The sequence below is a fragment of the Dermacentor silvarum genome, chromosome 9 (assembly GCF_013339745.2).
Source record: "Dermacentor silvarum isolate Dsil-2018 chromosome 9, BIME_Dsil_1.4, whole genome shotgun sequence".
Lineage (NCBI taxonomy): Eukaryota > Metazoa > Arthropoda > Arachnida > Ixodida > Ixodidae > Dermacentor > Dermacentor silvarum.
Window position 1 is genome coordinate 85,596,768 of NC_051162.1, and position 72,089 is coordinate 85,668,856.

Below are 72,089 nucleotides of genomic sequence, written 5' to 3' on the forward strand. Positions count from 1 at the left end.
GATCCCTGTTCTAAAACGTTTATAAGTGCAAAAAAAGACAGATTGCGTAGTTATATTCTCGGCATTGTTATCGGTCAGTCAACAAAGTTTAATGTCTATCGTGGTCACCATAGTTATGTCATTATCATCGTTTTCGTGCCACTACCACCCTCGTGAGGATATCGCCCTGGTACGATTGTCGTCATGCCTACAATTTCATCATTATACACATACGGTAGTCGTCGGTGTCGTGCCGATGGTTCTTCAGTACATGACTTGAGGACCTCAGAAATGTGTGATCTGCATGTTTCTTATGCAACACGAGCCAGCACCTCGGAAATGTACCTGTCGTTTTCGTCCGTTCATTATTCTTGTTACTGCGTCGTCGTCGTCATGGTTTCTGATGCTGCTATAGTTTTGCGTTTTAAGTATAATAATATAATAAACCACGAGGAATGATTGGCTAAGGTTCATTGGAAGGATGATGAATAACTGTATTTTTAAAAGTGAGCCGACGGTAGAATTGTCCCAGGTGGGCGTCGCTGGAAAAAAACACAATTTGGCTACAAATTGGACACTAAAAAAGTCAAATAGTGAACAGGATAATTTTACATGGAATCACCAGAAAGAAACAAAAGGGGGAAACGAAACGCGTATAAATAATGTGGAAAGAGATGTTCAAGAAGCATTTGTGTAGCAATGCACATACTGACAAAGTTACAAAGGTACAAGCCAGAGTGTCCGCACCAAAACATATATCAAGTGACCAATACGCTAAACGGCATGCTCTGAGAATACGGGAGCCGACCCAAACATTTCCTGAATGCTTTCAAGAACTATACAATCAAAGTTTCAGCGACTTAGCCACCTTTGAAGTACCACTGTTCTCCCACGTCCATGCTCTTGTCTCCGCGGGATTTTAATGCTTAAAAGCACTCATCGACGTCATTGCGACGTCATTGCAACGTCGTGCAACGTCATTCACTGTGTCACACGCAGCCTTCTCAATTTCAGCTACACTTTGAAACATCTTTGCGTCTGACCTTTGTCTTGAGTTCTGGAAAGACAATGTAGTCGCAGGGAGGGGCAAAGTCCCGGGAGTAGCGAGCGTGCATGACAAGTGTCTTCGCAATCGTCAGAACCTCACGCGCAATTAGTGAGGAAGATGGGCCCATGCGATGTCATCATACAAAATCGAAAAAAAAGGCGGTTCCGCACTTCGAGGCGTTTTTTGCGAGCGTCGGTGCTAAGATCCCTCAAGACGTAGTGGTACGGCTCGTCATTCACGCTTTGCCTTTTGGCACAAATTCCAGGGCTTCCGAAAGCTTGTGGACGCTCAGGTGGCGATTATCATTTTTTAAGCGAAAGTTTACCTACCATACCATGGTTTCACCTGGGTCAGTCGGTAAGTCGGTCGCTGGTCGGTTTCTCGCCGAGTTGATTCGAAGTAAGGTTCCTTGCCGAGGTGATTGCCGTACTGTGATGAGCATTTCCGTACTGTGGCACATATAACGGGGGTGTAAGCCGTCCTCTTCAGCGAGGCACCCGAAGACGAGGAGGAGGCCGTCCAGCGGTCCAGGGCCATTGTCGGGGATCTGGGAAGATTTTCCTCCAGCGATGTACCCTTGGCAGCCTAGCCCTGGGCACCAACAGCAATAACCGTTCAGCAAATAAAGTTTATTCCTATCCTAAGCCTGCTGCTAAAAAACGCGAGTTGTTTCTTTAATTATAGTTCGGAAAGCTTGGGACCGGCGTTTTTCTTCATCCTGGTCTTGCCGAACGGAATGGCTGCAAGGAAGGGCAAAGAAACCGCTAGCGGCATGTGGCCGATGACACTTGTTTGACGAGCGAAGCACAGTGGGATAATTGATGGTCAGCAGCGGGTGACTATCGCGGTGACGGCCCAGAACGCGTAAACACCGTAGTCATCAGGCACTGCGCGCACCTTTCCCATTGTGACCGTTGTTGGGAAACCGTTTCTAAGACCGCAGCCAATTGACCATTGAGGAATCCCTTTCAGAACGAGTGTTTACTTGACAAGTGTACGCGAACATAAAGTGTCGCATTGACAGCTTTCGTTGACTAATAGCCCGCAATTATTAAGCTACTGCGCTATCGGGGTTTTCCAAAGAGCTTACGCGGTTACAAGCGGGAGACGGGGTGACAAGCATTGGTCAATCACCCTGCCACTTTAGATTAGTACTTTATTGTGCCCATGGTGTTGAGCTCTGTGGCTTTGCGCAGGATACGATTTCTATGCATTTGTCACCCTTTTTGTATGATATTTTGAGGGCAAAAAGAAAAACACCGCGAAAGGTGGTAAACGAAAGGGCGCTTGGACGAAGCGCAATGCTAGAAATGCCGGCGGACGACTCACACGACGATCCTAGTACAAGATTAGTGTTTCGTGCGCCGGCGGGCCACTCTCAAAGCCACTCGGTGTTGATTGGGCTGTAAATGTTTGGGGCGGGGCACCACAGGGTAGAAAACGTGGCCCCGTTGCCCCGACCAAGCGTTCTGGACACAACTTTCGGTGCTATGCACCATCGGCTCTGCCGATATAGGGTCGCCCTATGGGTGCCATTTCCACCTTGCATCTCAATGTGCATTTCTTGCATTTGGTGTAAATAGTTCTTGTAAATACGAAGTGTTTTCAAGCGTCATCTATGTCTACTTCAAACCGATCGGAAGTATCCAGCGAACCTATCGCCGCTATTCTTAACGGCAGTACTCCTCATTTGCGTAGCCTGTCTTTGGCGGTGCGTCTCGGACGCCCAAGTGGAAGAGCGATACAAGAACCTTTCAAACATTACTGGGGGATTGGCGAAGTAGGTGATTCATATCATGATCGCTGTGTGTTGGTGATAATTATGGTTTTCATACTATGGCACATACCCACCAAAGGTGAGCCGCCAAAAAGCGTGTCCGTGTGTTGATTATGATGATGATTTCCATTGGCACATACCCGCAATGGTAAATTGACCAAGAAGCAGATGGTGCATATCGTGCCCCAAGTATCTTTTTGAGATGATGGCCGCGTATTGATGGACACTATTTCCCACTATGGGCACATACCCACAACGGAGGATTTCCCAAGAAGCGCGTCTGCTTTTTAACAATGATGATAATGATTTCCGTGCACTAACACATACCCATGAAGAGGGTGGTACAATGGCCCATGCCCACAACGGGGGATTGGCCAAGAAGCAGGCGGTACATATCGAGGCAACGCCAACTATCTCTGATGTAAATGCCGCGTGTTGATCAGCATTATGATTCCCATACTAAGGCGCAGACCCACTATGGGGGAATCGGCCACGAAACGCGTCCGTGTGTTGTTAATAGTGATGATGATTTCTATACAATGAACCGTGCCAACGCCAATCAGCTTTTATTGCGATAGCAATTATATGGACTCTCAAAAGCAGATTTCTGCCGTCGCCGTCGCCATCGCCGTCGCCGTGAGGTTCCGTATGACGTCAATGGAGATTAAATCGTCGCCGCGCGCCGAACGCTGTATGTGCGAGTGAGAGGGCGCGAGGGGCGCGCGCTTTCACGGGGAGTGAACGCACGGCGGAGAACAAACGCGCGTTCTGCGCCGTGCTTCCTTAAGGGCTGCAGAAGTAGGCGTCTCTTTCCTCCTTTACAATCACCATATATGTAGAGCAAACGCGCCTTCTTCCGATGCGCGAGAGGCCGTGGGGAAGGGGGAGGGAAGGGAGGCGACGTTTAGCTGCGGCACTAAGTGCCTATTTATATCAGAGGCTCCGGCAACAGTCACCAACGCCGCACGCATTTTGAGCGAACGCGGGCAAAACGCCGACGGCGTCGACAACAGTTCTGCGTGTTGCCGGTGCTGCTGCATGTCCAAGTTTATACAGTTGATAAAACGACTATCCTTACTCCGTATAGCTCTCTACTAATTTGCTATCGCAATTGATGCTTCGCCTTTCAGGTGAAACTGCGCCAACTTTTTTGAGATACTCGCCACGTGTTGATAATGATTTTGATATGGCTACTATGACACATACCTACAACGGGCAATCACCCGGTAAGCGGCTCTTACAATGAAAATAAATTTTTAAAATGAGAAATTCAATAGTCCAGAGGGCCCACGATGCGGCGGTCAGGCATAGCCTGACTGTCCCAACGTGGGAGCAGCCCGCTGCGCGCTGAGTCGCGTACCTCAGGACTTTCATTAAAGTTTTACATCCATCCATCCATCCATCCAATAGAAGATTTGCCACTTTGCATATAGCACGGGTGCCTGGGAGCACAGGCGCACGCCTGTTTCCTTTTCGCGCAAATAAGCAAATTTATAGCATTTCATTAAAACCTTCACGAAAGCTTCGCTTGACATAGATTAAAACATATGCGTTAGATCTGCATAATTTTCTTATTTATTTGGGCTTTTTCTGCATAGGTCAGATATATAGGTCCGAGGGCGTCCGGAGGGGTCATCATCCTCACGGGACGTTCTGGCAATCCTCAACTGCGTGAACCATTTGAATTTTTAGTTGTGGCTTAAGACTTCATCTACGAAGGTTTTATTCGGTGTGCGTCCATTGCCTTCTTCTCCAGGCGGAAACAGAAGGTGACACAATTTCTTTAATATTTTAATTTGCTCCTAACGGCCAATGACAAAGACTACGGAAATGGCAATCGCATAATCATGTGGCGTAAATGGCTGCATTTATTCTCAAAAAGTAAAAAAAAATCAAAATAGGCCCAATAACGATGCTAGAGACTATATGAAGCGGCACAGCAGCGAAGCTAGCATGAAAGCAGTGTAGCAACATTCCCCTAACTTTTAGATCGGCCCTCCCATCTTTCCTTCGGAATAACACATACGACAGAAGATGAGAAAATAGTCCAGTGATTCTACATCTCTGCATGGGGCACAGTTGATGATAATATAGATGACCTCAAGCTCATTTGCACCTGCCCACTGAGGGGGATAGGCCAAAATTGACCATATATTGGACATGTGTTAGCAAATAAATTTAGAAGTCAATTATTTTTGATGAGTAATTTAAAGCGTGTAAAATAAAAGACAATTTCGCAAACACTCTTTCTGATAGAACACAAGAAAATATGTATGTGTTTTTATAAGAGACACTGAGCGAAGAATAAAATAATTCATGCGAATAAGAGTGAAATTGTTTAGATCCACAAATAAATGTTTCTATGCCGATGCACACGTCCCTGTGTGAGCGTCCAAGCACGGCAGCCCCGAAATACAGCAGCACCAGGACATTCAATGCCAGGCCTATCTGCCACATTGTAATTTGAATGTCACCATTGTGAGGTCACGTCATGATCTTCAGTTTCACCGCGTAGTCCTATGGCAAAATGTTTGCTCACTACAGCGACTGGAGAATTACCTCATGGCCTCGCGGAAAATGCCGAATTTTAAGCCGAATTTGCACGAACTTCACTCTTTCCGATTTTTTTTTTGCAGTTTTGTGAGGCATACAGTCTCTGGGAGTGGAAGCGTCTGTGGACGTATAAGGAGGCCACCGCAAGGTTAGATTCAAGAGGACGAAGATGACGCTGTGGGCATCACAAAGTTGTTCTTCAGAAAAAGGCAACAAGAACAACAGCAAAAGCAACAAAGGACAGCGTTCTCTTTGCGAGCCTGCTTCTCTGACAGTAAGTTGGCTCGGCCCTGCTGAATTTCTTGCATAAATACTCGGCCGAAACTATTTTGCGGAAACCTTTATGCACTCTTAAATTACCTGTACAAACTATTTTATCAATAGTGGTGTGCTAGTCGCATCAGCATTACAGGAGACCTTTTGCGAACCTGGCGTCCGATAACGCTATGTTTGGCTTCGGCTCGATCTCAAGACTTCATCGCAGTGATGAACCTCCGTGTGTAATCTGAATCGAAGAGAAGAAAGAAGAAGGACAAAGATGGACACTGAATATGAGGCAACAACCTATGCATCGCTGCCAGACGCCGAGCAAGACTTCTACAAATACTGGGACCCACGGTACGAAGCGTACTTCTACCGAGGCGTTATGCCGTCACCAACTGGAGAAGAAGCACTGCAGGCGCTGTATGCGGTCCCTACGGTGGAAATGTTCCCAACGGACGATCCAGGCGTGCCTCCTATCCTTGTGAACCTAGACGAGGAAGGACTGAGGACTTCGCCGAGCACGGGTAACCGAATCACGTGGCGGCTAAGTCTGCTCAGCGAGGAGACCGAAGACTGGGATATCCCTTGCACCGTGCCGGTCCTATCCATTTTGGCTGGTTCGCTTAGCATTCTTACGATTCTTGTACTCATCGCGCTCTGGGCTGGCCTCAACGAGCAAAGCAAATTACAGGAGCCTACCTTGATAGAGGACATCGAAGAACTCGGCCCGGAGCTTGCGCGCCTGGCCGAGGTAAGATATGCGCCCCCTTACCCGGATACGAACATTTGGAGGGCCTGCCTTGTAAGTGACTCAGTGAACTCGAGCGTCGGTCAGTATGACGACAAGCGCGACACACATTCAATGCGTGCTCCCTGTTGTGAAGCAGTCGTAATTTGTTGTTGCGCCGTCAAGCAAGATCTCACTGTGGATGCCTTCCCATACACGATGGATTCGCGAGTCATGGACGAATCACTGCTGTCAGCACAATGCCCTGGAAAGGACCAATCAAAGATGATTCTGGGAGTGCGTGCCAGCAGTGCAGTGTTTTCAAGACTGGTAAACGGCAATGACAGTGCTGTACAATGGTTCTTGCGAAGTGCGATGCGTTACTTGATTAGGTTTGGCTTTAATGGCTTCGCATTGCTTTTACTGGACATTCCTAAGCACAGTAAGAAAAGTGTCGAGAAATTTGTTCGAACCATATCCGAAGGATTACGACAGTACCACTACACACTGACGTTACTGCTGCCTTACAAAGCTGGTCATTACAGTGCACACGGTGACATGCTTAATGCACTCAGGAAATTACTGCCTGTCCCTTACAGCTTCCTCTTTTACCCCGAAGTCAGGATGTTTGGCAACGTCACTCTTTGGCCTTCGCCAACTGTCGTCGGCCATCCTTCACTCGAAGAACACGGAGCAAATGCGAATTCAGTTTGTTACCTCTTTTCGAAACGACCTTTCTTGGTTGCACTCACTCACGCGTGTGAACCAAGAAAGAGTCAGCCAATTGCGGATCTAAAGAGACAACACTCGGACGACGTCTCGTACATTTGCCACTTGTGGAATCCGTCTTGGGAATCATCGGCGTACAAATATAACATGTACAGCTGCGAAGGCATGACGGGCATTCTCTATCAGACAAGAGATCAAGTACTAACGTTTTACGAAGACCTACGATCCCTTGTGCAGCCACTTTGCTACGGCATAATGGACGGGGGGTCGAAATATTTTCCTTCTCTGTGTCTCGGGAAATAAGCTCGAACTTTAGGATGGACGATTGTACTTCGCCAGAATATATATATATATATATATATATATATATCTCTACTGCCGAAATAGACTAAGAATTGCGAGTATCTGTGCTGTTAGCTTGATGTCTGTTTGGCATCCGCTTCTCGCCGAAGTTGGTATTTATTACACCGCTTATCACGACTTGATCAGCTTCTTGTTTTATTTATTCTACTGTCGCACAAGTCGTGTTATCGTAACTATGAATACTCTCTTGGGAGTGCCGAGAGTGACTACGGAGGTAATATAATGAGGTTCACCAATACGGACGTTTAAACTACGTATATACTAAAGTCTACAAAAAATCTTTAGACCTGTCTCAGCAGCCTGCAACGCCAGTGGCTTATATCTAACATAGCTGCGCATTATCCACCGGTAGCTCCTCGTTCATCACAGCGTCAACGGGCTCGGCCGAGAATAAAGTCTTTTGTCTTAGTCAATCTATAGACGGCAAGTAAACTTTAATCAATACGAATTTTACAGTGTCGGTTATTTTTAGTCCATTTCACACCTTACCGTAATCGGTTTACGTGCTATTAGCTCAAGTTAACATGACCTTTGGTAACTGTTCACGCAAGGCTTCATCAGGGGTGATATAGGAAACCGTAAAGAATACTTCCAATTGCAGAGAGGTATACATTCCGCATTGATACGGTTCACAAGTAAAAATCAGGGTCGGGAACGCATCCACGCCTAGGTTTCACCTGAGGTTATACGTCGAAAACTAGTACAATCATCGATGAAACTATGCGAGCAGACCCTTAAACACCTCATTATCTGGTAAAATAATTATTAAGGGCAGTGTGATTAAATGACAAAGGTGAAATGTTCACCTTGACAGGTTTTGTGTGTAGACGTTCTATAAACTGGGAATTGGCTAATGAAATAGACAACTGACAGACATTTTTATATAGATCGCCTATAGACCAAAAATAGAATAAAGGAAAGCTACAATTTACGACGCTTGTGTAAGGACTGTGTATAGACTGAGAATAGACAAATAGAACTATACACCCTATCAACTTCCCTGTATAGACAATCTATAGACTAAGAATGAACAAAAAGAAATAGATACTGATCGACTTTCGTGTATAGGAGTAAAGAAAAGAAACGAGCACCTAGGCATAACTGAGGGCCGTAGACAAAAAGAGACACCTTATCGCCTTTGATCTACAGACAATCTGCAGATTTTGTACAGACAACAGAATAAATCTATAGACACGCAAAGTGTTTCTGCAAGTCTGCAGACACTCTATCGACAGTCCAAGGCTATTTTTGTAAGGACAAGAAACAAAACAAAAACTTTTTGAGATGGCCATAGAGACCTGACAACCTTCAAGGGAAGAATTCGCAATTACAGAAATGCATAGCGCAATTACTACAGCACTATCATAGAAACACATAGAAAATATTTTTCCAGAGCCACAGGGGGTCGTGTACAGATGGTCAAGAAACCTTGGCTATATCCTTTCATGTTCAAAGGTCACGGTGCGTAAACACAATAGCTGCCTTCCTTGCGGGAAATCGCGGTGCAAGGTGTGTGCCTACATAATAACTACGCAAACTGTCACCAGCTCATCCATCGGCTTTCAGGTAAAAATCAGGGACAATTTAAACTGTGACAGTCCCAGCGTAGTATACATTCTTGAATGCAATACCTGTAACATGTAGTATATTCGCCAAAGAGGAAAGTCGCTTAGAATGCGATTTATTAACCGTAAGTCTCTCGCCAAAGCACTTAAAAATTGCGCATATTGCTCAAAAAACGCTTCACCTTGCACTCGGCCGCGCAACGCTTGAAACAGCGAAGCTGGGCGATCATAGCCCAGCATTTTCCGGAAGTGCGCGCGAACTTTTAATCTTATTACTCATGATGATGATAACTTCTTTTCGCACTTCTCGCACTTACGGCCGTCATTGCGCGTTGCATACCGCAGCTTGCAACACCAACACCGCGTTCCGATGACGACACCGCCTTCCAGGAGACCCGCTCCGTGAATGCGTCTCTCTCTCTCTAGCGCTCTAATAGCGCACAAAACCTCGTCACCTCGCAGGGCACGAGCGTACGAACGCGCCAGCTGTGGACGAAGACGGCGACGCTCGAATGCAATCATATTAACGCGATACGTTTAGGGCCCCATGTCGCAGAAAATCCGGCGTTCGCAACCGGCGTGTGATCAAGGGTGGCGGAGAAAATAATCCAACCACATCGACCGCGCAGGCCCTCCACGTGGTGCAAGGTTTTGGTGAACAAAAATTGAATTTCTCAGTGACATTCGTCAGAAAAATGGTAAAGTACCACTTCACCATTCGGCGTCGGATTCGCCGTCGGATTGTAATTTGAATGCACGAGAAAACCTAATTCTGCTACGAGGAAATTCAAACATTTCTACCAGACCTGCGCACGTCGGTTCAATAGCAAACAATTAATAAATTAATAAAATAAGGTGCTAGTGCCATCACATTTTAATATAAGGCCACTTATATTGCCCTGGAAAAACGTCTTTCCAGCTATGCATTTCAGTTTAAAAGTTAAGCCGACTTTAAGAGGATCAGCGTAAGCTTGGTCTTTGTAAGCTGACATTCCCACGTTCTGTGTTGCAGTGAATGAAGCCTACTTGCCGTATGCGAACAATGCGATGTGAACGGGTCCCGATAACGCTATCGCGTTCTTGTCATAAAGGCGAAGCTGAAGCGTCCTCCAAGTTTTGTTCGCATAAACGGATGTTCGGCAAGTGTGGCTGTATAGCCGAGTGGTTGCGACGCTCGCTTTGGAACCGGGGCTACGCGGGTTCGAATCCCGCAAGGGCAAGAAAGTTTATTTTCTTTTCTTTCTTGGTAGTTTCTTGATACGCACCAAAAATCACGGCTGGCTTAAACAGCTTCGTTGTTAATATGATTTGGTCAAAATTGCTCAAACCATCTCATGATGCCCGTTCACTCCTTTCATAAAATTAAGGAAACGGTATTGGAATCCTGTTTTCGCTTTCACCACGAGCGGGGAATCCGTGAATATTTCCTCATCTATAATTTTCACACTGTAAGGGTGGGCATAAACGATCACACAGGCGCACTCACTAGTCAACCCTCCAGTATTTTATGTGATCTTATTGCGTCTCATTCAGTGCTTTTCTGATTTTTTGCACAGCGCATTGTACCTATTTTTTGTATTGTTCCCCGTCCTACGGCTTTGTTCACTTGTATGTTTTGCGATGCGCGCGTAATGTTGTTGCAATGCGTAATTCATATCATGCGTAACTTGTACCGCAATTCTCTTCACACGCTGTGATGCTCTTACGGTGATTAAAAGTGGACGTCGCGCTTATCGTTACCTCGCACATTGTGCATGTTTGCAGTTTGCGTATCTTCAATGTATCCCCATATCAATTTACTGACGAATGCTTTTGTGCATGTGAATGCGCAGCAACATTTTACAAATGTTTAAAAAGGCTGCGAATGGCTTGTTGCATGCGTCTCTGACGTAGGCTGGCCACTAGCCAGAGCGTTTTAAAGACCGTGTTTCCACGTACACCGGTGAGCAAAAGTATACAGACCACACAGTCACCGAAAAAACTGAATTTATTCGTAATTACCAAGCATAAACTGGAATAATTGGGCACACTGAAAAGTTCGCAATGCTAAGTTTAGAACCTCCAGTATTTTATTGATCTTATTGCGTCTCATTCAGTGCTTTTCTGATTTTTTTGCACAGCGCATGGTACCTATTTTTTGTATTGTTCCCCGTCCTACGGCTTTGTTCACTTGTATGTTTTGCGATGCTGCGCGTAATGTTGTTGCAATGCGTAATTATATCATGCGTAACTTGTACCGCAATTCTTCACACGCTGTGATGCTCTTACGGTGATCTAAAAGTGGACGTCGCGCTTCGGTGAGGCCGTTCGTTTGAGGGTGGTATGCGGTAGCGAGCTGGTGTTCTGTAGAACAGGAGCGGAGCAGATCATCGACGACCTTCGAGAGAAAGTAGCGGCCGCGATCCGTGAGTAACTGGCAAGGGGCGCCGTGGTGCAGGATGACGTCGTATAGTAGGAAGTCTGCGACATCTGTAGCGCAGCTGGGTGGCATCGCTCGTGTAATGGCATATCTCGCGGCATAATCTGTTGCTACAGCAATCCATTTGTTTCCTTTCATAGAAATAGGAAAGGGGCCAAGGAAGTCGAGGCCCACACGGAAGAAGGGCTCTGTAGGGATAGCAATTGGTTGAAGCAAACCAGGAGGAGGCATAGCAGGCGTCTTGCGGCGCTGACACAGGTCGCAAGAAGTGACATAACGGCGCACAGAGCGATAAATGCCGGGCCAGAAGAAGCGGCGCCGCAGGCGGTCGTAAGTACGAGTGAAGCCCAGATGTCCAGCAGTAGGAGCGTCGTGAAGTTGCTGGAGCACGGCCAGTCGAAGGTGCTTTGGAACGACTAGGAGCAGCTCCGGGCCATCAGGACGAACACTACGACGGTATAAAGTTCCATCGCGCGAGGTGAACATCCGCAGAGACGGGTCATTAGGCGAGGAGCTGAGGCGTTCCATAAGTGTTCGAAGAACAGGATCTTGGCGTTGCTCGTCGCCAATATGGAGAAAGCCGGAGAGAGACAGAATACTGATGTCCGAGTCTGCATCGGTATCGTCCGGTTGATCCACAGGATTGCGGGACAGGCAGTCAGCGTCTTTATGCAGGCGCCCTGACTTATACGTAATAGAAAATGTATATTCTTGTAGACGCAATGCCCAACGTGCAAGTCGTCCAGTTGGGTCCTTCAAAGAGGAGAGCCAGCAGAGGGCGTGATGATCGGTTACGACGCAGAAGCTCCGACCGAAAAGGTACGGCCGAAATTTCGCGACCGCCCATACGAGCGCGAGGCATTCCCTCTCAGTGATGGAGTAATTTCGCTCGGGCGTGGAAAGAAGGCGGCTGGCGTAAGCGATGACACGGTCGTGGCCCTGTTGACGTTGAGCGAGGACAGCGCCGATGCCATAACCACTCGCGTCAGTTCGAAGCATAAACTGGAATAATTGGGCACACTGAAAAGTTCGCAATGCTAAGTTTAGACTGTAGTCCTCAATTTCAAGTTGCGTTCACAGGTAGAGGAAAAAATCGGCTTTATCGCGCAACCCCCGGACCATATACTTTTTCTCACGGGTGTACGTCATGTTAATTCTTTTATGATATATATATATATATATATATATATATATATATATATATATATATACCAACTAAATATCCACCCTGCACGCAGACCAAACTGCCGAAGGCATGAATAGGCCGCAAACAAAATTGATTAGCGATGACCACACCCGCCATCACCGATAATTCAGCATCCGTCGCCAGAGCCTCCTCTCCCATGTTATTTCGCTGCCTGTCAACAGCGAAATAACATTGACAGAACTTCACGAATTGTGATGTATTGTTTATCGCATAACCTATAGTTTTAACCGGCAAAAGTGAAAGCCAACACCATTGTCAAAAACCGTTGTACTTGATCAATCTCAGTTGCTCAAGTACTGTTCGTGATTTTGGTGTACGTGTAGCAACGATCGTTCTTTCGTGGAATATTTGAAGGCCCTAATGTCGATGCGCGTAAGCACATACTCACGTGATACTTTTTTCAAAACTCGAGCGCTTTCTTTATAGCTCGAAAGCAATGAAAACCACAGTAGCTATCATCCCGGAAATAAATTACTTGGAGAGTTCTCAATCAGCTCTGTAACCTCTACATGGAAGATATCGCGTTTAATTTGAAATTTGGTAATTTTTTTTCTTTTTTGTCGCGGGATCAAGTTCCAGCTACGGCGGCCTCATTTCGACGGGGGACGAAATGCGAAAACGCCCGTGTACTTATATTTAGGTGCACGTTAAAGTCCCAGGTGGTACAAATTATTTCGGAGTTCACCACTACGGCGTCCCTCATAAGATCGTGGTCTTGGCACGTCAAACCCCACAAATTATTCACATATTTTTGTCACTTAGTTACCTAAGTTCGTAGTAAAAAAGTACTTTGAGTTGCTCAAGATAACAGCTGACAATAATTAGTTGCATTGTCGCAACTTACACGTGTACTTTTAAAGATTCGCAACAACCTAATTGGAACACCCTGTATGTACCCACCTTTTCAAGTAATCTCAGTAATACCACATATCGTTCTTTAAGGATGCGCTCGAAAAAATGGCGAAGGAATGGGTAGGCATCGATCCCATGCCTGTGGTGCGCGCAAAATGCGGACACCTTCATAAAATAACTAGGCTTCTCTGACAACAAAAATGTTGATTTGCTCTTTTTTTTCGTCATGATAGGTTTCAATACTACGTTAAAATTGCGAAAATAGGCAGATGCGCTTTATAACGCGTTTTCTTTTTTCTTTCTTTTTGGTTTGGTCGTCACCCCTCTGCTTATAAAAAAAGAACACAAACCGAAGCCTTAAATGCGCCATAAAGAGTGACGTGCTGGTTAAGGTGGGCCACTCATGCATGTGATCAAGCAATCTGTTATCTTTATAAGGGGCAGCACCAGTTCGCTAGAACAGCCCATGGGAACGAAACTATTGCTCGTCAGCCGTATACGTGCAGCCATTCGCTATACTCGTCAGCGTCTTTTTCATTGGCTCGACACGGCTGGGTTTTAGGTCGTGTACTGCATAACTCGAGTGGCCGCGGCGCAAAAGGCTTCCTGCTAAAGCGGAAGCAAGGGTCATTTTTCGAATACCGCAACGCACCGGAACCACCGTCTCAACAACGTCGGCAACCGGAGTCCGCATCTGAGCTGTAGCGGATTGAACGAGAACCTGCTGCGATGTCCAGCGAAGGCAGGCCTTCAAGAAAGCGACACGACTCCAAAGCCGGCTCGAAAAGGAGCACGAAGGACGAGGACGACAGCGGCCTCGGCACGAGCAAGTCCAGAACGCGCTCATCTGGTACGGCACCCGAGGCAGTGCCCAAAACTCCTGCAGCAGTGCCTAGTCGCCCGACGACCAGGCAAAGTCGCACCAAGTCACCGGCGGAGCGCAAGTCTCCCGGAACGCCCGTCAAATCCGCGCTGAAGAGAGCGGTGGGGTCGTGTATCAGAGGTTCCTCTCCAGAGCCACCTTCCCTGGGGGCGTCTCCCCAGAAAGTGGCTGCTAGAACAGCGGAGTGGGCCAAAGAGCAGAGCGATGCGACCCCGTTGATTGAGGTCGAGGGGCCGTCCGGCCCAACGCTTCGAGTGTACCACGAGCCAAAGTTCCACATCTTCGAGAACAGAGGTGAGGTTCTCGAGGTGTTTCCACCCGAAGTGCTTGAGAAGGAGGGAATACCTAAGCAGGCCCCGTTAGCCACGACGGAAGATCTCTGCTCTCCGGGTGAGACTCCGGGCAGTCCGATTCCTTCGACGTCGTTCACCGTCAAGGCTACAATCCACGAACCGCCACCTTCGGATCGTTCACCGACGCCACCAGAAAGACGGTACCCTCGCCGTCAGCCAGCCAAAAAGAAAGGTGAAAACTCGCATAGCAATGGCGAGCCGAAACCGCCAGAAAAATGAACAACCGTTTTAGTTCAATTTCCTGCTTGAAGGGTGTGTCGCGATGTTCTTCAGGCAATGATTTGAGCCAGCATGTGCCGTCAGGCGTTCTTGACATTGCATTGGCTACCTTATTTTTTGCATGTTTGTATCGTATAGCAATATGTGGCATTGTCGCAATTTTCTTTTGTTTTAATTCCCATTCTTTATGCTCCCTCCCCTAAACATTTACCGAATCTGTGAGCTATTTGTTCGAAGTACCTTTCAAGTACCTCAAGTTGTCCTGATGACACCGCGAAGACGCCCACAAAACTCTCGTCTTCCTTCAGTGCTGGCTACACGTAGCCCTGCTACATACTGCCGCTGGTTACGCATTGTGGTCTGCATTTTTACTACACTGTAGTGTCACATTCCGCTCGCATATCGCCACTCGCGACCATGAAGATTTTATTGATGCTCTTTATCTTTTGTACTTCTGTGAATAAAACTTGGCTTGCATCTTCGCAAACCTATGATTTTAACTCCTTGAACAATGCGTAGTCCCAAACCCTGTTTCGATAGTTTTACTGTAAGTGTTCTTTACCATAATGCTGAATATGACACACGTATTTGAGGTATAACGAGCGTTATCTTCATTACCGTCACAGACGGCACAGCAGTGCAGATTCAAAACGAGCAAGCTCACCAAGCCAATGTTCGTCATATATGCGGATGCGGCGCACATTCTTGTAACGGTGAACTTTTATTTCAAGACAGTGACCAACTAATGAGTCTGCCTCAGTCGCCTGAGTTCCTGCCGACGCCCGGAACACCAGCCATTCCTTCGACTCAGTCGCACTGCTTTGTCAAGAATTATGCCTCAGTTCGATGAAAAACGTGCAACCACTTCGTTCAGCGCTTTACCTCTAGTGTGATTACGGGTTACACTTTCTCGGTTAAAATCGAACACACACAGATAAAAACAAGAGCACGCCATATGTATTGTCAGGAATTCGGCTTTAGCCAAAAAGCGGCAGCACTACAACGGCCATCATTTTACCGAAATTTGAAGTCCGATATGCCACATGGGCTAAACTAACCTAAATGCAGATTCGTGCTCTCACCACGAGTACCCTGAAAAACATCAGTTAGGTCGCATTCATCCACTGGCGTCGCAAACCATTATCTTCTTGTGAAGGGGGCCAACGTATCAGAAATGGCTATCCGTTTGGCCTGAAGCGTGTAAGCTTGGTGCCCTGATCATGACTTAGTGTCTGGTAAAGTCTGATACCGGAAGTTTGTGGGAGACCAAGCCGTAAACGCCTCTGCGATGAAAAATCAGGTAAGCTCTATCTCGGACGCAGCCGCAGAGAGACATGTGAAAAGACTTGTGCATGCTGAGCAGGGTGTAGTGCACTACGGTACAGAAATGAATGGTGAACCGTGGCTGTAGCAAACTTAACTTCCATCGCCTGTGGTACTCGGGCGCATGCGCAATCTGCTCTTGCTCAAGTCCCACACTCGTGCTGTCGGATTAATCTCGAATCTGGTGAGTGCTGCTGGGCAGGTCTCATCATTAATCTTCATTGCGTTAGCAGATTCACCTACGGGGTCTGGTTAGTTTTTGCGCAAATTAAAAAAAAGACGTTTGAAACAATTAAAAAAAATAAAAATAAAAACAGGAGCGGTAACATTGATGTCATTTTTTCTGTGCCAATAAGGTTAACAGCCTTTGCCAAAAGACAAAGGCAGCAAAGATGCGAATTTATCCTGTCAGGCGAACCACTGAAACGGGTTCGCTGATTGCAGAACTTCAATTATCTATCAAATTCCTTTAGCTTTCGGCAAACGTTACATTGATCAAGCAGGCCATTGTATAAAAAGTAGGTTACGTGAACGCAGCAAGCAAGTAAACACAGACACACCAGATGGTTTTCATGCGAATCTGTAGAAGGAACTAAAAACAAAAATGCCCCTATCTCCCCCTCCCCCACTTTAGTGCCACGAAACGGGGGTTGCGGTGGGCAAAAATATGTGCGAGCTAACCGTCTGATAACAGGCTAAACAAATTGAGTGCTTTGGAGCCGCATTTATTCGGAAACCTTCATTATCTCTATCAGAAAAAGAGTAGCATTTAGTGCGCAAGCGTTGATATTGTTACGGGAAGGAAGAAGCGTACTAGTATTTACAGATGGGTTTTAATGGCTGCGTAGAGAAGCGAAACCCAGAATTTTGGTCGTGATGTGTGGTGTTTTATGGCGCAAGGGCCAGTTATGGCCAAAGAGCGCCAAATCTTCGTCGTCTCCCAGGGCACCAACCATGTCCTCTTCTTTCCACATTACGTACTGTGACAATAAATGACTGTGATTTGTGTGTTTGTTGGCATAACTGTGGCTAATTTTCAAAAATTAGTCATTGTTGGAAGTTAGCGCTTTGTGTGTTTGTATTTGTGTCATCTTTTGTCCATATTATTTCTTGCGCTACTAAAACACATTACGTTGCAAGGCAACAAGCCTGGGAATATGGAACTTTGTCCTTAAGGCAATCTGTGAAAATTCACCGCAGTGCACCAGCGGTATTAATGCGCAGCATTTTTCAAATTATATGTCAAAAGGCCGACCGAATTTCAGCAACTTTGAGCTTGCAACGTCGAGAGGGCACGCCCTTATAATAGCGTGCGTATTTATGACAATTGTTTGTAGTTTTCCTGCTGTGTTACATCCGTTTTTAAAGCGAAAGCTTTACTAACCGAGTCGAGCGGAGTTTAGCAGTCGCCAGCAATTTGACCTTGATTTGCCTGCAGCTGTGCCGTAGCCTTGGCAACGCATCACGTGACTCGCCGAGCTCCGCCACCGCCACCGGCTTGGCGCATGCACTTTCTGCAGCGCGGTCACCGCCTGACCACCTGACTCGCCGCGCGCCTGGATAAGAGGAGCGCTGCGCTCGCCTAGTCAGTGCGAGCTTGGCCATAGAGAAAGAAATTTAACAAGAGGGGACACATGGCGAAAACTGGCAGCAGGAAATACGTCACGCTAGTATTCACATCAGCCGATAGCTGCCGCGAGCATTGGAAAAAAAGAATGTGAAGTTAACAGACATTGTTTATTTGTCTTTTTGATCTTTCCCGCTAAAACTAAAAATCTTTGCGTATAAATGAAGTTACACTTTGCGACTTATTTTTCTTGCGTTACCTAGCGACAGGCCAATGACACGCCAGATGCATGTGTCATGCGCCAGACACGCTACAGAAGTGTCGGTGGCCGGCTGCGCATGTGAGCGTTCGCGTGTTCGGCCACCCGTCTGTCTTTTTCTTTTAAATGCGAAGCCTTTCTTGGCGAACATTTGCCACTTTGACAGTATCTATCTATCTATCTATCTATCTATCTATCTATCTATCTGTCTATCTATCTATCTATCTAGTCGGCTACGTCTTGGTGCTCTCATGGTCGTACGATATGAATTTCATGACATGTGTGTCGTGTAAGTCATGAAACAGCTGCCTACGTCTTTCTGCTCTAATGGTCGTTTCGTTAACTTGGTAGGTACCAAAACTGGCATAGTAGGACAACAGTGTATGACGAACATAAATGATAGGTCATGACATAAATTTCATGACATGCGTATCATGTAGGTCTGGAAACAGCCGCCTAAAATGACAATGACACCGCGAAAAAATATTAACACTCAAAAACCACTGATATGGGTTCGGACGTGGGTACTAAGGGAAGGAAACAATTATTCATGATGGTAATGACAATGACTCAGCGAAAAAAGATTCACAATCAAAAACCACCGAAATGGGTTTGGACGTGCGTACTAAGTGAAGGAAACACTAAAGGGTGATGGTAGAAGTCATTGTCATGAGCATGGCTCAGCAAAAATGACAATGACTCAGCAAAAAAATTAAAGCTCAAGAACCACTGAAATGGGTTTGCACGTGGGTACTAAGTGAAAGAAACACTAAGGAATGATGGTAGAAGTCATAGTCATGAGCATGACTCACCAAAAATGTCAATGACTTAGCAAAAAAAAGATTAATACACAAGAACCACTGAAATTGGTTCATACGTGGGCACTAAGTGAAGGAAACACTAAAGGATTGTGGTAGAAGTTATAGTCATGACTATGACTCAGCAAAAATGAGAATAACTCAGCGAAAAAGATTAACACTCAGAAACCAATGGAATGGGTTTGGTTGTGGTACTAAGTGAAGGAAAAGGCTAAAGGCTGATAGTCGAAGGCATAGTCATGAGCTAGACTATAACTTTCGCCTTAAGGTCTTTTAGGTGTAGCTAAAGGCACTCCCGAGGACTCACGACATGAATGTCATGAAATGCGTGCCATGTAGGTCATCAAAGAGCCGCCTACGTCTTGGTGCTCTCATGGTTGTTTCGTTAACTTGGTAGGCTCTCCGCACACAGCTTCGCATAACATCAATTCCCACAGGGGGTGGGATCTGCCGGCCTTTTTTACTTGACACTGTCTTTCCAATTCCATTAGAATTTAGGCCATTTCCCTGTAGTGGGTAATGCATTTAAGGAAAACCAACCAAGCAACCGCTTCTGGTACTTCCCCCTTGCTGGCACGTGCCACTGTTTTCGATCCTCATCATCATCAACAACAATGAACCAACTGAGAGGCAGAAGAAGAAAAGGCGCCGGACTGCGAGGGACGGTACTCCGGAGGAGCTCGGAAAGCTAACCATTGTAAGGGGTGAGTAATTGCGCTGCACCCGAATTCTCATTGCCAGAGCAAACCGCAAGGCTCGCGTCAACTGCAGGAAGCTTTAACGGCCAAGGGGGGTCGCACATTAACTGAAGATTTCAACGCGCAGTAGAAAACTTTGCTACTTTGGGCATTTGTTTGAGAACGAACCCGAAGTATTCGGCATCCATGGTATAACCGAATTTCCAGCACGCCTGCGTTTATTTCTGGAGCTCTACGTTAAATCCGTGTCAGTGACTACATGCCACTATTGAGTACGCATTTTGCTACCACTTCGCGCCAAGGGCCCTATATGGCGTTCTATTGCTCAGAACGTGGGCCTGGGTTGGGTTCATGTTCAATAATTGCAAGTCCAGCAACACCACTTTTAACTACCGCATACAACGGCTCTTGCTGAGGCTGACACTGTGTTCTCGCATTTTCTTGCACTATAACGTATGCGAGATGCATTTTAGCCATCTAGACCAAGTCCTGCTTCTGTCAACCGATGCCACCCTTCGTGCCCTATTGAGATGAAATGTAGTAAAAAGAATGTTCTGTATATTGACTTGAGGACACACAATGCAAGCAACGTCAAGTTTATAACGTTACTGAGGACACGTAATGTCCTTAACAACCCAAAAAGGCAATGCAGTTGGCCTAAGAAGCAAAAAAAATATAGCCACTGATCTGTTGTAGCTATACGCGTAGTGCACCGCCTATAGAGGCGCCGCTAATGGCCACCTAGCGGACGCTTGAGAAAGTGCGTTCGGAATGCGGTTGGCAGACAACACTTCGCAGCAAGGATGGCTGAAGTTCGCGACTGTGATTTCCCCTTTGTTCGAGTGTCAGATCGCTACTTCAGCAGTGACAGCTGCAGAAAAGGCGCGGGCCTCTATGAGAGCGGTAGGGTTGGTAATACCGATGAATGATTAATCGATTATTCGATTAAATGCATACCGCAAAACGATTAATCTTCATCGATGTACACCTTTCATTTAATCGACTTAATCAATTAAACCTGTTCGATTAATCGCTTTGGAGAGTTTTGCAAGAGTGGCGAGAAAATTTTAAAATCGTACTGGAATGGAGCAGTCACTGTGCAGCTGTGGTTAGGCGACTTTCGACTGTTTTTCCGAGTCCCGAGTGATGCCGAGTCGACCGCTTCCATTCTCTTCCCCCACACTGCACACAGCAGGAGACTTGAAATGCCCTCGCAGTTTAAGGCACACTAAAGCAACCCAGTCGTTGATCGTCGTGCCACTCCCAGTCTACTAAAGACGTGGCACAGCATGTGCTCCGATTTGGAGCATGTATTTGACATAGCGGTGGAGTTCATGTCGATTCCAGCGATCAATCTATAGCGTCAGAACATCTATCTATTCTCGCATGCTAGTTGTGGAGCCATTCGAAGAAGATGTCGCTTTCACCCAAACATTCCAGCCAATTGACATTCCTTCGCTCTGTAGAAAAGATTATCCGGCTTAAAATTTTAAACCAGTAATTTTCTTTTCCCCTGTGTATATTGCAATTTCTTGCATATATCAGTGCATACGTCGGGTTTAACTGTACTCAGCAGGGATTCTCTTGTCATGTATCTTATTTAATTCTTCACTAAATGTCATTTAATACCATGTATTGTTTATCTTATCAAAAGTCGCGAGTGTCCACTATATTTAGTCTTTAACAAGTTGAAGGTTATCTTGTGTTTCAAACTTGGTTCCACCTCTAAAACATTAAAACGAGGTCCTACAAAAGTAGATAACCGTGTTTGAACCTTTCTAAAAGTGCCCGGTAAGAATTTTGATTATTCAACTAATCGATTACAAACATTGCATCGAAAGTGACTATTCGATTGAAGGCCAAAATGACGAATGATTATACGTTATTCAAATAACAATATTAATCGAGCATCCCTAGAGAGCGGACATGTACACAATGTTACGGGAGAGTGGGGCTACTCAGTCCACATAAGTGGCAAGCGCGTCCAGCAGACAAGCACAGCAAAGCCCAGTTCTACGAAGCGGAGTTCGTGTTAAGTAGCCGCTTTCTTTTGCTTGACTAATGCGATGACTCATTTTTTTTAATGCTGCCCAAGGTGTTATACTGTTTTGTGTCTCAATAATAGGGAGAATTCGTCAGTGCCGACTTGTATCTCAAAAGACTCCGCACGGCGCGATGCCGGCACACGTGGTAGTGATCTTGCAACTGGCACACATCACCAAATCAGTGCCACCACAGTCGCCTCAAGAAGTGTAATTGCGAATTTGTTATTGCAAATGCATACACTAGTCGGCGAAGGCACCAAACGCGTGGGTGAATGAGAGCGCAAGTTAGAGCTGCCACACCGATTCAATTCCACTGGGTATGTCGACGAGCTGCTCTTGCCACTGCAGTTTTCACAAATTGAAATTCTCTTAGTGCCCTCTTCGTATATGTATAATGCTAAATTCGTACCCACTTTGAGTATCTTACTCAAAGAGTACCAACTTTGTGCTAACACACAAAGAACCTACACACGATACTATGACGTTTTTTTTTAATAAAGACGAATACGCCAATCGCAGCGCACGTACTAGAGCTGACGCACTCGCGTGGCCGCCACGTAATGAAGAAGCAAACATAAGTTCCTGCGAAAAGCGCGGTGTGACACACGTTTTTTACCATACCAAAGTTTAAAAGCATCGCCATCCCGACGTATTCATACGACGCCACAAGGTGGTGCAACGCGTCTGAAAAAGTTGATTTACTTCCGCTCCGTTGCCGGACGCGATCTCCTGGAACCTAGCCTATAACAGGTTCGCTGTAAAAATCAGCTGTTCTGCACGAAGCAACTAGCAACCGCACAACCTGCGCGAGGCAACGAATAAAATAGATCTAAAGACATGAACTTCGTGATATTTGATGCGAAGATTTAACGGGCTGCATAAAAACCAACAAAATCAATCCTTGCAAGCTTCAGCAGCGTTAACACACGACAACACGATGCACTCGTGCACCCCAGTAATTAAACGGCAAACTGTACAAGAGGCATGCTGAAAGCACCAAAACATGGGAAGGCCGTGATCGTCTTCGTCGGTAACCCGTGTAAACGTGGCCAAGTTCCACCAACCCCGAGATGACACAAGAAAGCGTGGGAACAAGACGTTTCCCGCCGTACGGCGGCGATCCATTGCTGCGGTCGCTCTCGCTCGTAAGATATCGGAGGAATGATTAGAACTGTGTCGCCAGCAAGATATTGCAAGTATCTGAACACGCCACCGCGCAACAATTGTTCTGCGTTTTCCTTGAACTTTTCAGTTGCCTTGATGTTTCCAGGCCACACACATGCGACGGGTGTCGCCTATGTTGCTCCGAAAACATGAATCAAGCAGAGAAGCACGAGCAACTAAGCAGAAAACTACGGCGGACGGCTGCCTCCTTTCCCGAGTGAACTCAGCAAGGCGGCCGCGTCCGTCGGCCCGTATACTGCGGCGATAGCTCGGCCGGCTGTCGGCTAACTCAACTTCGTACGCCGTTTTGTGCAAGAGACATTGCTCCAAATGTCAAGTGTGTTCTTACGGCAGAAATTACCTGCCCCAAGTAAAATACAGAAAAAGAAAGAGTAGACTAAAATTAAACCACAAGGTCTGCACAGACTACAAGGGTATTGTGTAGAAAATACAGTCGAAAAACATTTGCGCAACTCGTGCTGAAATTCTTGAACTGCTTCAGGCGAGAAGTGCTTTCTGAGTTTCCCTTGGAGCGGAAAGGTCAGGCGGAAGAATGAAGGAGAAGAGGTCGTGCACAGCCGTCATTCTGTTCCATTCTTTCTTGTATTGCTTGTTGGCGCATACCGGCGATGAGTAGAGTTTATTTGCGCCAGGACATAATGCTTCTATAGGTCATTAGGGTCTACTTGTCGGAAATTAATTCGTAGAATAACTCGACGGGCATTTGCGAAACAACTTTATAGTTGCATTTGCGATCCCCTTATGAATAGCATACAGGCACAAGCCACAAAACATCTTATTGCACGATTCCCGAAAACTTCAGAAATTGCGTACGGAGCGCATACCTCGCTTTTCGGGAGACAAAGAATTAATCTTCACAATAACATGACATATTCCTTTACTTTCGCGCAGCAGCCGGTCGTCCCAGGCCGGCAGCGACGACGACAGGGAGGTGCCATGTCCGCCGGCAAAGTGCTGGCTCTGGTTGTGGTTGTTGCAAGCTTTGCGATAGTTGCCGTCGCCGTCTCATGGTGCTGCTGGTGCGTGCGCAGCCGCTTCGGCACAGCCGACAAGAGCATCCAGGCCGTCAAGTCGGTGGCCACGGTCGCCGACACCATGGACTCGTCGGCACGGGCAGCCAAGAGCTCACTGCTCTCGGCGACCTTCCCGACGACGGCGACGACGGCGACCATGACCCACCCGCGGGCCACCGCCAGCGAGCCCCGGATGCTCAACCCGGCCGCCGAAGTTGACGCCCCGGTGAAGCAGTCGCTGCCCCCGTTCACCAGTGCCATCTACCCCTCGGTGGCTGAGAGCGCTTGCACTACGCCCAGCACCACAGACGCAGCGAAAACGCCCGAGGTGCCGACACCCAAGCCTGCGGAAAGCCGTGCTACCTCGTTGCTACCGAAGGCTACGCAACCAGACGACAACGACCAGCTCTGGAAACCTTTTCCAGGCGTCAGCGATGGCTTGCAGAGGAGGATATCGAAAGTCGACCTGTTCATCTGCGAAGACAACACAGCCACACCGCAGTCCGTGAGGCGCTCTTCCCAAATCTCTGCGAGGGGCTCTGGAGCGGATGGCCTCAAGCTGACAAAGCTAGAAGCCGGCACCGAGCACGCTTCAGCAGTGAAGGCTCTGGAACTGGGAGACTGTGATGAAGAAAGTGCCTCGAGTATCTTTGAGTCTGCCAGCGCCACGACGCCGTCTCGAAGGAATTCTGAATCGACAGAGTCTGTGACTGGCAGCTTATTAGGCAATGCAGAAGCCGAAAGAAAGTTTCTGGATCACAAATCCACGCGACAGTGCGGCAGTGGTACTCTACCCGGCGGCAGCTCTGCGACCCAGCCAACACCAGAATGCCGTACTCTGGCTGTGCTCAATCCAAGTGAGCAGCGATCATCCCGGATTCCCACGGACCGAACTGGTCCTACCATGGGCTGCGAAGAACTCATGTTCCCCAAGCAGCAGCCGAAGGCGCCCTCGTCTCCGTACAAGGATACCTCGCAAGTAGCTAGTGCTGCACGAGGTCCTCTCTACACTGCGGTCAGGGGGAAAAAGGACGGTGAAAGGAGGCCCAGCTTTATGATGCCCATGGAATCCGACAAGTTCGAAGGTTTCACCAAGGCGCGAGGTGCCACGACTAGGCCGACAAAAAGAGCCGGAGGAAAGCTTCTGGAGAAAGCTGGCGTAAAGCAAACTGAATCGTTGTGGGCCGGAAAGCGGTCCCTCTTAAGGAAAGCGCAAAAAGCTGCGGCGTTGTCACCGAGAAAGGGCAGCGGCACGCCGGAGGTGTCTATCGTCATCAACGTTCCCAAGAAGGAGATGTCTCTGCTCGAGGTGACTAAGGAGCAGATGCTGGCAAGTGCTAATCCCTGCTCTGCCACAGCGAAGAAAGAATCTCTATGAGAATTTTTTCAATACAAACTGTTGTGTGTTTGTTTTATTGCCAGCTCCATTGTTTCTTTTTTGGCCCAGGCAGCACCATCTATTCCTCGAAATATTTAGTATACCAAAGTCCCCCAAAAATTTAATTCGGTTTCCACTTTAGTCCGCTGCGTATTTCTGTATTCTGTATTTTACAGGGATGCTGTATATGGCTAGTTTCCAGCGGATCGATGTCCGTATGTAGACCTAAAACACGGGCCGATCCCGAAGATTGTGCAATACCGGGCCGAGCCGTGGCGGAGATGAAGCAGGCCTCACGCACTCCGCCAACGTGAAAAAAAATAAGTTTAATATATTGGGTACAAATACAACTCCTACCCTATATTAAGCTGATAAGAACAGATGCTACACTTTGGCACGCGTTGGCCATGTCTACGTTCGCACCATACACGTGTAGGCCATCGCGCGTATTCAAACTAGTGCCTACCAATCTGAGTGTCTCCTGTCTCCTGACGTCATGCGCTACGTAGGCTCCTTTCCTCAGTTCTGCTCTGAGTGTGAAATGGGTAGGCCGCGTGTTGCACGGTCTGAAGAACAGCCTGCCTACCAAGAACGATAGCGTGAACAGAAAATGGAATGGGCGCGGCTGCGCCAGAAGGAGACCACCGATGATGAGAGGGCCACGGACGCCAAGCGTAAGCGTGCTGCTCACCTGGACCGCAAGGCGGAAAGAAATGCGAACCGTCCTAGTGGTCCCGATACCACAAATTTAGAATGTTTCACCGGGGAAACTGCAATCACCAGATACACAGCTTCGCTGGTCATCCACCTTCGCAGTGTGGAATGGCACTGAATTTTTGTATATAATTTTTATTAGAAAACTCGAGCTCGAGCTTAGTTGTGTAAACCACAGCTTAGGAATAATACTTTTTTTACTTCTTGAGTCGCATATATGTAGCGCAGGTTTGGCACAACCTGTATTAGAATGTATTATTCAGATATGCAGTGGTGTCCCTTAAGCATGCGTGTCGGGCTTCAGATATTTCGGAGATCTATTACATCCACATCACAGTGGTACTCGTATTTATCTTGAATCGCAGTTACAAGCTGTAAACTATTTCCTGTGTCAGTCAGTTTCTCCGTTCTTTCTGTTACGACGACGACAACACCGGCCGTCACGTCACGTCGTCGTTATCTTGTTGCTGTCACACTATCTCCTTAACCTCAGCCGCACTCTTTCTATCCTCCTCGGGCGCTGCTGCTTTGAAGTAAAAAAAATGTCTCCATCGACGACGAGCGGCTGCTAAAAGCGTATACTTTCCAGGCACGCACTCAACCACCGCTGACCACCCGGTTGAGGCTCCACTTCTATTCACTTCATAAGTTAGAGGCAAATACGCATGAACTTGGTTTTAAAGTTTGTGAGAAGATTTCCTGGTAGCTGCTTTCATGTAGAATGAGTATCTTATATTCCTGATTTTAGGTCGCGGCTTTTTTCCCGAAAATGTTCATCGTTGCGTCTTATACAAGGGTACAAGTTGTATATATGCAGAAACGATGCGGTCTGGTGCGACCAACATGCGTGTTAATTTTTTTGTAAGTAAAGGAAACCTGTCCGACGGCATTATGAAAGACATTGAATCTTTTATTAACAGTGCAGTGATCGTTAGTAAATATGTTAGTTTGTGGGGCGCGCCATGAAGGCAGCGTGGTAGCCGTAGAAGGGTAGCATCAGTGAACGCCGCCAGCCTGGCCTCTGGGACATAGGTACCTCTTCGATTGGAAGTCATGCTTTCGTTTGATGTTATCGTTAATTTTATTGCGATAGCAATTATATGGACACTTAAACCGAATTTCTGCCGTCGGCGTCGCCGTCGTCGTCGCCGTCGGCGTGAGGTTCCGTATAGATAAAATCTTCGCCGCGCGCCGTATGCCCGAGCGGAAGCGTGCGGGGACGCGTGCTATCACGGAGAGCGAACGCACTTAATCTCCCACGCGCAAGCAAGGAAGCGGGAAGCCAGAGCCGGAGGGAGCGGGGGGGGGGGGGGGGGGGGGTACTTCTACTCTGCGAACAACCGTGCTCGTCGCTCGCCCGCACCATCTCTTATCTCCACACGGCTCTGACCTTTGTATGCGCTGTGCATTCGCCGCTCAGTTTCCGTTGAAGCGATAGACCGCACGTACCTTCGCCCACTGCGGCGTATGCGCTTGCTGCCAGCGTTTTGACAGTCGTTGTCTGCAGTCATTCAGTGTGATCTATTCATGTTTGTTTGTGCGCGCTCACACCACGCTTGTTCATTCAGTTAGTAATACTCGGGCCACATTTTCCAACGCACGCTACACATGCAATGCATGCCCGGATCGGCAGTGCAGCGCTACAGGCGTGTCCCTTCGCACGCGCTGCCCACGGGAAGCGCTTCTCGTCAACACCACCGTTTCACACGCGCCTTCTCGTGGTCATCGAGTCTCTCTTCATGTCGGTCTACTTACGCCGCAGCACACCTGCTTACTTAATCAGCTCATGTTTACTACAATTCATATTGCTACCAAAGCCGCTCGCCTTACTTCGTATGACATTGCTGTGTTGCTATCGTATTCATTGCTTCGCCCTTAGGGCGAAACTGTGACATTTTTTTAATTAAAGGTTACACCCACGTTTGCATCATTTCATTATGCCAACCGAGTTAAAATAGGTGTGTCGTGTATACCAGTGCGACGAATTTTTTACAATATTTCAATTTTTCTTCGAAAATCGCCAGTCACAACGCCATTCATAAACAAAAAAAATCAGTACTTATTGAGATTTGATATTACTAGCCCTATCATTTCATTGTATCATGTAAATTATATTATTACGATAGCAATTATATGGACACTCCAAAGCGGATTTCTGCCGTCGGCGTCGTCGTCGCCGTCGCCGTGAGGTTCCGTATGACGTCAACGGCGATGAAATCGTCGCCGCGCTCCGGACGCTGTATGTGCGAGTGAAAGGGTGCGAGGGACGCGCGCTTTCACGGGGAGCGAACGCACGTCGGAGAGCAAACGCGCGTTCTGCGCCGTGCTCCCTGAAGGGCTGCAGAATTATTTTCTTCATTGGTTTGAGTTCATAGGGTCATGGCACTGAGTCCAATTCAAGAGCATATCAGAAACATTTGTGATGGCGCTGACCAGTAAAGGAATTTCGATCACAATGTGTTGCCTTTTTTTAATACGCACACCTTAAATAGTTGTTTGGCTTTGAAGTATGTCGATGCAGGGTGGAGGTGCTGTAACTGAGCTTGTTTTATTTCGATGTTACACGTGAAGCAGTCGAGACCTACTATAGCACCCTTGCATGGCCTTTAGAAGAACCGTTTTCTAAACTAGCCAAGTCATACAATTGCAGTTGAAGTTCTGCGCTGTAGAATTAAGTGACGAGCAAATAGTGGAAGTTGTTTCAAAAGGACAGTACATTGGACACGTTGGTAATCCATGCTGAAAACTATTGGTTCTTGTCACGTGAACCGTCGCTTATTTATAGGTGTGCTTTCAATAAAGTTCTCTGCTTATAGTCAACGCTTGTCCGTGTATCTTTCCAGTGTCGTTTCTGTCATTTTGCGCTGTCAGGAGTTTTCAGAAGTTGTTTGAAGTGTTCGGTAGTAGGCAACCGTTGGTTTTGGCCGCCTGGCCCTGGTGCCAAAACCAACATAGAAAAAATAGGCCAACAGCCTGGTGGTAGCTGGAAATTTGTTAAGATTGCCTTCAAAGGCAGCTTTGGTAAGTCTGTATAGTATTTATCCTACTGCAAGTTGAAGTGTATACAAATCACTGAACTGTTCAGCATTATACTGTCTTGCAGATAACTATGAAGGTGCAAGAGGTAAACTCAGATTGTCTGACTATTAGTCTGACCTGTACATCCTCTATGAAATAAAAAAAGGTGGCCAAGCCATTTCATCATTGTGATCATGACGACGACAGTTTGAAACCCCACAACTCCCAGAAAACTTTTCAGAGATTATGCACACCACTGTTGCGTGAAAGTTTGAGGTTAATATGTTTATCTCCACTGACATGGTGCTATACTATTGCAGAGTATACTGTTGATATCCCGGGACATGGAGGTGATGCTCTCACAGTACTATCTATACTGCAAGTATACCATCATCATCATCATCATCATTATTATCAGCCTATATTTATGTCCACTCCAGGACTGAGGCCTCCTCTGCGATCTCCAATTACCCTGTGTTGCGCTAGGTGATTCCAACTTGCGACTACAAATTTCCAGACTTCATCACCCCACCTTGTTTTCTGCCGTCCTCGAGTGCGCTTCCCTTCTCTTTGTATCCATTCTGCAACTCTGATGGTCAACCGGTAATTATCCATCCTACGCATTAAATGGCCTGCCCAGCTCAATTTTTTTTCTCTTAATGTCAATTAGAATATCGGCTATCCCCGTTTGCTCTCTGATCCACACCGCTCTCTTCCTGTCTCGTAACGTTAGGCCTAACACTTTTCGTTTCATAGCTCTTTGTGCGGTCCTTAAAGGGACACTAAAGAGAAACAGGAAGTTCAGCTGGAATAAAAGAGGGACCTTCAGGAATGCATGCAGTGTTTGTTGGGTGCAAAAATATGAATTATTAGCGGAGAAATTCGTACACAAAGACCAAATATCTCTTCCTCAATCTCTCTCACCCCAGATTTGGCACTGAAGCAGTGTCGTCACAGATTTCATTGCTCTCAGCGAATCAGAATGCGCCATGATACGTCACCGCTTGCGCAAACGTCCGAGGCGCTGGATGCATCATGGCTGCATGCATGGTCGCTGCGCTTGCGTTCGCCGCGATGGATACCGTTGCTGCCGCTGAACCTTGCAACGAAGAGCTCGCCAGGGAAGCAGGACTGCATTTCAGCGATATTCAGTGAATCGGAGCGCGAAATGATCCTCCGTGCTCGAGCGGTAGGTGTTTCCGCGTGCGATGGCGGTGAGCCGCCGGCCGCGCCGGCGGAAAGCAGAGCTTCGTTTTCGTCGACGGAGACGAAGCGTCCGGTCCGCCAGGCGACGATGTTCCCGACAGAACAAGCGTAGAAAGTTGCGCACGTACTCGGTATGGTTATTTCGTAGCTTTATTTAATGACATTCAGCACTCACCGACCCGCCAGTTTGCTGCTGCAGGGGCACCGGTAGGGGGTTTGATGAAGGCCGCATTGAGGGAACAGCTGCTTGAGAAAGGACTGGCCTCTGGGGCACGCCAAGATACTTTCCGAGGGCAAGATTATACACACAATCCGAGGGCGAGAAATGCAGAGAGCACACCATCGGTTTGTCTGGCTCTTTTGCCGTTTTATCATCGGCAGAGCACTGAGCCATTGCGAACGCCGGGGAGCCGGGGCTCTCCGCGCGACACCACATGAAAGGACACAATCGAGTCAACACTGCCGCTGCCCCTGAGCAAGCACCTTGGGCCATTTATACAGCCCTCAACACTACACGCACGAGGCATTTTCTGGCTGTTTCCCGCGAAGGCAACGTTTTTCGAGCCACGTAACATGCAACCAAACACCGTAGAGCGGAACAGGCGCGCGCTACGATGCATTGACCAAAAACGAAACTACGAAACTATCACGGCCGCATGTATCGCTATGCCATTTTTCTTATTTATTTAGTTTTGTGCTGAACTTGTACTTCCTCGCTTGAAACGGTTTAAAAAGTTGGCAAATGCTGTTTATGTACGTTTAGGGTGTATTTCATTTTGCGTTTTATTAACAGCGATATATCGCTCTCGACCAATCGCGACGGGCCTGCATTTGTAATCTCTGACGTCACGAACGTGTAGTGCGGGAAATTCGATGGGGCGTCAGCACCTATCCTTCAGTTTTTCGCTATTTTCTCGCTTATTAAACATCTGTTTGCAGTAAGAAAGGTATGGCTGTGATCGTGAAAGGATAATCTACCATTTAGGCTCAACTTCCGGTTTCTCTTTAGTGTCCCTTTAATTTGTTCTCGAGCTTCTTTGGTAACCTCCAAGTTTCTGCCCCATACGTTAGCACAGGTAGAATGCATTGATTGTACACTTTTCTTTCAACGATAGTGGTTAGCTCCCATGGCATGGCATGGCAAGAATTTTATTTTGGTCTAGGGACCGAGGGCGAAACTAGGGCCCGAGGGCAAAAGCCCCCAGGCTAGACCGGTGGCTCCGCCCACGTAGGCACCGGTAGGCCAAAGGCTTTTCCGATGTGGTGAGCTCTCCGGACGGCCACGAGTTGATCTTGGAGGACTTCGCTGGATATGCGTCGACTCCAGCCCTCCTCACTGTTGAGGTCCGAAGCCTTATGGTTGGGGTACAGCCAGAACATATGATCAAATAGACATGGAGTGTGTCCACAACTTTTACATTCCGCGCGAAAATCCTAGTCAATTTTGTTAAGCACAAAAGGTGTGGGATAAGATTTAGTTTGAATCATTCTTAATGTGATTGCCTGCGCTTGGTTGAGCTTCTGATGGGGGGAGGGAAAAACCTCGTGCCGTCCCTATAGTGTGAGGTGATCTCATGCAAAGTACTAAGCGGGGAATCCTGACTGGGTTCCCAGTCAGGATTTGGTAATGCCTGCCGTATGCAATCCAACCCAGTTTTATTCTTCTGTAAGTATGTTTCTCATGATCAGGGTCCACTTTGAGTAATTGACCTAGATAAACGTACTCCTTTGCAGACTCTAGAGGCTGACTCGCGGTCCTTAATTATTGTTCTCTTGCCATGCTATTGAACATTATCTTTCTCTTCTGCATATTAATCTTCAACCCAATTCTTACACTTTCTCGTTTAAGCTTCTCAATCATTTGTTGTAATTCGTCCCCATTGTTGCTGAATAGGACGATGTCATCTGCAAACCGCAGGTTGCTGTGATATTCGCCGTTGATCCTCACTCCTAAGCCTTCCCAGTCTAAGAGCTTGAATACTTCTTCTAAGCACGCAATGAATAGCAATGGAGAGATTGCGTCTCCTTGCCTGACCCCTTTCTTGATAGGTAACTTTCTACTTTTCTTGTGGAGAACCAAGATAACTGTGGAATCTTTGTAGGTATTTGCCAATATATTCACGTGCGCCTCCTGTACTCCTTGATTACGCATTCCCTCTATGACGGCTGGTATCTCTACTGATTCAAATACATTTTCATAATCTATGAAAGCCATATAAAGAGGTTGATTTTACTCCGCAGATTTCTCGATTAACTGATTGATGACATGGATATGATCCATCGTAGAATATCCCTTCCTGAAGCCCGCCTGTTCTCTTGGTTGGCTGAAGTCAAGTGTTTCCCTGGCTCTATTGGAAATTACCTTGGTGAATATTTTATACAATAGTCAAAGCAAGCTAATGGGTCTATAATTCTTCAATTCTTTAACGTCTCCCTTCTTGTGGATGAGTATAATGTTGGCGTTATTCCAGCTTTCTGGTACACTTGAACTCGTGAGGCATTGCGTATAAAGGGCCGCAAGCTTTTCAAGTATGGCATCTCCTCCATCCTTGATTAAATCGACTGTTATTCCATCTTCTCAGCAGCTTTTCCCCTGGTCAAGTCTTTCAAGGCCCTTCTAACTTCTTCGCTAGTTATAAAAGGAGCTTCTTTATCCTGTTCATCACTACTTCGAATGAAAGTAGCTTGTTGGCTGCTCTAGGAACTGTACAGGTCAGTGTAGAATTCTTTCGCTGCTTTTACTATGTCATCAAAATAGCTGATGATATTACCCTGCTTATCTTTCAGTGCATACATCTTGCCTCGTCCTATGCCAAGTTTTCTTCTCACTGATTTCATGCTGCGTCCATATTTTACTGCTTCCTCAACTTTTTATAGGTTATAATTTCGAATATCACTTACTTTCTTAGGTTATAATTTCGAATATCACTTACTTTCTTAGGTTATAATTTCGAATATCACTTACTCTCGAGTTTGACACTTTCATGTTTTGTCATTTTTTTATTAGGTGCTTTGTTACTTGGGAGAGCTTACCTACTGGTTGCCTTGGTGTCTTACCTCCCACTTCTATTGCTGCTTCTGAGATCCGCCTAGTTAAGGTTTTATTCATTACCTCTATGTTGTCTTCACCTTGCTGTTCTAAAGCTGCATATTTGTTTGCGAGCACCAGCCTGAATTGGTCTGCCTTACGGCTGGTAGGTTGGTCTGTTTCTTCTTGACTAATTTTATTCTTTCTGTCTTTAAATTGAGAGAAGTCCTAGACCTCACTTACCTATGGTCGCTGCACTTTAACCTACCAAACACTTCTACGTCCTGCACTATGCTGGAATCGGCAGAGAGTATGAAATCTATTTCATTCCTTGTTTCTCCATTACGGCTTTTCCAGGTCTACTTCCTGTTGCTGCGCTTCCTCAAGAAGGTATTCAATATTTGGAGCCTATTCCTTACCGCGAATTTTACCAGCATCTCTCCTCTAGTGTTCCTACAATAGATGCTGTAGTTGCCAATTGCTTGCTCACCAGCCTGCTTTTTCCCCACTTTTGCATGGAAGTCGCCCATAACCACAGTATACTGAGTTTGCACCTTTCTCATCGCTAATTCAAGATCTTCATCCTGACTGGAGGGCGGGGCGTAGGCTTGTACTACCGTCATTCTATACCTCCTATTCAGCTATATGACGACGACTGCTACCCTCTCATTAATGCTGTAAAAATGTAGCCCACTATTTCCTTATGGACTAGAAATGCTACCCCAAATTCTCTCTTACCTGGAATACCTATATAGCAGAGGACGTGGCTGTTAGTCAGCACTGTATAAGCCTCACCAGTTCGTCTAACCTCACTAAGGCCAATAATATCTCAGGCAACGCCTGATAATTCCTCAAATAGCCCTGCTAAGCTAGTCTTACTTTATATGGTGCGCGTGTTGAACGTTGCCAGGTTCAGTTTCAGACACTATATACTGCAAGTATATAGTGCGTAAAAATTGGGAACTTTTAGGCTTGATACTTGATTGAGTAACTACTGTAAAGCCAATAATTGCTAAATATTGTAACGGAATATTAACGACATTGTGTGGACCCGTTTACGCGGCTCTATAAAGCAGAGCCAGAATTTATTTCCTGGCCTCAGGTCTACAACTTTCAGGGAATACAGCGGCGCCTAGAACAACATAGAAAAAAAAAACATTGGGGACGCAAAAAAACAATGCGTATATTCAAAACATTTTGATAGAGATTATTTCGTTGCTGAGGCAGAGCAGTGATTAGCGCTTGCCAGCATCTGCTCTTTGGTCACCTCGAGCATAGAGATCTCCTTCTTGGGAACATTAATGACGATGGACACCTCCGGCATGCCGCTGCCCTTTCTCGGTGACAACCCTATCTCGGCTGCTGCGGCCCTTTGCGCTTTCCTGAGGAGGGACCTTTTTCCTGTCCACGCCGATTGAGATGGCTTGACGCCCTCTTTCTCCACAAGCTTTTCTTCGGCGCCTATTGTGGGCCTAGTCGTGGCACCTCGCGCCTTCATGAAACCTTCGAACTTTTTGGATTTTGTGAGCGCCTTGATGCTTGGAGTCCTTTCAACGTCCTTTTTCTCCATGACCGCAGTCGGAATACGGCCTCGTGGAGCACTAGTTACCTCTGAGGCATCCTTGTATGGAGATGGGGACACCCCCGACTGCTGCTTTGCGACGATGATTTCTTCGCAGCCCACGGCAGCACCCATTCGGCCAATGGGAATCCGTCTTGGTCGCTGCCCACTTGAATTGAGCACAGCCAGAGTACGGCATTCTGGTGTTGGCTGAGTTGCAGAGCTGCCGGCAGGAAGAGTACCAGGGCCGCTGTGTCGCGTGGATTTCTGATCCAGGAACTTTCTGTCGGTTGCTGGTCTACATAGTAAGCTGCGAGTCATGGACTTTGTCGATTCAGAATCCCTTCGAGATGTCGTGTCACTGGCAGACTCAAAGTTACTGGAGACATTTTCGTCATCACAGTCTCCCAGTTCCAGAGCTTTCACAGCTGAAGCGTGCTCGGTGCCGGCTTCTAGCTTTGTCAGCTTTAGGCCATCGGCTCCACAGCCCGGTGCTGACGGTTGGGAAGAGCGCCTAACGGACTGTGGCGCGTCTGTGTTGTCTTCGTAGATGAACAGTTCGACTTTCGAGACCCTCGTCTGCAAACCATCGCTGGCGCCTGGAAAAGGTTTCCAGAGCTGGTCGTCGTGGGGTCGCGTGGCCTTCGGCGGCGACGAGGTAGCACTATTGTCGGCAGGCTTGGGTGTCGACTCCTCTTGTGTTACCGCGGCGCCGGCGGTGCTGGGCGTAGTGGAAGCGCTCTCAACCGCCGAGTGGTAAATGGCGCTGGCGAATAGGGGCAGCGACTGCTTCGCCGGGGCATCAACTTCGGCGGCCGGGTTGAGCATCCGAGGCTCGCTGGCGGTGGCCCGCGGGTGGGTCATGGTCGCCGTCGTCACCGTCGTCGGGAAGGTCGCCGAGAGCAGTGAGCTCTTGGCTGCCCGTGCCGACGAGTCCATGGTGTCGGCGACCGTGGCCACCGACTTGACGGCCTGGATACTCTGGTCGGCTGTGCCGAAGCGGCTGCGCACGCACCAGAAGCACCATGAGACAGCGACGGAAACTATCGCAAAGCTTGCAACAACCACAACCAGGGCCAGAACTTTGCCGGCCGACATGACGCTGCCCTGTCACCGTCGCTGCCGCTCAGGAACGGCCGGCTGCTGCGCGAAATGAAAGGAATTAACACGTCTTAATACTGCGCAGATTAATTATATGTCTCACGAAAAACGAGGTGTGTGCTCGGTGCGCAATTTCTAAAGTTTTCGGGAATCATGCAATAAGAGGTCCTGTCGCTTGAATTGTTGTGTCGCTCATAAGAAGTCGCTTGGTTTTGTTGAATAAGTTACTGGGGACTGTGGAATTTCTTCGCAAACGCCGTCGAGCTTTTAAGCGAAACTTTATAGGCTCACAAGTGTCGGCGGTGGTGGTGGTAGTGGTGGTGGTGTCACGCTTAAAAGTGGGCCCATCCTATAGCGATAGTGCAGAAAGGGTCCAAGCTCAATGGCACACATGCTCCTGTGGGCTAGGGGACCTATAACGCGCCCTTGAACTACCTTTGTCACACGTGCGACCCAAAGAGGCAAAATCACCAGCCCTTCCCCTGTCGCGAACAGGGGAGTAAGCGTAGCTTGTCGTCCGATTCTAGCGTGAGGGCTTTCGAAACCCTGGCGAAACGTCAGCGAAGAGCCGCGGACCCCGAGTTGCGGGAGCGCGATGTTGAGACCAAACGTCAGCGAAAAGCCGCCGACCCTGAGTTTAGGACAAACAAATCGGAACGCCTGCGACAGTGTCGTATTGCCACAAGCTTCGCTTACCCCCATTTTCTCGACAAAGGACGGGCTGGTGATTTTTTCTACAAAATCGTTACTGACAAGTAGAGACTAATAGCCTAAAAATAATTGTGTCCTTGCGCAAATAAACTCCACCCAACACCGGTAAACGATAACATAAAATACAAGAAAGAATGGCGAAAAAAAAACACTGCCGTGCGCGCCCCTGGCCTGTTTTATTCTTCCATCTGCCCTTTCCGCCCCACGGGTGACTCAGGAAGCAGTTGTCACCTCAAATGGTTCCCGCCATTGCAGCACGTCACGTGCAAGTGTGTTTGGACACACCACCATTGTATATTGCACGGAATGTACGATTTATCTTTTTTTTTTGCTAGCTCTTTTTCACATTTTATTGGGTGCACGCACATTATTTAGTACGGACTGACAGTATTGACCTGGGCCGCAATATTGTACGCTTTCGAAAAGCTGACGTTCGCTTTGGTTTCACGGGATTGTCCAGGCCGCGCCGATGCGCGGCCTAGGCAAATCTAGGCCAGTCGCGTTAGATAGCGGCCCTGTACAGTACCCAGAGCAGCCATGCCACCTTCATTCGAAGTAGTGATGAACATGATACAGAGATTCCTTCTATTGGCCATTTTCCCCGCACTCCCGTGGACGCAGCCATGTTTGATCACGTGGTGACGCGTCCATTGCTTGCCTCAGCTGTATCCGTTGCTTCCTTTTTTACAATGCAAGCGCGTGACGCCAGCGCAGCAAACCTCCGTTTCGACGCATATCGTAGACGGCACGAAGTGTCGACGGCACGAAGCTTTGGCCGCAGCTTTAAAGGACATGTAAGTGCTTTCAGAGCTCACTACGCCTTGTCCAAACGGTTCGAGCAGCGTATACGGTGTTTTTATTGAAAGCGGGGCTAGAAATCTATTCCAAGCTGTCCAAACCTTACGCCTATGAATTAAATCAGCATCAGTGAGCTCTTCCTTCTTCATTTGGCAAACATACTGAAGCAGCGTCTTGTCATGTTTCTGACTAAGTAAAGTTCCTCAGTTCCTTGGTGCGGCCACTATCTGATTGTTTATTTTTAGCCTAATCGCTCGCGGGTGTGCTCTGCTGTGACATATTAGTTCTTGCTGAGCACAAAGCTTCGAATGTAAATGTTCTGTACTTTGTGGCAGCTTGTAGCAAAGACGTATTATTGCTAGCTCCTCGGTTACTCCGTGGGCCGTCACGAAACGTTCAGCTTCTATCATTCGTGTCTTGTCGGTGTAGTCGCCGTCACTCATGCTTCGACACATTTATTCAGGTGTGCGCCCATTCACTGACACGTTGGCGCTGGAATGGGCGTAAGTTTGCGTGCGAGTAGAGGTAGATGTGTAAATAACGTGCTAGAAACTTACTATGATAGTAATTGTGGCGTTACTTCCATTTGTAAAGAGCGGTACTCACTCTTATGTGCCGACGTTCCGGAGTTGGTCATTTCTATGGAGGTTAGCTATACAGCGCCGCCGTATGAGTTTCTTTTATTTTTTAATCCTCGATAAGAGCCGTGCATCGCGGAGGGCCGGCAACAGAAGCAGTCCTTGTGTAGCAGCGGCGACACAAGAAATATAGAATCAACCTGATATGCGAATCACTATTTCTGCAGCTAACTACCGCACATTTCTTCCCTTTATCGTTACACATTTTGGAGCACGAGTTGCACACAGTGCATTAGTGAACACCCATTTTCATTTCCGACAGCTGATCGCACAGTAGCAGGGCAGAAGCAGTAATGGCTTCGTATTCGTGCGCATTCGCTGAGGCAATGCATGGCGCGTCGCCGAAAGCGCCATCTCGTTCCTCTAGAGCAAACTGCTGCGCGAAAGAAGTCTAACTGGCGATGAAGTTAGGGCCTTGTATGAAAAGATCTGGGGAAAGCGGCAGAAGATGGTATAATAGCTGATTTGTTCAAAGATGGAGGAGATATCATCGTTAAAAAGCTTTCTGCCCTTAATATGCAATGCCTTCCGACTTCAAGTGTACCACAGAGCTCGAAGAATGCCAACATTAAACTAATCCACAAAGAAGGGAGACGTTAAAGAATTGAAGAATTACAGGCCCATTAGCTTTCTTTCAGTATTGTATAGTATATTCACCTAGAAAATTCCCAATTTAGTCAGGGCAACACTTCACTTCAATTAACGAAGAGAACAGGCTGGCCTCAGGAAGGGATATTCTACAATGAATCACATCCATGTCATCCGTCAAGGAATCGAGACATCTGCGGGGCATAATCAACCTCTCTATATTGCTGTCATATATATTATTAAACGGTACTTGATTCAGTTGAGATACCAGCAGTCATACAGGCATTGCGTAATCAAGAAGTACAGCAGGCAGTAAGTATTTGTGAAATACGTAAGTATTTCCCAAATACTTACTGCCTACGTAAGTACGTACGGCCTACGTAAGTATTTTGGGCAATATTCACAAAGATGGCGCCGCTGCCTTGGTTCTCCACAAGAAAAGTAGAAAGTTACCTATCGACAAAGGGGTCAGGCAAGGTGACACCATCTGGCCAATACTAATCACTGCATGCTAAGAAGACGTATTCAAGCTTTTAGACAGGAAAGGCATAGTAGTCAGGATCAATGGCGAAAATCTCAGCAACATTCGGTTTGCAGATGGCATAGCCCTGTTCAGCAACACTGGGGACGAATTACAACATACGACTGGGGACCTTAACCCAGAAAGTGTAAGAGTGCGGTTGAATATTAATATGCAAAAGCCAAAAATAATGATCAATAGCCTGACAAGGGAACACGGATTCATGATCACCAGTCAGCATCTAGGGTACGAACAGGAGTACATTTATCTAGACGATCTGAACTGTCTGCCCAGCGTCGGCGGCGAGCTGCGGCTTGTAATGCTCTCTGCACAGCAGTCTGCTGAGCCCGATCATGCCTGGTTGTAGCCGCGCACGTAGCTCTACGATTCGCTTCTTCAGCAGTGGTTCGTACCTTGCGAGGAGACGCCATAACGTCTACCAAAGAGGTATCCAGAATACCAGGTACAGTTACATGGAACATGCAAATGCTATATGCAACTTACATGTCGGGCACGATGCGTTTGCAGGCGCTTTAACTAGATGGCGCCACCGTACTGGCGGAGGCTCGGAATCGCGTTGATTGCGCGCCTCGTCTGAACCGAATCTCGTCGTCTGCGCCTCCGCGCCTGCCTAGGGAGTGTTTATAGGGCATTTTTCCGCTGTCTGATAGCGAGCGTTTGCGTGGCTCACTGGTAAAGTATCCAACTCCCGCGCAGCGAGCCGGGGTTCAGTCCCGGCGGGGACCGGGAACTTTTTTTCGCATTTCCGGCGATAGCGGTTACGGTCACCGGCATCGGCGGCGGAGGCGGACACATCGCGAACCGAAACGGCTACTGGAATGAGCCATAACAGCTTACGCTGTAAAAAATGAGCCGCCATTGACAGGCAGAGGAAAGACGGTTATCCTGTAGCTGCTACTGCTACCCTTGTTTTGCTTTCGAGTATTCAACGTTAACCGAATCCACAACTTTGTGCTGAGCAGGAGAACTCCTTATGTAGCCACTGGACGGCCGTGGTTGTAAAGTTCATGCTTTTTGGCAGCATGCAAAATGTGCAGAGATTTAACGAAGACCTCCAGAAATAGGCAGGGGCAGGTCGGCAGCTAAGTCGTGCGTTGGACGCCGAACGCCTTTGGCTTAGATCATAAATAAATGTCCAAAGTAGCAGAGTTGAAAGCTGCATGTCCGAACCTGGAGTCGACACGCGCGTCTCCTGGTCGTAACGCTATTTCAGTTAATGCGGGCCTTGTTGCTTGCATTAGCAGCGAGAACGGCGGCGCCGCGCAGTTACTTACCTTTTACGATGGTTAGCTTTCCCAAATCCTCCCAAGGACCGTCTGGTTTGGTTTGGTTTGGTGCCTGTAGATATAGCACAACCCACTACGGGGGATTGGCCATGAATCGGGCGGCAGTGGGAAGAAAAATGAAGGATACCTAAATGGGATTTTATTACTTAAGAATGAGATAATCAATGAATTATAATCGTTAATATCCCTCGCTTTCCGAGTAATTTTCTTCTTCTGCATCTCAATGGTTCATTGTTGTTGATGATGATCGGCATAAGCGCAAAAAGAGGGATTGGCCCAATAACTGTCAGTTGGTTGGTCGGTTTTGCTTAAATGTGGCTCGTACGCACTATGGGAAATCGGCCTAGAATAGAATGGGACTGGAAGGGTTAGCAGTGAAGTAAAAAAAAATACGCATAAGAAATTTCGAGATTGAATTTAAAAAAAACACGAAGTTTCACCCGAAAGGTGAAGGTCGATTGCGATAGCAAATTATTACACAGTCATACGAAGTAAGGATAGCAGTTTTATCGGCCGTATAAACTTGTAAACAGAGGCATACTAACTAAATTAACAAGCATGGGGTCACGCGCGCATAAGCAATAAGAACTCCCCCCCCCCCACCCTACCATCCCCCCGGAGCCTTGCGCGCTTCCTTCCCGCTTTCCTCCCTTGCTTGCGCGAGATGCAGCTTGCGGTGCGCGGTGAAGAGTTTATTGCCCTTGGACTTTGTACGGAACATCACGGTGACGGCAGAAATGCGTCTCGAGGGTCCATATATTTTCTATCGCCATAAAATATAATTCATTGTTTACGGTATACAAGCATGCTAGTTTCTGCCAATGTGTCACACGATCTTCCAATTCACACCACAATCCAAATACATGCTCCGAGTGGTAGACACTCCCTTTAAGAATGTGGAGGGTACAGGATGGGAACGAATGACAGCGCAAGAGACGTTTCAAAAGCCAGTTCACGTTTATTCGCAAAGAACTCAGTATAAATGACCAAACGCAATAATTGTTTAAATGGATGAAAACTAGAATGACCAACACACTGTAACAATATAGCAATCTATGCGAAACCTATTCACAGAATTCACTCACAGTTCTCATAGCGCAGTTTTCAAGTTTATTGCTATGCGGACAGTTGTGGAAGTGCCTGCAATAACCGCTGGCACTCATATCTGCACATGTAACAATTTCCTCCTCCTGCTCAGAGTTTTCATTTCACCGGTGATTACTTCGTTGTCTAGATAATTGCATTTAAGTGCATGTCCGAGGTGCCTGACGACTCATGACAATATTTTTCTCCATCGAGGTCATTACATCACGCTTTAATCTAACTAGGTTTATTTACGTTAGCTTAGGTTAGTATATGATGAATAGGCGAACCGTATTGCTAAATTATTGTGACATAAATGTGCTAATTTGGCTCACATCTAACAGGTTAGTGGGCTTAGGCTAAGCTAGGTTTTCACGCAATGCTAATTCGCTTTTTTTTTCTTTTAGTTATGATAGTTCCATGACGTTACAATAAGTTGGTCGTGGTGCCAACGAATATGTTATTGAGTCAGTTTATGTTAATATACCTTGGTTATGCAAATTACATTCATGAGTATATATAAAACTATAGTTGAGAAAATCATATGAGCCGCCGTGGTTGCTTAGTGGCTATGGTGTTGGGCTGCTGAGCGCACGAGGTCGCGGGATCGAATCCCGGCCACGGCGGCAGCAATTTTATGGGGGCGAAATACGAAAATACCCGTGCACTTAGGTTTACGTGGACGTTAAAGAACCGCGAGTGATCCAAATTATTCCTGAGTCCACCACTACGGCATGACTTATAATCAAATCGTCGTTTTGGCACGTAAAACCCCATAACTTTTTTTTGAAAAATCGTATTATATTCAGGTATAACATGAGACGGCAGCGGCATTTGCCCCTCAAAGGCACAGCACACGTCCGAACACCAATGGGCGCGCACTCTAGACTGAGGTCAGGAGCCCGACGGCCGACGACCCCGCCGAGAGAGAATATATGGCAGCCCATGCTTCGGGCTGGGCTGAGTCGCGTCAGCGGGACTATTTCTTTAGTCGTGGAGGCAATCAGCTGCTGCGCTTCTAGGCGGAGCCTCTCCTGTATTCTTAAGTTGCACCCGACTATAGTTAAATGCATGTAATGACAGTAACGTAATAATATCATGTAAATTAGGTTAGTCTAGGTTATGTTATTCAGGATTATCCTGCCTGGGTTAGTTAGCTTGCGTTGTTATGGTTTGTGATAACTAGGCAGGTTTTGTTACGATTGGTTTGCTTACAGTTATGCAGATTTTATGCACGTAAGTGCGCGAAGTGGTAAGTATGATAATTGGATCAATCACGACATACTGTGACCAAGTAGCTTGTTTTTAGGATGATTTATCTTATATAGACTAGCATAGTTTGGAATAACTAGTTATGATTAGTGTACTGAGATTTTTTCGTCCCAATTGCTATAAAGACTGATAGCACCACATTAAGTTGGTAGGAATGTCATCGAATATGTTATCCAGGTTTAGCATTGTACGTCGGGGAATTAGATTGGCATTCATGCAGAATGCGATTAGCATCGTAAATATATTTGGTGGATGCATAACATCATGGTATCTGGGTAGTGACATCATGGTATTGTTTTTTTAGTTTTTTATACTATAAAAATGGTTTACCATTGCAGGCCAGCCTGTGACATCATATTTATTACTAGGGATAATGATGCCACAATACTTTGGTCGTAACGCCATCGAATATAATTAGGCTGGTTTAGGTTGCATCAATTTACCTACGCTTACGCTTATGTTAAATAAGATTCTACATTATAGCTTATTTTATGTTTGATATCATGCTTGGTAATAAGGAAGTTGCAGGCTACCTTATGCTAACTAGTTATATTTTTATAATTATGAGATTGTGATGTCATTAAAATTTTTCGCTGTGTTAACATCATGCTACCTCATTTTTTCGTCTGATTTCTCTTTATAAGTATAGCTTAGCTTAAATTTGGCTAATACCGTTGATTTTATTGTTCACCGGCGACGATGTCGGTACCTTTCTAGACGATGAAGTCACACGAAATGTGCTTATGGGGTTTAGAGCTTAAGTCGTTCTAGGTGCAGCCTTGCATTGTTTCCCGTAAAAGCAATTTCCTCGAAGACAAATACATGTCGAATTTTCGTCCCCCTTCATGAAGAGTGACACATACGTGCAAACAAATACACAAATATATACACACATACTGGCCACGAAGGCATTAATGTGGCGCAAACGAAAATGTGCTCCGCTCCCTCCAGCGGATGCCCATCTACTTTCGACAGGGCCTAGGTCAAAACGGTCTGCAAATGTTCATTTACAGATATTAAGCTAGAACTGACCAACGTGACCAGGGGCGTAGCCAGAAATTTTTTTCGGGGGGGGGGGGGTCCCGGGGGGGGGGGGGTGAACGTCTGCTTTCCTCTACGTGACGTGATCGATAATAAATATCGGTAGTTTAAGCAGACTCTATGCAGGTATATCCCAGACATGGGACCAGTTACCTAATTAAATCTCAGTAACGTAAAAATTACTGGCGGCTACTCCACTGTACTGGAAACAATACGCACTAGGTTTGCTTCGCGTAACGCCGTTCCTCCTTTTTTAAAAAAATGTGCTGCGTGATAGCTGGGACATCCTGTATGTCATTGACGTTCTCGCCCGCAGCAACCCTTTTAATTACTGGTTCCGTAATCCCCCCCTCCGCTCGCGTGTGCTTGTGGGGAAATTAAGTAAAACGTAAAGCAAGCTCAGTAAAACACAGTAAGTACGACAGGTACAGTGGGCGTTTGGAGCAACGGTCTCTCATCGCGCCACTGAATGGACGAATCTTCAAAAACGCATCATTGAGACGTACCCGGCCGATCGGAGAAGACATCATTAATTGTTAATCTCCGTTAAACGTAGATAGCGTCGTCCTCGTCGGGGCGAAGTGCGTCTCACAAGTCAAGGACGGCTATACACGTGAAAATGCACGTGTGACCAGGCAGTACCTACTCCCATAGCAATAGCTTGTTCGCTGCGTCTTTGCGCTAGAAAACGTAAACACGCGCAAAAACGCGTAAGGCTTTTTTTTTTTTTCGAAGCTTTCATCGCGCTGCTCCCTCATACGAGAGGGTTGCATTTCCTGCGACAAGTGCATGGGCTGCTGTGTCTTCCGCTGTGTGCGAGCGTGCTGCCGTCATTTGCCTTTACGTCAACAGATTCAGAATTGTACAGAATATTTCACCGCACAGCATAGATATGGCATGTGTATGCATTTTAAGTAGTGCGTGCAACTCATTTCTGCTTCACTTACGCCAGTGCAATCAGGAAGCGGCCCTGTACCTCACAGAATCTCGACTGATTGGTGTACTAGTGATGCATGAATGAACTCCGGTCTTGCTCAGTGCATAGTGCACATAAACAATTTCTCAGGACGCGTGAACTCCGAAGAGAACTGTCAGCGCCTGTAACAAGAGTTTACTTACGCTGTACTGCGCACAGCAGTAATCCATGCTTGTCGGCTGTATGTTCCATGCATTCTCTTGTGAGTCGGTGGAATTTCACTGCTGGCATCAACCCCTTCGTTTGTACATTGCTGGTTTGGGATTCCACAACCCAACAGCAACTACCAGCCTTCCGTAATTGCTGGTTTGGGATTCAACAACACAACAGTAACTACCAGCCTTCCGTAGGGGCGCAATCGCAAACAAGAGACGTTTCGCGCGCAGACTAAGGCTACGTTCACACTTGGGAAGCGGCAAGCGGACGGAAAGGCCAAAGCGACCGGAAAGGCCAAAGCGGCCGGAAAACTTTTCCGCGCATGTCCAAGTTGTTGAAGGAAGGAAGGAAGGAAAGAGTGGAGAAGGAAAGGCAGGGAGGTTAACCAGTTCAGGACAACCGGTTTGCTACCCTACACATGGGAGCGGGGTGAGGGGGAATGAAAGATGGGGAGGAGAGAGAGAGAGAGCACATAACGTACACAGCACACACATCGTCAGTCACAGTCCGTCACTCTTGCGTGATGCGTGACATCACTGTCATAGCCGCTTGTCCAAGCCCGTTTCCTTTAAAAACCTAAGCAGTCCCTTCGTTGCTTTCAGCTGCGATGTCTTCTGTCGACGACACGCGAGAATGGTTTCAATTGACAGTGGTCGATTGTCCAGGTGTGCTAGAACGGACGCCAGGGACTGTCTCGGAACATTATATTCAGGACAGTCGCATAGAATATGTTCTAGCGTCTCCTCGCAAAGACAGGCATTGCAAAAAGGGTTGTCGGCCATTCCAATGAGGAATGAATAAGATTTCGTGAATGCCACCCCTAGCCATAAGCGATAAAGCATAGTGGCCTCTTTTCGGCGGAGTCCAGTTGGCATACAGAGATGCATCAAAGAGGGCAGGTGGTAGTGACGATTGCTCCGGTTGGTCTGGCTGCTTGGTGTGCACCATAGAGAGAGCGTGATCTCCTGTGCAAGCACTCGAAGTCTGCTGGCTGCGTCGGACCGTGAGAATGGTATGGCCTCTTCCTGTGTGTCGTCAAGAGCTGCCCGAGCGGCATTATCGGCGTTTTCATTCCCTATGACGCCGCAGTGACTTGGAAGCCACTGAAACGTCACGTGGTGTCCTTTCTCCTGTGATGTATGGAGTAAGTATCTAATATCGAATACGAGCATGCTGTTGACATTTGTTTTGCTACCGCCGTGGCCGCCGCTGCCGCTTTCGTCCACATCCATCTAGTCAGCGGACATTTGTCGGCGTGGTGGCGCTCATTATCGCATTATTTCGAGCGGTATGTTCATTCATTCGCCCACCCCTCATCAAAAGTGATCATTTTGTGCAACTTCGCGTGTCATCTGCGACCTTCGGTAAATTCCTCGTTGGCGTTCCGTGATTCTCCTCACACAGGGCGCGGTACCGCTGAGTCACAGGTTGGTGCCTAGGCGTGATTATATTTCTTTATTAGCTTTTATTTACAAGTTGTAATACCATTTCATCATTTCGTATTATTGTACGTCGGCGCCTCCAGGACACCACAGCGGCAACGGGAACACCAAAGCTAAAACCCGGGCTGGCCCTTGTGTTAGGGCTCGCCAAAGCCTGTCCGTCCTAAGTGAGGCCTACGCTCCCAATCTATCGTCGCGACGAGAAAAGCATCCCGCGACTTCGGCAACATACCGTGCACGTGCGAGGAGAATTATGGAGCGCGAACGAGGAGTATGTCTAACTATTGTCTGCCATGGAAGTGGAAGAAGAAATGGCTTTTATACTTCTACCTACTTGTTTTCTAGAAATGGACAATGAATAAACGGAAGACGCGGACACCTCGGAAACGGCGGTGGTGGGTTCGCCTGGCTTTGCAAAAGCGCGAGAAGTTGAGTCACGCCAAGGCTTCGTTGCCGCACCTCCGGTCGCGCGACGTTGAATACTATCGCGAGTGTTGCTGACAGTACGTTTTAGTACCACTCTTGTCGTATAGCAAAGGATGGTTCTTGATCGCGTCGATCAGCATTGCAGCTCATACTTTTGGTGCCATGTTTACATGCTAGTGTAGCTTCCGGGCTAACAGAACGACTTTCCGCCAAGTTTCCGCTTCGCCATGGCGAAGAAATCGGTCTATGAGACCGATTTGGCTCGCCGCCTGTCTTTCTGCCTGTTCTGCTGCCTAGGCGGGCGGATTTTGCAAGATTTTGCCGCTTCCGACAGCTTCGAGACCAAGTGTGAACGTAGCCTAAGATCCTGCGAGAGCGCGGCCTAACCGGCACCTGAAGGGAAGCGGCGGAAATGTATACCGGAAATTTCGACCATCTGGGGTCTTTAACGTGCACCTAAATCTAAGTAAACCCGCCTCGAGCATTTTCGCCTTCATCTAAAATGCGGCTGCCGCATTTGTTGCTACATTTGTTGCGCATTTGTTGCTTCAGAATGCGGCCGCCACATTCTCGCCCACAACCTCACAGAGTGTCAAAGCCTTGAGAAACACCGTGTCACTTTTTTCCATATGCAGACATGATTCGCTGGAAATTACCAACCCGAACGGAAGCGCCCTGGAATGAAATTGTGATAGTAGCACCGGTTTCTTGAATTATGTCAGCGCGAAGCGACGAGAACAAAGGGTGGGTAAGTGGGCGGGGGAGGGGGGGGGGGTTACGGAAAAAATTTCGGGGGGCGTTTGAACTCCCCAACAACCCCCCTCCCCCCTGGCTACGCCCCTGAACCTGACTACTATGAGCATGGCTCATGGACGGTGCATTTCAGAAGTCATTGTTTCAATATCTACAGAAATAGGCCTCAGTGCTTGAATATAAATTCATTGACACACTATGCCGCTTGGCAAGCCAGGCAAATAAAGTAAAGAGATAAGAAATCTTAAGAAAAAATTGCAAACAAAAAAAAACGCACAGGCGATAGTATCAGGCACATTTACTTGCTGCCGCCATGCTGCTTTTCGCGTTGCATGAAAAAGCCCTGGCAAACTCTGAAATGTGCCGTAGGGGTAAGTTGCAGAGTTCCGGTCGCGGCAGGCTAGCATTTTCATGTGGACTTTCGGGGTCGCTGTCGTGACTGTCGTCGGCGACGCCGCAGTGTCGTAAGCAGAAGCCGACGAATAATGCCTGCTCGTCTGTCTCCACATATGGCACGAACTCCGCCGTGCCTCGATCTTTCCAGTCTTCCCAAGCCCTGTTAAGTGGCAGAACATACAGGCATTTAGGTGTTGGTTATCTGCTAGCGCGCAACGTCAAGAATGACGTACGAAAAACAAAAAATGGGCAGGCTTCTTCAAATAAACTTAGTCCAGAGACCTGCGTTTTTTCGTAGCACATCATAAAAAAAAAGTGCTCGCCGCTCCTTGCTGATATTCTGTAGGACGATCGCATTTTATGGTCTGTATCGTTCAGTGTAACAATTGGCACTGCTGCTTGTCTCCTTTACAAGTAAAAAAATGCCCGGTTGACTTCGTCTTGGCTTCTCGCCCTAAGTGGTTTCCTAAACATGGCATCTAAGACAGCACCCGGTCGCATCCGTCGTTTGCTGTGCGACTTAGAGAGCTAAGACAGCACCCGGTCGCATCCGTCGTTTGCTGTGCGACTTAGAGATTGGTTTCCACTACTTGTTGTGCGGACGTGGGCCAAGCCGAATTCACGTTTTTCTTGTTTGCAAAGCATGCAAGTAGCAGTGTCATGTGTTACACTGAACGATCCGAACCATAAGTACGATATCGCTGCGAAATGTTGCCCAGAATAGAGGATTGGTAAGCGCACAATCTTTTCTTTTTATTATTATGTGCAAGGAAAAACGCAAGCCTTTTCCTCGCTAGAAGAACAGCTTTCGATGCTTTAGCGCTGCGATTCTGTTTATGTTCATACCAACTGTAACAGACCGCTGGTTTAATTGAAACAGCTGCATTCTGAGCATTGTTCACAGCACCCCGCTACCTGCAGTTGCTCAGTGGCTCATGAGCCTGCTCAGTGGCATGAGCCTGCTCAGTGGCATGAGCCTGCTCAGTGGCAGGCTCATGGCAGGTTGCCATGAGCCTGCCTGACTGAGCCTGCCTGAGGTAGCAGGAGCCACCATCAGTATGGTAGCGCCATCTAGTTAAGGCGCCTGCAAACGCAGCCTTTTAGACACCGTAAGTTTTACATCAAAATTTTCTTAATAGCCATCCGATCTTTTGAAAAATATACGGAATGAACTTCAAACGTTGTCCGTGCCTACGTGATACGTGTAAGTGCTTGCTTTTGCAAATTATTTTGAATATTTTTGGTGCTACAAAAACGAGTCGTAGCTACATGGCGAAGCCCTTGCGGTTCCCAATTTTCTCGCCCAGCTTTTCATCTAGAGTCCGTTTACTAACTGTATGCTGCTCACGTTTGCACCTCCGGCCATGCGGCAAAACGCCCAGTCCACCTGAGTTTAACCGAATAATGGACAGCTAGAACTATCTAGCTGTTGGTTATCCCAAAGAAATTAACACGAACCTCCGGATGTGTTTTAAGAAGTATATCAATACAGTTATATTGTACTAAACTATGTATGGTATGGTATGGTATGGTAAAACTTTATTATTGTCCGTCGGAACGCGCGTCAGCACGTAGCGGGCCGCTCCCACGTCGGCACAGAAAGGCCGAGCCTCTCTGCTGCGTCGCGGGCCCGATGGACAGCCCATAGCTGTGCTTCAAGATCGGGGCTGCTTAGGACAGCCTCCCATTTGGTCGACGTGACATCGTCGCCGTCGTGTAACGCGGGGCACCGCCAGAGCATATGTTCCAAGTCAGCTAGGTCTGAGCATAGCTCGCAAGCATTGGTCGATTGTATATCTGGGTATATTCTGTGTAACAGTGCGGGGTTAGGGTATGCCCCGACCTGGAGTAATCTGAGTGTCAACGCCTGTGGTCTGTTTAGTTTACTATGTATGCCACTTTAAAACTTGTCAATTGTTCCTGTTTCAAATGGGGGATGAATGGCGCGTTAATGTGTCCGTACGCTTAAGGCGACGCTTAAGTCACACTGTGCCAGCAATTCGCAACGTCGACTCAACTGTACACTGCCCTGATGCTAGTTTCGTCGAGCAACGTGCGCCAGGCAGAACAGGCCTTCTGGCACGTTACCTAACCACGGCATTGAACAATGACAAGGTGGGATATATCGGACCACCTCGGATCACAGAGCATGTGACAATGTGTGCAGATGTTCCGCCAATGAACCTCTCGCCAACTTAGGTTAGAGTATGTGCCACTGAGTGTGCGGCAAGCGAGGGAACCACTCTCAGCGTTGCCAGGCAACAGCGCGCAAAGCTTCTTGTTTCGGAGGCCATGCGTGGATTTCGCGGCAGTGCAACTAGACGGTGCAGCATGTCTAGAATGAAGGGCGAGAGAGAAGCTCGACTGCCGCATGGCGCATTTGTCAGCGTGCGCACGCACCGTCACGCCGTGCATTTCGAAGGCCACGCGCAGGCTTCGCAGCGGCGGCGCTAAATGGCGCCGAGTGTTCTTAGGGGCGCACGACAGCACACGCCTCATACATATCTCGTTTCGATGGTGGCAATAAGTAATGCCGCTAAATTGATTCAATGCTAGCGCTTTACCGTATACAGTCATCACAAGATGGGTTCTGGCTCAATTTTTCTTTTTTGCTATGATGTCTACTCTACGGTATGCAAAGACAGCATCTTTGATTTGTTGGTTAGGTTTGTCCATGAATTTTGTATATTGCCCCTTCGGCTGTCATTCGAACTTCACTGAAGGTTAACAGCGTAACTCAATAGGCAGCATTGTCAAAAATGTATATTTCAGAAAGCAGCCCCAATTCCAACAACTGTCACTTGGGAAGGTCGAGAGGGTGCGCCTTTTTACTAATATGTGTGTGCACGGCCTTAGCCGTACCGTCTTTACAGCGTTACCGCAGGAATTAGTCTGGTATTAAACACTGTTATAGTGGAGCAGCAAAGTTATAAACAAGTGCCTAAACACGCATGTTATTAGAAGGACGTTCCCTCTCGACGTTGTTAACTGAAATTTGTTGAAGTTCAATTGCCCTTTCAAAATATCAATTTTATAAATGCTTCTCATTAAGTAAATCTGGTTTACTGCGGTTCTGTTCTGCAGATGGCTGCAGGGCCAGTGTCCAAAGTTCCCGGGTATGGAACGGGAGAAACTTACCTATGGGCGACCTGGACACCAATAACGCTGGTCAGAAGGTTCAGCGTTGTTTTCATGCTGAGCAGGGCCTTTTCTGAATGAGATTGTTCTCCGCGAATGCAGTCCAGCTTCTTGAGAACTGCGTTGTGGTCGGCTTGAGTTGAGAAGTTCACTCTCGACGGCAGGCCTGATAAGCTGTGGGGCAGCGTGGCCTTTGAAAAAGCTTCGGCCACGTACGAGCCCAGGTGACCGAAAGTGAAGGCGGAAGGCTTGGCTGCTACGTCAAATGGCGGAACAAGGAGGCTGGGAAACACGCGGAGCACATCTTCTGAAGCGTCGTAGACTGCACCGGGGTTGAGGTCCAAGCTGCGGTCGTTGGCGGGAAGCTTCTCCTGCGCACCAATGAGCAGGTTCTCCCGGAACTGTGCTTTCGAACGGAACGTGTGAAGCACCCAGCTGTTGAAGTCGATGCCGATGCCCTTGAACTTGGTAATGTTGCGTATATCCTCTATTGAATTATAGCCAGGGTCGTGGCCCGGGACGACGGTGATGTTGCGGAGTGTGTTCAGCAGGTTTACTTTGGCAGGTGTGCCCATTGTGGAAAAGGGCTCGACAAGACTAAACTTCTCCGGTAAGAACTCGAACAGGTTCGTTGGAGAAGCGGATATGTTTTGTCCGAGCCACTCTTGGAAGAACTGGTACTCGGTCATGATGGGGAGCAGCATCAAGGACAGGTCGGCACACCGTACCATGCGATACCTGGACGCCGCTGTCAGAGAGATGTCGTAGATACCGACAAAAGCGGACGATGCCGTGGTCAGCAGTCTTTCAGCAATGATGAACCGCACGGTGTAAGTGAACGTGGCCGGTTCCACCGTGCTGAGGTACTTTGTCAGAGACTGGAGAGCCAGGGCATCTGTTGTGAAAAAATAACGCCTCCATTCATCCTTGTCAGGGGGAAACCGGCTCATTATGTCGTAGAAGTGGAAAAATCGAACGTGAAGAATCTCGCTGAAATCGAACAAGTCCAATATCTGCGGCACTTTCTCGTGGAGGCCCGGATCTCGAAGTGCTCCCACTACCCCCTTCATGGTAGCAACAATGGCCTTCGATAGCTTCAGGGCATCATCCCAGGAAGACGTGCGGGAGAAATACTGGATGATGTCCTGCACGGTTCTCCTCTTTGGCGGCTGCTTCACCCTCTCGAGTTTTATGCGAAGCCTGTTGCGATGTCCCGTGTATGCATTGCGTACTACGTCGGCGCCGATGAAGACAGGCGTTCCACGGTATAGTGACAGCGCCATCAGAAATTCCAACTTCCCGTCCATGCGGTTTTGGTAGCTCATTGTATTCCACAATGCCGCCAGCTCTTTGTCGTTATTAATTATCGTAGCTAGGTTGGTTAAATTACTGTCATAATCATCGATGCACCTGCGATAGGACTGTAGCGGATAGTGTTGTACGGCAACTGGAGAGTCGATGACGAATTGGTTTATCATTTCGCGAAAAGAGTGTTTGACGCGCTTCGTGAAGGCGTCCATGTAACTTGTTGACTGCGGGTAGATTGACTTGAAGTTCCCGCATACGAAGTGGAAAAAGTCTTGGCAGGGATCGACTTTGCTGTCCATCATGAGCCGCAAGTCCGTGTTCAGGTTCATGCATTTGGGACTGTGGCAAGCTTCGAAGTGTCGCGCAATGTACATCGGCGCGTAAACGACGACCACCGTGCTCGCTAACGTCGCCAGAGTTACCAGTGCCAGCATGTTCAGTGGAAAAATGTCGCCCAGAGGTGGTTTCTGTGTTGTAATGCTTGTGAGACCTACAAAAGAAACAACAAGTTCCCGTGAATAACATAACATATTTAGTACTATTTTAATGTTACTGAGTTACTGTGCCACTTCTGCTTGCATAAGCGTCAGCAATCGTTAGTCCTTTCCTATCTGTGCTACAATGCTGACCAGGTCAAAGCACCACAAAAATCCGTTAGATTAATTTGTTTGCAGCTGACTGAAGAAATGAAACTGCGTAATTTAATTTATATAGTTTAGAAAAGAGAACCAACACTGGCCCAAGGAACACGCTAGGGGTGGTTTTTAAGCGCTGCGTTAAAATAACCAGCGAGCGCGATTTTGACCACGTGTTAGGACAGTGAATTTCTTGAAACCTATTTTTGTGAGAGATTTAGGAATCGTCGCAGTTTCCTTGGCGAAAGAGCACGGCTACCTTTCATGACAAGTGCGGCAAGCATTAGTGGACGGCAACATTAAGGAGTCTTGAGAGACCGAGACCGTCACTATGCCTGGCTGAAAGCATTTTAAGCTGTAGATGAAGATCGTCGTGAAGGAGACACCTCGGTGATGTTGGAGAAAGCTAATTCGGAATGATGAAAAATACTTACGAGACGTTCGGGCCATTTTGGTGGGCAGACGGGACGCGAATAATCAAGGACACGCACGGCAGGCCTACCTGTCACGAAGCAGAACTTCTTCTTTATCTTCTGTCAAAGATGTGACACATATCCAGTGCTGCAATCGGCCTATCAAGTAGATCAAATATTTTTTTTATTTTCGTTGGATACTACTATCTAAAATGACCGCACACTTTTGCAACCTTGCAATATCAAAACACAATTTCCTGCGACGCTCTTTCCTTCGAGCAGCTGCAAGAAGAATTTTATTTGCTTAAAATACAACCACATAATTCAAAATGTTTCCCGTGCACAAGTGACCGTTTCTAATACTATCCGCATACATTGCTTCAGAATAGCTCATATCCTAGTCCTGCTTTCATGCACTGTTTATTCCCAGACGTCTTTAGCTCACAGTGTCTATAGCTGCGGGGGGATATGTAATTTTGAACACATGCCCTGGCGGTCTCCCTCGTTACGAGAGGATAAGGACATCACTGAACAGAAATGAAACTAGGGCACTAAGAGCTCGGAATACTATCATCAGCTTTGGGCTCTCCAGAGAGCCTGCGATGCGGCGGTTAGGTTGGGCCTAACTGTCCCCACGTGGGAGCGTCCTGCAGTGTCACCCTAAGGGGTGGCGCTTCTCAGGATGCTTTGAATAAAGTTCTTCGTATCCGTATCCGCATACAACGCCGTGCAGCAGTTGTTAAGAATATTTACGAGCACAATAATTCATCCACACACATTTTACTTCACCAGAATATCAGCCGCAATGTCAGCCTCCCACCGTTCCCTATTTCTCGCCAAATTTGGTATCAGTTGCGTTCATGGTTCTCCCAAGGCAGTGGGACAAATTCTGTGTTCCTCGTAAAGTGAACTAACGAGTTTCCAGATTGCTTCCATGCATTATTTAATTACTGCGAAGGCCGTAATTTGTCCACAAATGTACACTTTGAAGTTAAGTTACTTATTAACCATAACGTGCTGCAGCGGTTAAACAAATACATATAAGCTGCCCTTGTTTTGTTAAAGGGCCCGTCACCAGGTCTGGCCATTTGAGCTCCCAAGCGCCGTGCATACAATGTGCGCTAACGATCTTCTATGCTAACTATTACATCCCTAGGAACCGCAGAATATGACGAAATTTCAAAAACCAAACACCGTTTGCGTTTCTCCTCGCTGGCGCCGCGTTCCCAGCCGGAGAGTCGACATCAGTCGCACAAGTGCGCATGCGCACATGGCAGTGCTCTGATCTCCCGCACAGTGACGCGTGCTTTCGAGAATTATTCATGGCAACATCACTTATATGTTGCTTGTATAGACCAATTCAAACAAATTAAAGTTTAGAGAAATATTAAAATGAACACACCGAATGTCTGCGTGCTTTTGTTTTACTTCGTACCGCAGCAAGAGAGGTGTAGTTCTATTTAATCTGCTTGTTCCCACGTCGCGCAGCCGCACTCACAGAGAACGAAATTACGTCATTTTCTACTCTGCGCCAGCGCTGCGATCACGCTCTTTCATCCTCTCGCGTCTGCCTCAGTGCTCGTGACTGGCACTGACTTATACCGCTAATCAGGTGTCATCGTGCAGAACGCGCAAAATTTTCCGCTGCCCGAAACGTAACAAACGCGACAGATTGCTCGCGAGACCGTCACCAACAGTGCACCACTCAGCAAAAAACGCGAGAGAGAAAGAAAAAAAAAGAAGGCGGGACCCGTGACCTGTTCGTCACGTGATCCTCCAGCTCCGGTATGGGAGAACGCAGGGCAGGAATCCCCACTTGGGGAGGCCAGGGAAAGTGGAGAGAGTGTCTGTTGGTGGTGACGCTTGCCTCCGGAAACCGTGGTTTCGCAGCAGTTCAAATATTTCTATCTCTGCTATTAATGAATTATATTTTTTAGAAATTCTTGCGGTAGAACACTCCTTAGAAGGCACGTATTTCCGTCTTCTTCCACCAGGGTTACCACGAGCGGAAGCAACACTTCTGTGCCACCTGTGGCTTGGCGTGGTATTCACGAACGCCTATTCGTTCCATATTGGAATGGCCGACAGCCCTACTTGCGACAGCTGTGGCGGCGAGGAGACGATCAAGCACCTCCTCTGTGACTGTCCCCGTTTCAATGGGGCAAGAAAAGTGCTCGCGACTGCGCTCAAAAAACTGGACGATCACACCTTCACCGAGGAAAAACCCGCCTGGACACTGGTCCAGGCGGGTTTCTTCACATAGTATATAAATATTTCACACATTATTCCGCGTGGCAACCCAGTCGAATAAAGAAAAGAAATAAAAAAATCTTAACAATTGCATACAAGAAATGCGCAGGCACATGCGATAGTATCAGGCACATTTACTCGCTGCCACCATGCTGCTATTCGCGTTGCATGAAAAAGCCCTGGCAAATTCTGAAATGTGACGCAGGGGTAAGTTGCATAGCTCCGGTCGTGGCAGGCTAGCATTCTCATAAGTACTCTCGAGGTCGCTGTAGTGGCTGTCGTTGGCGACGCCGCAGTGTCGTAAGCAGAAGCCGACGAACAATGCCTGCTCGTCTGTCTTCACATAGGGCACGAAGTCCGTGGTGCCTCGATCCTTCCTGTCTTCCCACGCCCTATAATATGGCAGAAACAAACAGGCTTTGGTATTTTAGGCAAAATTGCCGTTCGACTGGCGGTTCGAGGCACTTGGCGCGTATTCGCGGGCTTCCTTCACGCTCGGAACAACACATTTATGTAGCACATATTGAGCGATAGAAAGCTGTAGCGGGAGTTTTTCATGTTGCTCTATAATTTCCTCATCGGCACTTTCCATCTAATTATAATATTTGAGAAGTTAAAAAATAACTGAAGAGTGATTGTGTAATTAGGCGGAATGCAAAAAAATAAGCTGAGTTTCCAAGCAACGGCAAAGAACATTACCTTCGTTCTGTCCAGCTAGGTGGCATATGCATATTTTTAAATCTTGGGGCAATATAGTTGGGACACCCTGTATATATATAATAGTTCCTGTCAACTGTTATATTTGAAGAAATCCACAGTGAGAACACAACAAAATCACTTTCGACGTTTCGGCAGGGGAAAGGCCTTTCTCCAGAATGGTTTAACATGCGTAACGACAGCTGTTTCATACATTTAGGCTAATCTTGGTGCAACATTGCGCATTACCTAGTCTACAAAAAAATGAATTTAATTGTTACGTATTGTTTCGAAAACAAAAGGCCATGAATCACGAAACACCGGATGCGTTTTTTAATAATCTGTCAAATACTGTTTATACCATAGTAGTTATGCCACTTGAAAACATGTCAATTGTTTCAATTTCAAACGTCGGATGAATGGCACGCTCAAGTGTCTGTACGTTTAAAGAGGCGCTTAAGTCCCAATTTGCTAGCCATTCGCCACGCTGACCCAACTATATCTTGCCCTTATGTTAGTTTCATCGAGTTGTGTGTGCCAGGCAAAACACGATTTCTGGCACATCACCTATCCACGGCATTGAACAATGACTACGTGAGATATATCGCACCAACTTGCATCAATGACTACGCAGTGTACTCATTGGCAGTATGTGCTTATGTGGCGCTCTTCAACGAACCTCGTTCACTCCGACGTGGGCCACTGTAGATGTGGCCCTGGGTTCGCTGTCCGAAGAAACACTTTGACGTCAAATAGGAGTACTGGATATGTGCTACTCGGTCTATGCTAGTCTCCAATGGACCTCTTTGATGACAACGTGGGTTAGTGGGTATGTGCCAGTCGGTGTCGGTCGCTCTTGAATGAACGTCTTTTACGCCACCTTGAGCTGAGTAATGCGCTACTGGAAATTTGCCTCTCTAATATAACGAAACAGAACCCTAAGTTTCTCGGATGTTGAACGGAATGGAACCCACGTCACGATGGCTCCTCAAGGACAACAACCAGACATTAGCAGGCTGCGCCACAAATGCACCATGTACGTGCCGTTATTCAATGACCATCTCGCCAACTTGGGTTTCTGAGTATGTGCCACTGAGTGTGCTGCAAGCGAAGGAACCATTATCAGCGTTACGTGGAAACTGCGCGCCAGTGCAGTGCAGCGTGTCTAGAAAGAATAGGGAGCCTACATGCAACGCAAACGGCGTTGCATGTAGGCTCCCTAAGAAAGAAGGCCGAGAGAGGTGCCCAGTTCTTGCATGACGCGTTTCTCAGCGTTCGCAAGCACCGTCGCGCGACGCATTTCGGATGCCACGCGCAGGCTTCGCAGCAGCGGCGATAAATGGCACCGAGCGTTCTTAGGAAGCGCGAAAGAGGAGCCCTGCTGCAGTACTAGCCTCATGTATACCTCGTTTCGACGGTGGCAATGCGTTATGTCACTAAAATGATACAATGCTAATGCATTACCGTATACACTCATCACAAGATGGGTTCTGGCACAATTTTTCTTTTCTGGTATGATGTCTACGTTACGGTATATATGCAAAGACGGTATCTTGGACAGGTTTCGTTGTTGTTAGAAAGCGCTCGTCCTTGTGTCTCCTTTTCTTCGTCCCTGTTTGTTTGCGCACAGAAACTTAAGAAAATGAATCTGTTCCAACTAGGCCGACTCGCAGTTAGGTTTCGTGGGTTAGGTATATCCGTGAATTTCGGATATTGCCCCTTCGGCTGTCATTCGAGCTTCACTGGTGAGCAACAGCGAAACTCAATAGGCAGCGTTCTCGAAAAACTATTTCAGAAAGCAGCCCCTATTCCAACAACAGTCGCTCGAAAAGGTCGGGAGTGGGCGCCCTTTTACTAATATCCGTGTGCACGGCCTTAGTCGTGCTGTCTTTTCAGCATTACAGCAGGAATTAGTCCGGAATTAAACATGGCTATAACGGAGCAGCAAAGTTACGAACAAGTGCTAAGCACGCATGTTATTAGAAGGGCGTACCCTCTCGCCGTTATTAACTGAAAGTTGTTGAAATTCAAGTGGCCTTTCGAAATATCAATTTCAGAAATGCTGCCCATTGAGTAACGCTGGTTATTTGCGGTTCTGTTCTGATGATGGCAGCAGGGCAGGTGTCCAAAATTCCTGGGTATGGAACGGGAGAAACTTACTTATGGGCGACCTTGACACCAATAACGCTGGTCAGAAGGTTCAGCGTTGCTTTCATGCTGAGCAGGACCTTTTCTGAATGAGATCGCTCACCGCGAATGCAGTCCAGCTTCTTGAGAAATGCGTTGTGGTCGGCTTGAGCAGAGAAGTTCATTCTCGACGGCAGGCCCGATAAGCTATGGGGCAGTGTGGCCTGCGAAAGAGCTTCGGCCACGTACGAGCCCAGGTGACCGAAAGTGAAGGCGGAAGGCTTGGCTGTTACGTCGAATGGCGGAACGAGCAGGCTGGGAAGCACGCGCAGCACGTCTTCGGAAGCGTCGTAGACTGCACCAGGGTTGAGATCCAAGCTGCGGTCGTTGGCGGGAAGCTTCTCCTGCGCACCAATGAGCAGGTTCTCCCGGAACTGTGCTTTCGAACGGAACGTGTGAAGCACCCAGCTGTTGAAGTCGATGGCGATGCCCTTGAACTTGGTGATGTTGTGTATATCCTCTATTGAATTATAGCCAGGGTCGTGGCCCGGGACGATGGTGATGTTGCGGAGTGTGTCCACCAGGTTTGCCTTGGTATCTTTTCGCATTCCTGAAAAGGGCTCTACAAGACTAAACTTCTCCGGTAGGAACTCGAACAGGTTCGTTGGAGAAGCGGATCTGTTTTGTCCGAGCCACTCCTGGAAGAACTGGTACTCGGTCATGATGGGGAGCAGCATCAAGGACAGGTCGGCACACCGTACCATGCGATACCGGGACGCCGCTGCCGGAGAGAGGTCGTAGATACCGACAAAAGCGGACGATGCCGTGGTCAGCAGGCTTTCGGCAATGATGAAGCGCACGGTGTAAATGAACGTAGCCGGTTCCACCGTGCTGAGGTACTTTGTCAGGGACTGGAGAGCCAGAGCATCTGTTGTGAAGAAATAACTTATCCATTCACCCTCGTCCGGGGGAAACCGTTTCATTATCTCCATGAAGTGGAAATATCGAACGTGAAGAATCCCGCTGAAATCGAACAAGTCCAATATCTGCGGCACTTTCTCGTGGAGGCCAGGATCTCGGAGTGCTTCCACCACCCCCTTCATGGTAGCAACAATGGCCTTCGATACCTTCAGGGCATTATCCCAGGAAGACGCGCGGGAGAAATACCCGATGATGTCCTGGACGGTTCTCCTCTTTGGTGGCTGCTTCACCCTCTCAACTTTTATGCGAAGCCTGTTGCGATGTCCCGTGTATGCATTGCGTACTACGTCGGTGCCGATGAATACAGGCGTTCCGCGGTCCAGCGATAGCGCCATCAGAAATTGGAACTTCCCATCCATGCGATTTGGGTTGCTCATTGTATTCCACAATGCCGCCAGCTCTTTGTCGTTATTAATTATCGTAGCTAGGTTGGTGTAATTACTGTCATAATCATCGATGCACCTGCGATAAGACTGCAGCGGATAGTGGTGTACGGCAACTGGAGAGTCGATGATGAATTGGTTTATCATTTCGCGAAAAGAGTGCTTGACGCGCTTCGTGAAGGCATTCATGTAACTCGTGGACCTCGGGTAGATCGACTTGAAGTTCCCGCATACGAAGTGGAAAAAGTCTTGGCAGGGATCGACTTTGCTGTCCATCATGAGCCGCAAGTCCGTGTTCAGGTTCATGCATTTGTGACTGCGGCAAGCTTCGATGTGTCGCTCAATGTACATTGGCGCGTAAACGACGACCACCGTGCTGGCTAGCGTCGCCAGAGTCACCAGTGCCAGCATGTTCAGAGAGAAGATGTCGTCCAAAGGTGGTTTCAGTTTTGTGATGCTTGTGAGACCTAAAAAAATACACGTGAATAAGATCACTAGTACTATTGTAATGTTACTGAACCACTCTTGCTTGCATGAGTGTCAGCAATCGCTACTCTTGCTCTCTTTGCTACAGTGCTGACCGCGACAAAGCGTAACAGAAAAATCGGTTAGATGAATTTGTTTGAAGCTGACTGGAGAAAAGAAACTGCATAATTTAATTTCTATATTTTTAAAAAAGAACCAACACTCGCCCGAGGAACACGCTAGGATTGATTTTTAAGCGCTATGTTACAATTACTAGCGAAGACGATTTTCGGCCGCGTGTTAGGACTGTGATTTTCTTAAAAGCTATTGTTGTGAGAGATCTAGTAACATTAGCAGTTTCCCTGGCGAAAGAACACGGCTACCTTTCATGACAAACGCGGGCAAGCATTAGTGGACGGCGACAGAAAGGCTTCTTGAGAGACCGAGACCGATCACTATCTCTGGCTGAAGGCATTTTAAGCTGTAGATGAAGATCGTCGTGAACGAGACCCCTCGGTGGTGTTATGGGAGGCATATTCGGAATGATGAAAAATACTTACGAGACGTGCGGGCCATTTTGATGGGCAGACGGGCAGCGGAGAATTAAGGAAACGCTCGGCAGGCCTACCTGTCACAATGCTGAACTTCTTCTTTATCTTCAGTCAAAGGCTTCACTGCTGGGGTACCGACCGCGGGACACTTCACTTTATTTTCTTTTTTCCTAAATTTAGGAATAAGCCCTCTCAAAATTTCTGTTGGCACTGAGTTGACTATTGCTTTGTGTTGAATGTTTGCAGTTTACCCCTCTTTGGCATTCTCTTAGACGCACATTTTGAACAACCTAATGTGGCCAATCCCCCGCCCCCTCCCTCTGTGGGTACGAGCCATGTTTTGAGGCAACAACAACAACAACAAGATATGACACATATGTGCCGCAGAAATCGGCCTATAAAATATATAAAATATTTTGGTAAATTTTTAGTGGATAATACTATTTAAACTGGCAGCACACTTTTGCGACCTTGCAAAATCACACCCCAATTTCCAGCGAAGATTCTTTCGAGCAGCTGCAAAAAGAATTTTATATTTCCCTGAAATTAAAACCACATAATTTAAATTTTGCCCATCGAGGAAGAAATTCAAAGGCCCGGATTTCAGATACATTCTGAAAAGTATTGCGGAAGTCACGTCACTTCAAGCATAATTGGGCTTGTTTATTGGGAAAATAGCGACAGTTGATAAAGAACCTGGATTGTCTTTTTGACATGGCCGCTTGCACAATCTTAGCGAATATGTTCTCGATTTAATAAAGAGGAATGGGAATGCTGTATTATAGACACATCCGCAGTGGAGTCCGTAAAACGTCTTACTTTGTGCGTGCTGCATGACTCAGTATGACTGTGTGACTCAGTTGTATGACTCAGTATGAGCACTATCGGGTGCAGAAATTTCCTTAAATATACACAAGAGACATTTATTCCCGCATTAGAAAGCTTACATGCTTAACTTGTGTCACAGCTAGTGCGTGTTTTATAGTCTAATTTTGCAATCGTGCTCGCTCCTTATTCGTAGTGGGCTCACCGTGGTCAAAGGTGGTGGGCGCAATATAGCATCCCTCTGTCTTGCTATCCTATTATCTTATCGCCATTTCTCAACTCTGCGTGTCGAACGATGGCGCCATTGCCGAGCAAGCGCAAAATTTCAGCAAAAAAGTCTGCACACTTGTATACCTTATAACTTCTGATGAGCCAAGGTTTGAGTTTGATGTATTATTGGCCTCGAGGGCCACCACTGGAGAGACCGGCGCTGCCATCGCTGTGACGTAGAAAGTGACATCACGTGACCCGCGTCCGTGCCTTCTCCACCTTTGCCTGCCTTTGCCACAGTCAACGCAGCTCTCTGGCTAGGCGATTGAAGCCCTGATTGTAGGGTTTTAGATAACGCGTTTCATTTCAAAGGCAGAAATTTACTTGCCCACTCGTACAGCATCGTTTACTGCTCAGTGTCGCAGTGCCGGACGTTTTCGGCCGAGCCCTGCGTGAGTTTTCACACGTACCTCAAAACAAAGCGGCAGCGAGATGCTTGGCTGATGACGTCACTAAACACGTAATAATATGATGATTGTAAGAGTCGAGCAAGCAACGTACACACAGCTTATAGCACGCTCGCTTGATATGACATCAGTCAAGAAAAGCCGGCAGATCACACGCCCTGTGGGAATCGATGTTATGCGACGCAGTGTGCGGGGTGCCTACCAAGCTAACGAAACGACCATGCGAGCACCAAGACGTAGGCGGCTGTTTCATGACCTACATGACACGCATGTCATGACGTTCGTATCATGACCTATCATTTACGTCCGAACCCATTTCAGTTGTTTTTGAGTGTCACTCATTTTTCGCTGAGTTATTGTCATTTTTGATGAGTCATGCTCATTACTACGACTCTACCACCATCATTTAGTGTTTCCTTCACTTACACATAGTACCCATGTCCGAAACCATTTCAATTTTTGAGTGTTAATCTTTTTTTACTGAGTCATTGTCATTTTTGCTCAGTCATGCTCACGGCTATGACTTCTACCATCCTTCTTTAGTGTTTCCTTCACTTAGTGTCCATGTCCGAACCCATTCAAGTGGTTTTAAATTCTGAGAATTTCTTGAACATTTGCCACTTTGAGAGTATATATCTATCCAGCCGTCTACGTCTTGTTGCTTTCATAGTCGTTTCGTTAACTAGGTAGGTACCAAATTTGACATAGTATGACAAGAGTGTATGAGAAACGTAAGTGATAGGTCATGACATGAATATCATGACGTGTGTCATGTAGGTCATGAAGCAGCCACCTACGTCTTGGTGCTCTCATGATTGTTTCGTTAGCTTGGTAGGTAAAAATTTGCATAATATGACAAGAGTGTATGACTAACATAAATGATAGGTGATGACATAAATGTCAGGAGATGCGTGTCATGTAGGTCATGAAACTGCCGCCTGCGTGTTGATGCTCTCATGTGTCAAAAATCCCCCAAAGTGGAAAAGAATCAAAACTAATTATTGTAATTTGGTGCAAGTATGGTTATAATAGTAAAGATAATAATAGTAGAATACAATAATGACTCAATAATGACCATGACTCAGTAAAAATAACAATGATCAGCGAAAAAAATTAACACTCAAAAACCACTGGAATGGGTTCGGTTGGGGGCACTAAGTGAAGGCAACACTAAATGATGATGGTAGAAGTCATAGTGATGAGCATGACTCAGCAAAAATGAGTCAGATTAACACTAAAAAACAACTGAAATGGGTTCAAACATAAATGATAGGTCATGACATGCGTGTCATGTAGGGCATGAAACAGCCGTCTACGTCTTGGTGTTCTCATGGTCGTTTCGTTAACTTAGCTGTTCTCGTTAGTCTCTGTTTTAGTAGCGCTTTTTCAATCATGAACCAACCATCATGAAACAACTGGGCGTGTTTATCAACACGCCCAGCTGACAGCTATTCTAAATGTTATTTCTAAAACAAAGTGCCCTTTTCCATGGGTTAATAACGCCTTCCTCTAAAAAAAAAAAGAAGTGATTTGTCCTGTGTTGTTGCTAAGTATCCGTTTTATATAGTAGCGCTTTTTCCATCATGAACGTTTACCAACGCGCCCAACTGACAGCTTTAATAAATCAGTTCCCCGCGATAATTCTGGCGAAATTGGCAAGCCGCACTACCCGTACGAATGCTGTGAACAGTACTGTTATTGCGGCAAAAGTACTCATAACAACTTTTATGAAAGATCATGTGAACTGAATAGCAAATATTAAATCATCAGGTCGCTCACTCGCTAAAAGCCTTCGCTTCCCTACACACCTGACTGGGGTGCACGCGCTAGGTTGTTTTGCAGCCAAGATGCTACACATTTAAAACATGTAAGCACTCGGAATTAAGCATGGCTTAACGCTGCAGATGCCGAACCTTTAGCAGCCAGTATCGCGTAATGTAGCTTTCTACGTCACGGAGATATTTAAGCAGATGAAGCCAAGGTTTCTCGTTGTGATGTGCAGGTTCTTGTTTCAAAGCAGGTCTCTAAGGCAGAGCCTCAGAGGACCGAATCAAAGGACGAAGCCGTTGGTTTCAAAGAGCAGAACGAGACATTTAATACACACGTTATGAAGGCAAGTAGGAGAAATGAATTGAAGAGCAGAGGAAATGAATAGAAAGGAAGGCACAAGTAAAATCCAAGTTAGACAACACACAGAGCTAGGGCTAGGCATAAGTGACAGCGCCTGTAACAGTTCGGTGTGGAAGGGTGGTGGTAAGGCAACGAACGAAGCGCGTTCGTCTCACCAACTGGATGGCGGGCTGGTCGACGACTGGGTAGAGCGCCCGATCGCATCGGCTCCTGCTCGCGGAGGGGACACGGGCAGCTGGCGGCACGTGAAGAGCGAGGCGGCGTTCTCGCCAGGCAGCTGGGCGCAAACTCGGGCCCGTAGCCCGACAGCTCGACCGCTGCCTACAGACGCTGGAGCTCACCGGTCTCAAGTAGCAGTCTGCGACCGAGTGGAGTGGCGACGCGTGCGAACTGGCTGGCGGGAGGCCCAGGTCAGGCGAAGTCCGCATGGCTCGGGTCCGAAACCCGACAGCCTGTCTTCTTCGGGCTCCGTGGGCATCGGTCATTGGCCCCCGTGAGAGCCGTGGTCCTTTCCAATTAGATGGTGCTTGGTTTGTTTGCTTTTTTCTTTGTGCCGCGGCGTCTCGTGCTTGACGCTCTTTGTCGTCGTCGTCGTCTTGGGCTCACCACGTTCACGTTCACACGCGCACAATTCACTAAACTTTGTCTTCGCGCACTAATACCACACACCACACTCGTCGAGGCCAATACCTGCTATCGCTGCGTGAGCTCTCTCAAACACGACCCGTCCCGCTCGGATCGACAAACGTACTGCTGAGCTAAGCCTCTGTGAACGCTGAGCGAGAGGCTAAATTTAGCTCCGTTTGCATCATGCGTGGTGCGAGAACTGCGACATCTTAGCATGCCTACATGTGCATGATCGAGTAATGGCTTTCTTCCTCTACATAACGATACCCAAGGAAGGCGCGCTTGTAGTACGGCTGCAAAGATATGAGTGATAACATGTTTTCGATACATGCGGTTTTAGCAAGAGACCGAACTGAAAGGCCTTTCACGCAATATATATATATATATATATATATATATATATATATATATATATATATATATTTGAAGCTTTTTGTTAATGGCTTTGTTGAAAATTGTCGCAACCAACAGTAAATTCTTCCTGGTTGAATAAAAAAATCTTACGCTATGTGTTGTGATGCTCCAGGGCGGAATCTTTCACACCCCTCAATGGAACATGGGGATGAAGACGATGAACGATGCATTATGAACACATTCTATAAGTCAGTCACTCTTTCCGTATCTCCGTGAACTGGGCCTGCATACTTATATTTAGTTTAATACTGACGTTATGCCGCGTGGCAACCTAAGCGAATAAAGAAAAAAGTTGCAGTTTCGCCCGAAAGTGAAGCATCGATTGCGATAGCAAATTAGTAGAGATCTATACGAAGCAAGGCTAGTAGTTTCATGGGCCGTATAAAGTTGTGAACATTCGCTTACTAACTAAATAGACATGGTGTCACGCGCGCACAGGTAAACATGATCACATTTCGCTCGATGACCGCGGAAACTCGCTGTGAAAACGCCGGAGTCGGAAAGCGCGCCAAGCAGGGGGCAAATTGAGCTTCGCACTGTCTCGTCTCGCTTCAATGCGAAAGTAGAAAGCACAGCGCATACGAAGCTACGGGCACTCGGCGAAAGCACTTTGACCCCGTCGCAGATCGCTTTGAAGATGAGGCCCGCGCGGGCACGCACCTCGCACACATCGCAGATCGCTTTCAAGATACGGCGCCCATGTGATGTGGCTGCGCTGTGAGCTGCAGCCGACGGAGACGAACGCACCCCCCCCCCCCCTCTATCTCCCTCTCCGTCGCCTCGCCCCCGTTCTTCGCGCGCGAAAGAAGACCGCGTGCTTCCGGCCTCCCTTCCCCCCTAGCGTGCGTTACATTGAGCCCCGATTGCCGGCTCACCCTCGTACACTTTCGCTCGCACACACATCGTACTGCACGCGGCGACGATTTTATCGCCGTTGGACTTTATATGGAACCTCACGGCGACGACGACGGCGAAGGCAAAAATGCGCTCGGAGTGTCCATAGAATTGCTATCGCAATAAAACGCCTCTAAAGTGGAACGGGCTGGCGCGAGCTTAAATGTAAGGTTAAAGCTGAGTTTGCTCGTTTAAATCAAATTGAGAACATTGAAGGACGCGCGTTGTAAATAGCGAAATTCAAAACAGCCGTTGGCATTATCTTACCAGGACATTGATGAAAGACATTAGGTGCAAGAGTGTGCGTTGTAGGCGTCGAAAGAATCAGTGACGTCATGACCTCCTTAGGGCATATAATGTTCTTTCGGGGGCTTATCCATCTATCTATCAATCTATGATTGTATTTAACTGTTTTCCCGCCAATCTAGGTCACTGTGTAGTCCATGGTCGAAAGGTTAGATCATCGTGGTGCTGTGCTGAGGAAACGGGGTTCGAAACCAACCATCGGACCAACTTGAGTCATTGAGTATGTGGAAGCGTTTGCTATATGTGGGAACCCACGTCACACGGTTTCTTCAAGGACAGCAACCTGACGCTTTAACAGGCTACGTCACAATTAATTCACCGATTATGACCCACTCTTCAATGAACGTCTTTCACGCCAAAACTTTAGCGAGCTGCGCTATGAACGCACTGGGTATGGACCGATCTTCAATGAACCTCTCGTCAACTTGGGTCACTGTGTATGTGCCACTGGTTGTACGGCAGGCGAGGGAACAATTATCAGCTTTCGCACGTGCCGGTGCGCCGCGCTTCTCGCGTCGGAGGCCACGCGCGGACTTCTAGGCAGAGCCACTACATTGCAGCGTGTTTAGAAAGAAGCGTGAGAGAGGAACCGGGCTGCCGCATGATGCGTTTCTCAGCATTCGCGCGCACTGGCGCGCCATGCATTTCGGAGGCCACGCTCAGGCTTCATGGTGGCGGTGCTATATTGACCCTTTTCGCGCAGCAGTTTGTTTTAGAGAAACGAGATGGCAGCTCACGGCGCGCGCCATACCTCTCCTCAGCGACCGCGCACGAATACGAAACCATTACCGCTTCTACCTTGCTTCTGTGCGATCAGCTGTCGGAAATGCAACTGAGTTTTCTCTAACAAACTGTGCTCAAATCATGCTAAATTGAATCATGTGGATTGAAGACGTGTGCAGTAGTTGGCTGCAAAAATAGGGACTGGCATGTTAATGAATAGAATGAATCTGTGTGGACAAGTTCGCGGGCCGCTGCTGCAACTGTCCGAACGTGTTACCAGCGCTTCGTGATGTACCGGTTTCCTCGAGGATACAGAAATTCGCTCATCCGCCAGCCTTGTATCGCTAACCTTCAAAGAAAGGGCTTCATCCCCAGAACGTCGGCAAGAGTACCACTCGTTAAACAATGACAAAGGGAGTAGCGCCGCCTCCTGTCATAGTAAGTTTCGCGCACGTTATCTATACAAATCTGTCCCAAATGGCAGGAAAACTTACGCCCACTCTATCGCCGACGTATCAAGAATAAGTGAATGGACGCACACTTGAATATATGCGCACTGTATACGCACAATAAATGATGGACTACACCTATGGCGCATGAATGGTCGAAGCTGAATGTTTCGTGATGGTCCACAAGAGTAAGCGAGTTACTAGCTGTAAGATATATTTTCTACAAGGTATTACAATGTACAAAACAGCTACGTTTCAAGCCTTGTGTGCAACAAGAACAAATCTATCGGAACTGAGCACACCCGCGAGCGATTAGGCAGAAAATAATAAGATAGTGGCCGCTCCGAGGAACTTCACTGAGTCAGAAACTGACAAGCCACTGCTTCAAAATACTTGCCGAATAAAGAACAAAGAGCAAAAGACACTAATCCTGACTGAATTCATAATCGGAAATCTTGGATAGCTTGGAATACATATTTAGCCCCGCTTTTAGAACAAGCACCATATACGCTGCTTGCGCCGTTTGGACATAGCTTAATCAGTTCCGAAAGCGCTTTTACATGTTCTCTGAAGCTGTGATCAAAGCTTCGTGTCGTCCACCTAGTCACCGTCTACGATATTTCCGAAAACAGAGGTTTTCTAAGCCGCGCCGGCGTCATACACTTCCATTGTAAACAAGGAGGCAACGGAGGCAGTTGAGGCAAGCAATGGACGCGTCACCACGTGATCAAACATGGCAGCGCCCACGGGATCGCCGCGAAAAGGGTCAATAGATGGCGCCGAGTGTTCTTAGGCAAAGCATCATCTCATCATCATCAAGCACAAAAAAGGAGTAGCATCTCACTTACCTCGTTTCGACAATGGCAATACGCTGTGTCGGGATATTGAATAAATGCTAGACTCACTACCGTGGACATTCATTGCAAGATATGGGTTCCGTCGGTCTTTTTTGATTTTTTTTTTTTGTGCGCAGTCTTGCTAATTGAATTCGCTCAGCTTTTACGTCAAATGATGGTGACATAAACTTACGTGTGTTTTAGAGTTGGATTTTGATCATGCAGCTACTAATTCGACCTCCATTAATTCACATTTGGCCCCTCTTTTTGATGTCTTAGCTATACCCCGAGTGAGCCGTCGCTCTGACACTGCAATGTGGGAAGGTAAGCTTTATCCCACTAGAACCAGGTTAGGGTTGTTCGAGTTCTAGCAACCCTAGCCAGCTAAGCGCTCATGTAAAAAGTAGTTTTCTATTCTAGGCCGTGCAATCCAATCTCTTTGGAAGGAATGAACACTATATAACGATCAACAAGTAATAGACAGCGCCAGAATATACACAGGACCAAACGACTTCGTTGATAACGATCAACTTGTGAACTTCAGAACTTTTAATGTATGTGAACTCGTCGGACTATCTTGCAGTTCCGAATGAAGGAGTGAGTGTACCTTGCATATGTAATTTCGATTTCACAGCAATGTAAGCCGAATTCATTAAGAATTCATGGGCGAGAGCACCAGACAGGCATATATAAGTATGTACGAAGCCAGTGCAGTTAGTTACCGCATTCTGAAATGTAATTAAAAGATGTAAATTCGGTTCTTTATGCGCTTCTGGCAAGCACTCGGGAAGCTCAACATTCTTTAAACTTGAATTTGGCGCGCTGGTGTGAAGAACCGAAACCGAAAGTTGTCGAAATTTTGTGTCACCAGAAGCCGCGACCATCGAGGCGCCGTTGTTGCCAACGGCGATGTCTCCCTCTGTGTGGTCAGGGGCAATATGGCTGACCCACAGTTCGAGCCGTTCAAGATCTTTTTCGACCAGATGCCTCAGCATATTAAGGCCCCCGTCAATTGCTACAGGTAAGTGAATAAGTTGACCTCATACAGGGCTTAGAGCGGAGCCTACCGTGCTTCTCCGCACTGCCGGCGCAGCCCGCTTCCTGGGCACGGCTCCCGCTTTCGCATCAGCTCCTTTGGAGGCCGCGACATTGTAAACTAATACCGGGCGTGGATCAGACGTCGAGCACGTTAGCCACTTTTTAGGAGGGAACGGACCGCTTTCGCTTGCTTCGAATGTTTTGACTGCTACGATACCCTTCATTTTGTCAAGCGGTTTGCGAGTGGGCGATATACGCTCAACGGTGCTGTGTATTTTGGATCGTTCATTTCAGTACCGTTACATAAGGACACCTCTACCGTTCAATGATGCGGATAAACCGTACTTTTTGGGCGTTGTGCTGGACTCATATAAACGCAGATGCATCCCGAATGTTCTTAATGAAATGTTCTTAATGAAAGCCGAGTTGATTGTTATTTCTTGTGAAGTCAAGAGTCGTGTGTGTTTGACAGCTCTTCCTCGCCTTTCAGCTGGGATTCACGGTTTAGTGGTTTTGTGGTTGTCCGTCTCGGTCACGTCCAGTGCGGTGACAGTTGCGGCCGGCGTTAATTTTGGACTTTACTCATTTGCACTGCTTTACTTCTGTGGCAGATGTTTTGCTGCCGCCGTCAACTTACGAATTTTCTTTTATGCTGTGTTTATGTAGTACTAGCATTTATTGAGTTTTCTTGGCAGAGTACTCTGTGTTTTGGTTTCAGTTTTGTTTCGTTTTGCTTACACGGTGTTTACGTTTTGCAGCGCGAGTGAAGCACCTTTTTCTTTGCGTTCGTTTTTCTCTTGTTTTAGTTTCGTTTTGCTGGTGATGATACGGTCGGCTGCTTTGTAATGGTAAGGGTTTTGCTCTTTTGTTTCCCTTCTTACTTTAACATTGTGTTTCTGCGCACATCTTGTTTCGCTTTACACTCCCGATACTTCGCAAAGGACTCTCGATAAAAGCAGCTGCATAGAGGGCAACAAATGCTATGGGAAAATATTGGAGCGAAATAGTGTTAGACACCAGTGGTCATCCATGCAGAGCTAGAGTAATTTGGTATCCCACCATATACTGTATATTAAATAACTGTATAAAAGAAAAACTTACAAATGGCTGTGCCATTCCAGTGGGGAGGAGACACAAAAAAAAATGCCCGTGTACTTAGCTTTTTGAAGCACAGTGAACAATCCCATGGGGGTGAAATAAATCCAAGAGCCCTCCACCCGTAGCCTCAGTGTTGTATGGGGCATCAAACCCAATGAGACAAGTGTCTTTGGCAGCTAAAGCACATAGTTTGACTCATTGTGCATAATCATTCATGTTGTTGACAGTGACATTTGTCTACCTGTGGCAAATACACACCCATCAAAGGTTCTTCTCGCCAGCTTTTACACTTGTCAGAGGGGGGCACAAGGCTACAACTAAAACCTGGTGGGCCTGCCTTTACGCACCAAACATTTAATTTTGATTTCTTGGCTCCTCCTTGTTTTTGCAGAGGCTCCGAGCTACAGACATGTCACGTGCATGTTTTATTTTAGAGTACTCCAGGCCGGGGTGGCTGCATTGTGATGTGCGTATACTTAGATTTAGGCCTGCGTTGAGGAACTGGGTTGGTAAAAATGATTCCTCAGTTGCCCACTATGGCATGCGTCATAATCAGATCGAGATTTTGGCAAGAAAAGCCCCAGAATTTAATCACAGCTTTTTTTAGGTAAAAAAAAATCCTAACGTGACAGTAAAGAGGAAAATTAGCTGAGCGGGCTTAATAAATTACATTTCTTGCAATACCCTAAAAAGGCGTGCTTACCTTGAAATCCAGAAAAGGCAGAAAAACGAAAGACTTGTGGCAACGCTGCCTTGATGTTCCTGCACCAACTAGCCGTGACATTGTGGGTTGTGACAACACTTGCTCAGGCATACCGTATTGACTCGTACTTGGCACCCCAGGACATGTTGTCCTCGGTGTTGTCAAGTACGCTGAATATGCAGCATTTCTTAACACCAGTCTGGATGATTAAAAAGAGCTGTAAATTTCTAATATGTTTTCCTTTGCTTCGCAGTTTCTTGGCGTGCGGTTTTAGCTAAACTAGCCTTACAGCGCACGCAACGTCCTTTAGCTCAGTACTTTGCTAGCTTTGTTCATAAATATAGGCCGAGATTCCTTGGTCACGAAGATAGGTCAGTATCTTATTTTGAGCCACATTTTCGAAATTAAAGGGACCCCTTATATTCGAATGAATACGGCATTTAAAATTTTGTCTGCGAAGATG

At 47.2% G+C, this 72,089-nt stretch overlaps 3 protein-coding genes and 1 non-coding gene across 4 annotated transcripts in view; 3 read left to right on the forward strand and 1 right to left on the reverse strand.

The window, feature by feature from the left end:
- Positions 1-14,212: 14,212 nt before the first annotated feature.
- On the forward strand, positions 14,213-14,938 carry LOC119463704 (uncharacterized). Its single transcript, XM_037724530.1, has one exon. It carries the CDS (start codon positions 14,213-14,215, stop codon positions 14,936-14,938), a length of 726 nt encoding a protein of 241 aa, XP_037580458.1.
- A 4,614-nt stretch (positions 14,939-19,552) lies between these two features.
- LOC119464826 (uncharacterized) lies at positions 19,553-25,254 on the forward strand. Its single transcript, XM_049655978.1, has 2 exons — positions 19,553-19,609; positions 23,725-25,254. The coding sequence occupies exon 2, from the start codon at positions 23,770-23,772 to the stop codon at positions 25,222-25,224; it is 1,455 nt and encodes a 484-aa protein (XP_049511935.1). The 5' UTR covers positions 19,553-19,609; positions 23,725-23,769; the 3' UTR covers positions 25,225-25,254.
- Positions 25,255-25,451: 197 nt separating this feature from the next.
- Positions 25,452-25,633, reverse strand: LOC119465465 (U2 spliceosomal RNA). Its single transcript, XR_005194885.1, has one exon. It is a non-coding gene; the product is annotated as a U2 spliceosomal RNA (small nuclear RNA).
- A 44,067-nt stretch (positions 25,634-69,700) lies between these two features.
- Positions 69,701-72,089, forward strand: part of LOC119465355 (JNK-interacting protein 1-like) — a 32,891-nt gene continuing 30,502 nt past the window's right edge. Inside the window, exons 1-2 of the mRNA XM_037726143.2 lie at positions 69,701-69,808; positions 70,632-70,673. The gene's annotated coding sequence lies outside the window, so the exon portion shown is untranslated. The remainder of the gene's footprint in view (positions 69,809-70,631; positions 70,674-72,089) is intronic.

Coding starts and splice junctions, on each gene's coding strand:
- LOC119463704 (XM_037724530.1), top strand. CDS start 14,213: ATGTCCAGCGAAGGCAGGCCTTCAAGAAAGCGACACGACTCCAAAGCC.
- LOC119464826 (XM_049655978.1), top strand. CDS start 23,770: ATGTCCGCCGGCAAAGTGCTGGCTCTGGTTGTGGTTGTTGCAAGCTTT.